The 71,367-nt window shown below is 42.1% G+C and overlaps 4 protein-coding genes, 1 long non-coding RNA gene and 1 pseudogene across 7 annotated transcripts; all 6 read right to left on the bottom strand.

The window, feature by feature from the left end:
- Nucleotides 1–5,798: 5,798 nt before the first annotated feature.
- LOC132593140 (uncharacterized) lies at nucleotides 5,799–10,408 on the bottom strand. Its single transcript, XR_009558500.1, has 4 exons — nucleotides 10,366–10,408; nucleotides 8,199–8,285; nucleotides 7,615–7,693; nucleotides 5,799–5,881 (listed from the first exon to the last, which is right to left on the bottom strand). It is a non-coding gene; the product is annotated as an uncharacterized LOC132593140 (long non-coding RNA).
- Nucleotides 10,409–12,802: 2,394 nt separating this feature from the next.
- LOC118095559 (vomeronasal type-2 receptor 26-like) lies at nucleotides 12,803–14,667 on the bottom strand. Its single transcript, XM_035136808.1, has 2 exons — nucleotides 14,589–14,667; nucleotides 12,803–13,716 (listed from the first exon to the last, which is right to left on the bottom strand). The coding sequence occupies exons 1-2, from the start codon at nucleotides 14,665–14,667 to the stop codon at nucleotides 12,803–12,805; spliced, it is 993 nt and encodes a 330-aa protein (XP_034992699.1).
- A 13,535-nt stretch (nucleotides 14,668–28,202) lies between these two features.
- On the bottom strand, nucleotides 28,203–35,902 carry LOC118095880 (C-type lectin-like). 3 transcript variants are annotated; one of them, XM_035137185.2, is made up of 7 exons: nucleotides 35,774–35,901; nucleotides 34,561–34,647; nucleotides 32,270–32,350; nucleotides 31,427–31,518; nucleotides 29,238–29,378; nucleotides 28,699–28,813; nucleotides 28,203–28,399 (listed from the first exon to the last, which is right to left on the bottom strand). In XM_035137185.2, the coding sequence occupies exons 3-7, from the start codon at nucleotides 32,334–32,336 to the stop codon at nucleotides 28,332–28,334; spliced, it is 483 nt and encodes a 160-aa protein (XP_034993076.1). In that variant the 5' UTR covers nucleotides 32,337–32,350; nucleotides 34,561–34,647; nucleotides 35,774–35,901; the 3' UTR covers nucleotides 28,203–28,331. The 3 variants fall into 3 exon arrangements, with proteins under 3 accessions (XP_034993076.1, XP_060137773.1, XP_034993077.1); XM_060281790.1 differs by lacking the exon at nucleotides 32,270–32,350 and having other exon boundaries at nucleotides 35,774–35,902; XM_035137186.2 differs by lacking the exon at nucleotides 34,561–34,647 and having other exon boundaries at nucleotides 35,774–35,869.
- Nucleotides 35,903–39,212: 3,310 nt separating this feature from the next.
- Nucleotides 39,213–40,933, bottom strand: LOC118095558 (vomeronasal type-2 receptor 26-like; annotated as a pseudogene).
- A 10,708-nt stretch (nucleotides 40,934–51,641) lies between these two features.
- LOC118095557 (vomeronasal type-2 receptor 26-like) lies at nucleotides 51,642–53,805 on the bottom strand. Its single transcript, XM_035136807.2, has 2 exons — nucleotides 53,727–53,805; nucleotides 51,642–52,552 (listed from the first exon to the last, which is right to left on the bottom strand). Exons 1-2 carry the CDS (start codon nucleotides 53,803–53,805, stop codon nucleotides 51,642–51,644), a joined length of 990 nt encoding a protein of 329 aa, XP_034992698.2.
- An 11,992-nt stretch (nucleotides 53,806–65,797) lies between these two features.
- LOC118095556 (vomeronasal type-2 receptor 26-like) lies at nucleotides 65,798–67,528 on the bottom strand. Its single transcript, XM_035136806.2, has 2 exons — nucleotides 67,450–67,528; nucleotides 65,798–66,711 (listed from the first exon to the last, which is right to left on the bottom strand). The coding sequence occupies exons 1-2, from the start codon at nucleotides 67,526–67,528 to the stop codon at nucleotides 65,798–65,800; spliced, it is 993 nt and encodes a 330-aa protein (XP_034992697.1).
- Nucleotides 67,529–71,367: the final 3,839 nt, after the last annotated feature.

The following is a 71,367-nucleotide window of genomic DNA, read 5'->3' as shown; positions in this document are numbered from 1 at the left end:
ATCCCTTCTGTGGTCATTCCTGCAGTGGTACATGTGGTTATCAGCGGGGATGCAACCAATGTCAGAGATGGGCTTATTCAGCCCAGCCCTGCTACTTCTCCTCATGTAGTTCAGCACAGGATCTCGTGGGTCTTATTCAGGATGTGGGTACGGTTAAACAGGTGTGCCAGTTTTAGTTTCTGTCTGTTTCTCACCCCCCATCTTAAATTCAGCTCTCCACATCTGCACATAATTGGTTGTTGTTGTTTTTTTTAAAAAAATATTCATGCAGATTCACCAGCATTTTAGTGTGAATTTATCCAAATATAAACTTTTTCCCCAAAGAAATTTTCCCCAGTGCAATGCATGCTCATGCCACTTTTACACTAATATATGTATTTATATGGACAATTTTACCCTAGTATAGGAATTTTTATATACGTTACTTGAGAACAGCACGGCAAAATTCAGAGAAGTGTGCATTTAAAAGGTTGGCTGTGTCTCAGCTCATGAATTGATTTTAGAAACAGGTAGGTAACCGTGTTGGTCTGACGCAGTCAAAACAACAACAAAAAATCCTTCCAGTAGCACCTTAGAGACCAACTAAGTTTGTCATAGGTATGAGCTGAAGAAGTGTGCATGCACACGGAAGCTCATACCTATGACAAACTTAGTTGGTCTCTAAGGTGCAACTGGAAGGATTTTTTTATTTTGTTTTGATTTTAGAAAGTGTGAGTAGGCCTGGCTTTCATTTTGAACTGAATTGAACTTCTCCCCCATCCTTAGTCTTGGTTAAGCAACAAGCAAGCGGGGTGGGGTAGGGAATGCTAGGTGGTGGCTGGAGTGATGGAGTGACATCAGGCAGAGGCATTAGACTATAGGCTTATAGAGGTGTTAGAAAAATCTAACCCAGGGAAGCTGTTCAGGGAGATCTTTGGCACTGATGTGAGTGTCTGTCTCTCTGTGTGTAAATAGAGTGTGCTGTGACATTTAGGCGTAATAAAACCTGTGACCTGACTATCGTAGTGATTGTGACCATTTATGCAAAAGAGAAGAGAGGTAGGAAAATGGACCTGGGGGCGTTAGATGTACCAAGTCCATGCAAGCAAAGTGAAACAGCATGGAGGATGTTCATCTAGTGCTCAGTATTGTCCCTTATTCATGTCTGATATGTTCAGTTAAATCAAGTCTGTGAAAGGATTGGGTAACTTGCTGTTTTTGAATTGCCATCTTTTGATATTGCTTAATGCTTCTGATCCTTGAATTTGCATTTGCATGTTAGCGAATACTCCTTGTCAGTTCCTGATTTGGAAACACTGACTTTGGGGTGGGGCGGGAATGTGTGCCTGAGAATATTGAACAGCTTTTTCTTAACTAGAAGCTCTAGGCAGCATTTTCCTGGGGCAGGAATCTGGTCTAAAATTTAGTATAGCATTCCAGAACATGGTGCTGGTCAGGTTAAATGGGATTCCCTTGCAATTTCCCCTGTCCTCATTTTGTGGCTTCTAAAATTCTGGATTTCATATCAACTGCGCTGAGCAGCTCTAAGGAAAGGTGTTTATTTTGGGGATGAAATTTGTGGTGACATCTGGATTTGAGTGCCTTGTATGTTGTGAACAGCAGTGCTAGACACAGTGAGAGTTAGACACAGTACCCCCCTGATCCTGGGACTCTAACACAAGGAGTCCCTCCTCATCATGAGATTTGTGCTCTGAGAATTGGTGCTGTGAGGATTGATGGGGTGAGCAGAACAGAATCATACCAAGAAATATATGCATAAGAGATTATTAGGATTACATTGTACTGAAGCCTGTTTTGGAAATAATGGATGAGAGTTGATCATTGAGGGATTGGAGAGGAGGTAATGATTCCAGAGAGCTGTTCATCAATCCCAGAAGGCACAGTTGGGAATTACAGTTTCTCACTTAGAGTTTTTGCTTGCAGATATAGCTGTTGAGTTTGTTGCAGTTTCTATCATTCCATTTCAAAAAACTGTAAACGGTTTCTTTAAAAGAGAACAAATTACAGCATTAGGTCCAGAAGTTAGGAGGCACATGAAAAATAAATAGCCCAGAATAATTTTGCTTTCTGATCCTACATTTTCTACATGCCTTGTATCACAGCTTAACCATTTCTTTTAAAAATGCTGTGGTGAGGAGAATACATGACTCAGACTTTAGCCTGGCAACCACTGTTTTCAGAATACAACATTAATGTGATGGTTATTATTATTATTATTATTATTATTATTATTATTATTACATACCACCCTTCATCCAAATATCCCGGGGCAGTTGTCACATACAATTTACTATGCAGATAGGCTGTAACTGAACCCTTCTGCATTGTGGTCTGTTGGGAAGTGACCCTAAATGCTGAACACATAATTCGCCGCTGTTCCACTCTACGGAGTAATTCACTTTGCTACAAAGAAACGTATACCTGACCGACAGTTGTATCCAGCTAACTCATACTCAGAGTAGACTCCTTAAAAATCAATGGACTTTCATAAAATACTAACCTGGGTCTGTTGATTTTAATGGAACTATTTTGAGTATGACTTACAATCCTGAGAGAAGTAGGACATTGGTGGAGAAGTGTGTGGCAATGTGGAACCCAACATCTACAGTCATACAGTACACCTTGGTTTGAGTATTTTCAGTTTAAGTACAGTACTCCGCGGACCCATCTGGAACGGATTAATCCACTTTCCATTACTTTCAATGGGAAAGTTCGCTTCAGGTTAAGTACGCTTCAGTTTAAGTATTCCACGGACCGTCTGGAATGGATTAATCCACTTTCCATTACTTTCAATGGGAAAGTTCGCTTCAGGTTAAGTACGCTTCAGTTTAAGTACTCCGCGGACTGTCTGGAGTGGATTAATCCACTTTCCATTACTTTCAATGGGAAAGTTCGCTTCAGGTTAAGTACGCTTCAGGTTAAGTACAGACTTCCGGAACCAATTGTGTTTGTAAACCGAGGTACCACTGTAATTGTTATTTTGTCAGACCTTGCAAATGGTTTCCTTACCCGGAAAATATAGGAGCTCCACACAATGCTCATAAGGGGCCCAGTTGTCTGGTGTGGTTGGGTACCAGGATTTGTAACTGCTCTTGAACCTGTAGACTGATCCGTCAGGCCACCTCCAATGCCCATTCTGCAAGATTGAGACATTATAGATCATGTAAGTAAGGAAATGAGGATCCTGGTGTCATTACTATCTTTATATGCTGGTCTGTGGGAAGGTAGTGACAGCTATGAATGAGACAATAGAGGAGGATCTGCATGGAAAATAATATTGATGTAGCATGTGGGGTTCATTCTGGGTTATTATTACATAAGGATGGAATGGTGATGCTAAGGAGCCACTACTCTATGGCAATGACTTGGAATAGAGCAAGTGAAGGCAACTCACGTAATGAAGCCCAATCCATACGTTACTTTGTTCTTGCTGGGATGAGGAGATGTGCTTGGCAACCAGGGCTGTCTCATCCACATTAAGGATAGAGGCAAGGTGGGTCCTGTGGCCATAGCTAAGGCATGCAGCCTAAGAATGGAGAAAGAATGAAAGATGTTTTGCCACCGCCACCATCAGAACCTGTTTCTTTATATACCACTTTCCCCCAAAAGTAATTCCCAAAGTGTCTCACAACAGATCAAATAACAACAATTCAAAAACCACATCTCACTAAAAGGAATGATGCAGAGTAGGAGCTTTCCAAATGTGAACAAGTTTGTGGAATATCAACCTTTTTATTTATTTCTCTGATATTTGACTTTCAAGAGGCAAGTCTTACTGGTAGACTGTAAGGAATTAGTGTTACATACCAAGTTGCCAGGCTTAAACTTTTGTGCACTAATGGCACCTCCAGACGTGGGTGGCGCTGTGGGTTAAACCACAGAGCCCTAGGGCTTGCCGCTCAGAAGAAATCCCTGCGATGGGGTGAGCTCCCGTTGCTCGGTCCCTGCTCCTGCCAACCTAGCAGTTCAAAAGCACGAAGTGCAAGTAGATAAATAGGTACTGCTCCGGCGGAGGGCCGCAGTTTGGGGATGCCTGATGTAAACCAACCCCTTCTCTAAAGCTATGAAAATTTGCAGGAGTGCAGCATTTACCTTGGGTTGATAAATCACTTTGGAAGTCACAGGAAGCTAACTGGCCCCTTGTAATATCTGAGTCTATTCACAAATATGCATGTTGAGCATAGGTGGAGGGTCGAAACAAACACTTCAATATGCCCAAGTTTGCATATTCCAAAGGGATGGGTGGCACTGTGGGCCTAGGCACTGAGCCTAGGGCTTGCCGATCAGAAGGTCGGCGGTTCGAATCCCCGCGACGGGGTGAGCTCCCGTTGCTCGGTCCCAGCTCCTGCCCACCTAGCAGTTCGAAAGCCCGTCAAAGTGCAAGTAGATAAATAGGTACCACTCCAGTGGGAGGGTAAACGGTGTTTCTATGCACTGCTCTGGTTCTCCAGAAGCGGCTTAGTCATGCTGGCCACATGACCTGGAAGCTGTACGCCGGCTCCCTCGGCCAGTAAAGCGAGATGAGCGCTGCAACCCCAGAGTCGTCCGCAACTGGACCTAATGGTCAGGGGTCCTTTTACCTTTACCAAGTTGCCAGGCTTAAACTTTTGTGCACTAATGGCACCTCCAGATAAACAGCATTTCACATGTGGAATTCAAGCACATACCAGGAAGTGTAGGTTTGCACAATTAATCCACCTAAATAAATAAATGAACAAATGTAGGAGCATGTTCCTGCCCCCTCATCTAGGATGAATGCAGGATGAGTGGTCAGTTTAAAGGTCATGTGGGGAAACCCTAAGCCGGTCTTCCTACAAACCCATTTCTTTTTTGTAGAACTTTTAGGTGGAAGCATTTTTATATGGAATGTTGAAAATGCTGCAAAAAGTTTCAGAAAGGGAGTATTACATTTAAATAGAGGCAAGGAAATTTGAACTTGGGAGATTTGCTTTGCAATGCCTAATTTATTTTAACTTGAGCTCTGGAACCCAAATGTTCAGCAGTGCATCCGACCTGCTGCATTCCCTTCACAGCACTGCAGACCACACAGCACACACTGTTATGTCACCCTTGCACTGAAAAGTTGCAGGGGTGCAGTACATACATCATGTTTGGTAAATTCCCTTTGGAATTAGGTCACTGGGTGCTTTTTGACATTTTAAAAATACTATAGTCTCTCTGCAAATATATAGGCTGAGCATAGGCAGAGGATCAAACTCTCCCATAGACTGCAAAAATCTGCAGTTCATACATGAGTTCTCTAGGGCAGTGTTTCCCAACCTTGGGCCTCCAGCTGTTTTCGGACTACAATTCCCATCATCCCTGACCACTGGTCTTGCTAGCTAGGGATGATGGGAGTTGTAGTCCAAAAATAGCTGGCGGCCCAAGGTTGGGAAACGCTGCTCTAGGGAGACAGCCAGAGCCATGAAATGTTTTGCAAGCCCAATCTCATATCTATTTCAGAACTGCAGTCTATTCTACTTTTCACACAAAGATTACTTCCCTCTTCTCCTGGTGGGAGGGGAGAATTTGGATGGGCTATTTGGCATAACTATCACATTCTTAGCTCCCACAGAGAAGCTTCACTGGAACATAACGTGATCAACTCTCTTCTGTTAAATAAAAAAATTCCTTCCGTAGCACCTTAAAGACCAACTAAGTTTTTATTTTGGTATGAGCTTTCATGTGCATGCACACTTCTTCAGATAAAATAATGACCCTTGGAATACCTCCCAATTCTATGATTCCATGATTCTATTACATCTTGGTTGAGGAGACATATTTCTTACCTCAGCATCCTTCCATGACAACTTAGTATCAAAATATCCATAGCAGTTGCCCTCGTTTTGCAGCCAACCATCAGGACAGGACAGGGCCTTGGCTATGACGGGAAAGGAACAAAGCAGTAAGAAGGTTGTTCTTCATGTGAAATCTCATTTTAGCTATACTGCTAAAAGGGGTGACTGCTCTGAGCAATCACAGATAATTTTGAAACCAATGAATATAGGCCTAACCTAAATTATTGCTCTATTAGCCTTAGCTGGATAACCATCACTTGAAAATATAACAAGTACTATTGATTTAATGCTGCTCAACCCAGATAAATATTTCTACAAGCCATGAGCAGCAGCTCCTCTCATGCTCTTTTGGTCCCATGGCCTACCTCAAAGATAAGCTATGTAGACTGAAAGGGGCAAGGCAATGTAAAACTGCAGAAAGAGAGACATGCAGACCAAGGATAAAAGTGTGACTGGCAGAGTGTGAAAGAAGGAATGTCCCCAAGGAGGGAATAAAGCAGGCACCCCCAAACTTCGGTCCTCCAGATGTTTTGGACTACAATTCTCATCATCCCTGACAACTGGTCCTGTTAGCTAGGGATCATGGGAGTTTTAGGCCAAAACATCTGGAGGGCCGCAGTTTGGGGATGCCTGGAATAGAGAACTGTCTGGAGACATCGAGGAGAAACCACAGCTGAGGACAAGAAGAGCAGCACAGGTTAAAAGTGTGAAACAGAGAGATAAGGAAGTGGAGGAGGTTATATGCAGAGGAAGGTTATATGCAGAGAGAAGGGGGAAAGTGAAGACAGGAGAGAAATAGATTGAGAAAATGAGAAGCTCTTTTACTAGGAATTCTAGGTGCGGAAATACCAAAGGAGCAGAAAAGACTATTCATGTATGCGACGACAGCTGCACAAATACAGTACTATTGGTCCAGAGATGGAAGGAAGATAAAGTTCCGACCAGAGAAGAATGGTTGATGAAGATGATGGACTATGCTGAAATGGCGAAAATGACCGTGAAGACTAGGAATCAAGAAGATAATAAATTTAATAAAGAATGGGGGAAATTTATAAGTTACCTTGAAGAACACTGCAAACAATTAAAAACATCGGCAGGATCATAACAACACTTGTAACATAACAAGTACTACGGTATGAATTGAATTTTAAGAATAAATGGAGAACATTATATGATGCAGGTGGGAAAAGATTAACAATGGAACCCATGGAATGGTGGAGGGAAGTCTAAGGATTTAGGGAATCCTATATTTTTATGATTTTGATTTATATTTGTGTGTAAATGTTAAATCTTATTATTTTTAAAGAGAAAACAAGAGAAGCAGGAAGGTGGTAAGGGCAAGAATAAGCAGTATCAAAGGGGGATTCTTATTCCAGCAGAGCCCAGATGTGATGGATGGCCAAGTTATCATTCAGTTATTGAATGAAGAATCAAAATATCCAAAGAGTGCAATAGGAATGTCATTTGCTGAACAATGCTCTTTCCTCAGGGATATGTTTTGAAAGACAATATTATCTGGGAAGCTTTCTTAGAGCAACATTATCTCAAACTTGACATTGCTAAAAAAGCTTGAATTCCTGAATTGTGATAGTAACCAGGGTTACAAGCCCAAGAAGGGTTGATATAAAGACTAAGAAAGTAAGGGAATATTAATCATAATTCTCTTGTGTCTGCATTCTTGGTTGCTTGCCTTAATATTATGACTGAGACTAAAAAAGGGGGAATAAATGAATTAATTATATTTATATGGACACCTGAAGGACTAGGGTAAATAGTTTGCATTGGGTAATTCTCAAAAATTGGTTAAAATGCTCACCTCCTGGAAAAGAACTGGAGACCAGGACTCCAAGAAGACAACAGGTGAAGGAGGTGACAAATCCCATCTTGTGGTAGACCTTTTGTGGAAGAGGAATGCACAGTGAATTCAACAAGTACCTCCACTGATTGCCATTCATCCCAAGTGGTGGTCGAAGGAAGGAGGAAATAAACATTGTCTACTCTTAAAATCTCAATTCTACTTTATTTGAACTTCTAAGAACTATGAAGATTAGAGAAAGAGGAAAGAAATAAAAGCTTGATATTTATCATTGTTGACAATTTCATTGAGTTATAGAATGTTGAGATTAGAAGGGACCTTGGAGATCATATGCTCATTTGAGGAATCTCCAACAGTTTACATTTTTATGAACACCTCCCCAAAGTACATCATTTTTGTATGCATTACACAGCTGGAGAAATTCAATGAGAAATTCAACTATGTTGCAAAATTCAAAGAGATACAAATTTCAAAGGATGTCTGTGTTTTGGCGCTCATATTGTTTCAGATAGTGCAAATTCAATAAGTATGCCTTTAAATGGAAACTGAACTGAATTTCTCCCCCATCCCCACCTCCAACTTACCCAGGTTCAGTCCTGTTGAGCTGATGGATAACTCTTTCTACAGGCAAGTCTTTCTCCCAAGTTGGCTGTCTTAATTCTTATATGGAACTTTGGCAGGGGAAATGAGGAAGGAATTTCAAGCTTTTAGACATATATAGAGTACAGATGAAGAAAGAAAGAGTGTACTTCAAATACTCATAAAAACACATTACATGAATGTCCCTAGGTATTTATGTGAAGGGTGATGGAAAAGTAAATATTCTAAATACAATAAAAAGACTTAACTAGAATCAAAGAACAGGTCTACCATCTGGAGATAAAGCCAAATCCAGGAGGGGCACTTCCTTCACGACTTTCTATTTTGAAACTGAAAGGTCTCAGTGAAGGGGCACACCCTCACTTCATGTAGTGCAAAGTTGACCTGTAACAAGATTGGCCTGCATCCTTCATAAATGGAGAGAGTGCCTTGGAATATTTCCCAGAATCCTCTGCCACATGCCGGATGCTCCATAGCAGGTGAGTCAATGTGGCAAGAATTCCATAAAACCCAAAGTGTGGAAATCACTTGCGTTATTCATTTTTTTTTAAATTGGGGCTTGGCGAGGTCTAGATTTTAGAAGAAAATGGGAAATGACTTAGGGGAGCTTAACCCACCCACCCTCTTTGCCTCCCCATACTATTTAACTTCCCCCCTCCTTGGCTCAACTGGAATATAAGTAACTGTGGTGATGGAGGGTGGGGAGCTTAAACTGGGGAGTGTCCTACTACTACTACACCCATGCCCTTGCTTTCTTCTCCTCAACTTCTCAATCGATAAACCCACACAGTATATGTATACTCACTTACCTGTGAGAACTGAATGGGACTTTGCTGGAAGAAGGGTGTGGACAGATATGTGGGTTTAGAGTATATTGCTAGTGAGAGCCCCCAATCTATATATATATATATAAATGGTGAAGGTGCATGTGTGTTATTCCCCACTTTTCTCCCACAAGCACTTACCCGATCGTCCTGAAATTTGGCCACAACCTCAGAGTCACATGTGAGCAGGTAATCATGCACTTACACTGACCAGCTGACACACCTAACACAGGTAAAAACCTGGATTTGTGGTCAAAAAAATTGCGCCCTCCAGTGGACATTCAACGAACAACAGACAAACATATGCCCACAATCCCTCGCACCCCGGAGACCACGCCTCCAACAGAGAGCAAACAGCTCCGAGACCAGGCCGCTCCCCAGGGACCCGCGCCCGCCCAGGAGATCATGTACCAGCAACCCCCTCCCCCCACCAAGCCCCTCCACAGCGACCCCTCCCCCCAACCAAGCCAACTCCACACACACACACACACACACACACACACACACACACACACACCACGGATCCCGCCTCCCATCCCGCCACCTCCCGCGACCCCCTCCCCCGAGCAAGCCCACTCCACACACCTCCACCCCACGGATCGTACCTCCCGGGACCCACCCTTGCCCCAGAGATCACACCGATCCCCCCCACCCCACAGATCCCGCCACCACCAATAACACCACCACCATTGACCAGGCCGCCTCCACAACAGGCCTAGCCCTCTCCAAACTCCCTCCCGCGACCCCCCGAGCAACCGCACTCCAAACCCCCACACCCCACAGATTACACCCTCCACACGCCTCTCCACAATCAAAGACCCATGACCCTCATGGACACTAACCCCCTCGGAATCCCGCCCCACCACAACCCCCCACTACAACCCTCCACCCACAAGACCCTCCCCAACCAATACCAAGACCCCCAAGGCCCCTCCCCTCTCCTCAACCCTCCTCTCCCCCACCAATGCCAGGACCACCCAAGGAACCTCACCTCTCCTCAACCCACCCCTCCCACTCCCCAAATACCAACACCACCCAAGGAACCTCACCTTTCCTCAACCCTCCCCTCCCACCCCCCAAATACTAGGATCACCCAGGGAACCACACCTCCCTTGGGTGGGAGTTACCAGGAAGAGGGAGTTGGGGGATTCACAGGGATAAGCCAACGGGGGGGGGGGACAACACAAACGGAATAGATCATGGATCGGGACAGGGTGGGGTCAATCACAAGGATTAGCCACAGCAACGCATGGCAGGGTCAGCTAGTACAAAATATAAATCAGTAGCCATAGCCTCAGAAGTGAGTTTGTGATTGCCTCCAACTTACCCAAGTTTTGTCCTGTGAGGTGATGGATGTTGCTTTATGCAGGGCAAGTTTGTCTCTGAAGCTGCTGCCTCAATTCTTATATAGTGAGGTTGTGGGTTGGGGCAGGGATGGGGGAAGGATGAAATTTCAACCCCTTGCCATATGCCAAGTAGATATCGATAGGATAAATATGTTTCAATTTCCCTGGAATTCCCTCCAGTGGTTATGACCACTATACAGTTATTATTCTGGCAATGAGTTGGAAAGCAAATACACTAAATAAAACCAGCACACATAATTAACATCAGATGCATCTACCCTCTGGAGCTCAGTCCATATCTAGGTGGAGTACTTTGTTCTATATGTTTGATATTCAAAGGAAAAGGGAAGAGAGGGCACGTTTTTCTCAAGGGCACAGACTCACATTGCATTGTTGATATCTAACAAGAATGGCCAGCTTCCTTCAAAATGGAGTGCTTACACTGCAACATTTCCCAGAATCCTCTGCTACATGAAGTGATTCTGTGACATGCAAATCCACATGGCAAAGAAACCACAACTGTGAAAATAGTTTCTGTAAATTCAAGCTAGGTATATATATATATATATATATATATATATATATATATATATATATATATATATATATATGTGTGTGTGTGTGTGTGTGTGTGTGTGTGTGTGTTTATATATATATATATATATATATATATATATATATATATATATATATAATCTACATTTAAAAATGGAACTAGGTGAGGTCCATTTTCCCCCATGAAAGTAAAAGATGCTGAAAGGGGAACTGAAATCTCAATCTGTTTGCTGTCCATGCTCTTTTGCTTTAGCCCCCCCCCCCCGGTTCAATTCCAGGATTTCCAGGCTTGTTTCTAGATATGCTGTGTTATTGTTTTGATTGTGATTATGATTGTTATGGTTGGGAGAAAAGAGAGACCCCCCACTAGCATCCAGTTGACTCAACCACTAGAGGATTTTGTAGATATTCCCTGATATTGGCTACTAAAACTTTGCACTGTAATTTTCTGCTAAAAGCAATTTCCTCACATGCAACCCCTGGGTCCTTATGGAAGGATGACACTCACTGGGTTAGAGATAGTTGTTGTTTTGCTAAATAAAGAGTATCTAGCGTGTGTGTAAGTAGGATTGCTGGTCTGAATATCTCTTTTTTAGGAACACAGAAAATATTCTCACAGCATCCAGAAGTCTGAGTTTAAACATGTATGTCCACTCCCAGATGATTTATATTACGCTTGGTGCTTTGCCTGTTTGTATGGTCCATTGGGGATTTTTTTTCTTAACACACACACACACACACACACACACACACACACACACACACACACGTCACACATCTTTTTTTGTATAAGGTTTTATTCAGACTTTCCACAATACAATAAAGATAAACTATTCTAAACAGAAAATAATAAAAAGAACAAAAGAAAACAAAAGAAGAAAAAGAGCTAGATGAATACAAAGTTCTCTCACACATATATCTGAAGAAGTGTGCATGCACACGAAAGCTCATACCAAAATAAAAACTTAGTTGGTCTTTAAGGTGCTACTGAAGGAATTTTTTTATTTTACTTCGACCCAGACCAACACGGCTACCTACCTGTAACCACATATATCCTAAGTTTGAACAATGAAATTTGTTTAAAAGATACATCTATTATTTAGGAACTGTATGGTTATGGTCTTCATGGGATCAAGGTCATGCCCCACCAACTTCTAATTTATTTTACTCAGCAGAATGGTAAACTAGCAAGAATTAACAAGAGCTCAAATGATTTAGATGTCCTATTTTTCAATCACTCAGCAGCTACTTCATTTTCAATCCTGCTGCAAATTGCTTCCACATAACATTCCACTTGGACAACACCCTGGTGAAACAGACTCCTGTAAATAACAGTATTTCACATTCTGCTCTCCTTAGTTAGTGTTCTGGGGGTATAGAAAGCTAGGCCAAAAAACAAAAATTGTCAACAAAACAACATACATAAAAATCTCTCAGTCTAGCCTACCTCACAGAGTTGTGAAGGCAATACACAGAGAAGAGAGCCATGTGTGCCACCATGAAGACTTTGGATGGTACAGAATTGGGATTTCCCAACTTGGGTCCTTATGGAAGGATGACATTCACTGGGTTAGAGATAGTTGTTATTGTTTTTTAAATAAAGAGTATCTAGTGTGTGTGTAAGTAGGGTTGCTGGTCTGAATATCTTTTTTACAGGAACACAGAAAATATTCTCACAGCATCCAACTTGGTTCTCCAGCTGTTTTTGGACGACAATTCCAAACATCCATAGCTAGCAGTGCTAGTTGTGAAACAGCTGGAGACCCAAGTTTGGGAAATGCTGGCATAATGAGAAAAACATAAAAGCGAAGGAAATAGCATCTCCTTGCCACAACATAAGGTCCCTGGCTAACGGCATCTCTTTCACCTTCTCTGGTCATCCTTCTTCCTTACTAATCTCTCTTTACTATTCATCTCAGGCCTAAGTAAAATGATGTAGATTTTGGGGAGGAAGATGCAACCCAGTAAGCCAGCAGTAGAGGCCAAGATGGAGAAGATCTCCACAGCCACCATGTATTTCCCTTTGGTGCTCAGATAAGTGGGGACAAAGGACAGCCAAACACTGCAGAAGACCAGCATGCTGAAGGTAATCAACTTGGCTTCATTGAAAGTATCAGGCAACTTCCTGGCAAAGAAAGCCACAGAGAAGCTCACAATGGCCAAAAGACCCATGTAGCCAAGAATAAGGTGGAACATGACGTCTGAGCCTTCATTGCACTGCACTATGATTTGCCCATCCTGGGAGTGTAGGTCAAACTCTGGGAATGGGGGAGAGGATGCCAGCCACCCAACACAGATGCCAGCTTGAATGAGAGAGCAGGAGGTGATAAGGGATCCTGCCAGCCTCTTCCCAAGCCATTTCCTCAGGTTGCTTCCAGGCTTGGTCACCATGAATGCCAAAACCACAGTGAGGGTTTTCGCTAACACACAAGCAACAGCAATGGAGAAGATGAGGCCAAAGACGGTTTGCCTCAAGACACAGGTCACCTTTGTAGGCCTGCCAATGAATAAGAAGGAGCAGAGAAAGCAGAGAAGCAGCGAAGAGAGCAAGGTGCAGGTGATTCCCCAGTTGTTGGCTTTGACAATGGGAGTGTTCCAGTGCAGACCAAAGGTCCCCATCACAACAACTGTGATCAGAGAAAGCAGGAGAGTTAAGGAAGCCAGAATTGCCCCCAAGGGCTCCTCATAGGATAGGTAGCTTATTTTTTTCGGAATACATTGGTCCTGAAAGGCATTTGGGTAGTGATCATCTGGGCATTTCTCACATTGACCTGCATCTGAAAATGAGAAGCATGCTTTTAGCATTTATGGAAGTGATTATTTTTAATATTATTAGTAGTGTCTATTATGCAATACATTGAACACATTATTGAGCGGATGAGCCAAAGCCTAATTTTTCAACTAAGTGGTGGTTCCTATCTGAGCATCTCAGCTGTACTAATCAATCCATTCATATTGATTTTAGTCTTTCCCCCTTAACCAATATCTATCTCTGCATCCAGCCTCATGTCTTTTCATTTCAAGGCTTGCAGCCCTAATCAATCCATTCATATTTTTTGTCACGATTGCATTATACTGATTGATTTCAGTCTTTTCCCCTTAACCAATGTCTATCTCTGCATCCAGCCCCATGTCTTTGCTTGCAGCCTAAGTGCATCCAGCCCCATTTCAAGGCTTGCAGCCTAAGTGTTTCTTTTTTACACTTCCCGCAATGGAGCTTGGGAGTGGATCAAACAGCCAGGTAGCCTGTCATCGAGACAATCTATATTTGACAAGAAATAATGTTCCTAAGGATTGAAACTGTGTGGATACAATAGAGAAAAGTATTCACTACTTGTTAATAACTTAAGAAGAAAATTTATTGGCTGCGGGTTAAATGGTGGGAAAAGGAAATTTTCGGAGTGGAATCCTAACCGTTTCTACCCAGATGGATGTCATCCTGATTTCAGTGGTGCTTAATCCCACACAATATATTCTTGAGCGTCTGACCAAAGGGGAGGGAGCGGAAAGGAGAATATGTATGAGTAACATAAATACATGTCCTTCGGATCCATGACAGAAGATAAGCAGACATAATAAGACTAAGACATGAATGTCTGTGTTGGAGAGGAAGATGGGAATTCCAGTTGACTTGGGTTCCTTCACTTACCCTTCTGGACTGAAATCCTCCCTTTCGGGCACTGAACACAGTCATAGCAACAGATTTGTTTTCCCTGCTGGGCAAACATACTCTGTCCAGGGTGGCAGCTCTCAACACAGGTGGAAATGGGCAGCATCTAAGGGTAATGACAAGCAAGGGATTTTGAATGGAATAAATATTATTGTCATCTATTTCTGCTTTGTGGCAGAAAGGTCACAGAACTGAAATTAAAGGATGACTGTCAAGCACTTGCTCCCTGGGCAAACATCAGGCTACCTGATAAAGATGCTTTGTGCTGTCACCTAACCATTTGACCAGCCAGCCACATATCTGAATGGCAAAGAGAAGCTCCTGCCAACCTTCTCCTTCTTGATAGCTTGATTCCTCATAATCCAAGGCTGAATCCCTTCTGGAGACACTCTCTTTTAAAGTTTAAATAAGAATTAATTTTTACTTAGTGTACTTGAACTTGCATATTAAAATATACAATGCAGGCAGGTGTTACCTACATTGCTAAATCATCTTACATAGATTTTTATCTAAGATAAATACTGTTAAAGACTGACAGCAGCACAACAGAACATTTCTGCTGCTCTAAATGTTTAGACGGCTTATAACTGCCATAACTACACAAACTGACATACCTATGCCCTTCTAAAATGTTTTTTCTGGGGGGTGGGCTATTGGGTTGCTGTTTTTATCTTGATAATGTATTTTGTGGTTTTATATGTTGGTTTTATTTTGTGAACCTCCCCGAGATCTCCAGGCATAGGGTTGCATATAAATTAAATCAATCAATCAATCAATCAATCAATCAATCGCCTCAGGCATATGACAGCACATATAGCCTTCCATAGACTTCTGACATCAGCACTTTCCTGAGCATTTTACATGCTTTCATCCCACACATTATGGCCAAGCCTGCATGGAGTTTGGCCCCACCATCAGCCTGATGGAGACCAGAATATCGCCAGCCACAGGATATCGCCAGCCACTCCATCCATCAACATTAGTGACAACACACTTCAGATGGCCATCTTTCTACCAGGGCTCCACGTGGTGGCACAGACTCTCAATTAAAAAAATTGCTGCCAACAAAGCATTTTGGAACACCACAGTCCCTTTTCAAGAGCCTTAAACACCTGCCAATTCCTTACTCTGAAAGACCTTGTTCTTTAACTCTCTGCTCCAAATTAGTTTCAAACTAGCTCTGCATCAACAAATTTGAACAAAGTAACAAAAATTGTATTTCATCAGTGAGTACGAGCGCTTGCCTCCTCACACTTCTCCTTTGTAGCCATCTCTGTTTTCCTGGATCTCCTGATCTTCTAATAAAAGATGATGATTAAAATAAGAAATAGTCCCACCCACCTGCTTGAACTTGGGATTCCATGCAATGGCACTTCCATCCACTGTGAACTCTTTTCCTGGGGGTGCCTGAGGGTCCACCCTCCCCACTCGGACTCTCTGGAAAGACTCATTGGGAAATGTGACCAAGTTGAGGAGATCATAGCCACCTGCCTGCTGCCCCTTCTCATCAAAAGAGATTTCTTCCCCAGCACTGTTGTTGAAGTGGATGTTCTTCAGGAAGGAGTGGAGCTAGGTTGCAAGGGGGAAAAGAATCAGACCTTGTAGGCTAATACGCTCTCTCTTTTCCATTTGGCAGTTGGACCTTTGGCTTTTTACTACTATTTATCAGTATGTTATAGGACACTGAAAGCTGCCTTACAGTGAGTGAAATCATTGCTCTATATAGCTCAGTCATTTCTATATTGGTTGTTATTGACTCTCTAGGGTTTCAGATTCTTTCCCAGCATGATCTTGAGATGCTGGGGGTTGAACACAGGACCTTCTGAATGAATGGAGATGCTCTGCCATTGAGCTGTAAGCCTTTCCAGTTCCAATATAGTGGAACCTTGGGTTACAAAGGCGTTGGGTTACAAACACGATGGTTTACAAACTCTGGTAACACAGATGTAGCGCCTCGGGATGTGAACTTTGCCCCAGGATGAGATCAGAAATTGCGCACTGGCATTGCGGCAGCAGTGGGGGACCCCAATGAGTGAAAGCACTCCTAAGGTCAATAACGTTTCTGGGTTAAGAACGGACCTCCGGGACAAATTAAGTTCGTAGCCTGAGGTACCACTGTACTTGGAGACATGGCTTGGTATGCTTTTCGGCTTTACATAGATTCTGGGTAGTTCCCCATTAACAAATGCAAATGTCAAACCATTGGTCTCTGTAGCCCAAAACTACAAGTAGGAGAATCCTGAGATGGATTAATTTCAAGAGTTTGAATGTGCAGCTTGCAAAGCATAAGAGATAAATTCCCTCCCAATGATAGAGCTCACCAAGGAAAATCCCCAAGGCCTCTCCTCCATGCCAGGTCTCTGCTGTGCAACATATGAACCAGTAATAATAACACCTGTGCTTCTAACATTCAGGAGAGTAGTTAACAGTACCTGCCAGGGCTGAACTTTTGGCTGCGTCCGTCTCTCACCCAGTACTTTCTGTTTGGCTCTTGATGAATACATGCTATGGAGTGCATGTGCTACTGCATGGACAGCATTGTAGATGGTGTAGCTCTGGCTGGACATTTCCATTTCAAACACAGGTCCAGTGAGTTTTTCCAGCTTCTCCTCCCCAGTGCAGTGTTCCTGAGTTGTCACAATTAGATTGTGATCTGGGAATGAACAGAGGAATGCACTGGCCCAGAACTGCTGGATGAAATAAAGATTTGGCTGCCATGGATTCATGGTCTGTAGAAAGTCCTGAAACCCTGGAACTGGATTTGAATGGAGTGTAAATGTCAAGGTGCCATTGAAGGATATCAAAGGGAATTTTTCTCCTACCAGCACGGCAGTGAAATCCCATTGAGCTGTTGTAATCCAAACCCTCTCCAGAGGGTACTTAGACGAAACCTCACAGGAGACTAAAACCAGTCTCAAAGCCTCTAGAGACTGACTGTCTCCGTAGACAAGAATCACATTCATTTGCCTCTGTGTGAGAGCAAACATGATTGGTCTCAATTTATGTTGAAGGAGCTCATTAGGTAACCATAGTGTCACAAGTGGGATCACCAGTGTCCAGGAAATGCAAAGATTATTCTGGAAAAGCCTTGGTCTGAGAGTACGAAGGAAGGTTTCTCCACTGTCATCATCTGAAACAAGGAGGCCAATCCAGTTCCACCCAAACTTCCGGAGTAGCCACACAATGCCATCATATTGAGCTGCTTCATTGGGGACCATTTGGAAAAAGGAAGGGAAGAGCCTTTGGTCACTCAGCACTGGATCCAAGGAGCCATAGCTGAGCTAAAGTGAAAGGCATTATATTTTTAAGAATCTGGAGACCATCTATTTGTTCATAGAAAGAATACTTCTGTATTGTGGTGGTTAGCCACTTGTTCTTACCTTTCTAAGTATACCCCCCTGGCATTATCCCAATGCTAATTCAGAAGGCAGTGCAGGCAATACATAGCTAGGAGGCTTTAACATAGTCTTGACACAAGCGTAGAAAACATAATGTAATGGGATTGAAAGCTAACCTGGATGCTCTTTTGGGGTTTTCCTGTGGATGTCTGCCCTTGTGGTTGTATCTCTGTATCTACACACATACCTGTGGAATCTTGTAGGTGTTTAATATATTGGCCATCTGCATGGAGTCTTGGGAGGTGAGCCCTCCAACGACGGCAATTAATTTTTCTTCCCCATTACAGTGGTAATTGGGGGGATTTTGTTGTCCCATTGAAAGAAGAGCAAGAGTGTTGAAACAAGATCGCAAAGGATTAAAAGCATTCTCATAAAATGTTGGTGTCAGTGTGATGTTGGATAAGAATTTGGTATTCTTGTTGATCTCTTGCATGGCAAAGATGAAGGCAAGAACATGCTGGTAGTTTTTTGGGATCACACTGCAATGAGACAAAGAATGACTGCAAACATGATGGAAAAGAAACAACTGTGTTGAAGTTTTCATTTTTATTCCTGCATGTATTTAACTTGGATGTTTCAGCAGGACAAAAACATTTTATTCAAATTAATGATACTACAGCAATTTCCTCAGATATTTTGATTTCCGTAGATGTGCAGTATGTAAATGTAGGATTCAAGGAGATCCATTGTTGTGCTGTGGGTGAATTGGTGGGTTTGGATGTTGGAAACCCAGAAACAAAAAGCTGTTAACCTGCCATGTTCAGTCAAGGTCTAATTCATTCCCCATTTAACTAGGTTCAAAATCACAAAGACAGTGGGATAAAATACTGTGTAAATTAGATTGCATGTTCCCAACCCTCCCTTTGCTTCGTTCTTATACGCAATGTCCATGTCTACCTCTTGTTCTGCTTCTTTGTCCACCACCTCCCTTCCATTTCTGAACCATGAAGTATTCATGGGAATGTGTTCTCAATTCAACCTGGGAAACAACTATTTAGTATACCAGTGTGCTTTAACACACAATGTCTTTTTGTCAGGGTTGAATATAAGCCTAATAGATATACTTGCCTTTTTTAAAAAAAGTTTGAGGAATAAACCTTCCTCTTCCTTTTGTATTCAACGATTATTCATATAATCGTGAATCACACAAGCTTCCCTTGGAAATTGCTTCCTCCCATGTAAACGCGTTAAGGAAAGCTCTCCTTGAGCCCGAATATTTGAAAGGAAGCATCCCATTGGGCTCTGTGGAACTGCCTTTCACACAAATCCAATTCAAGCTGCAATATGGCTGCAGCCACTTACCTGGCAGTAAACACCACTAAGCCCAGTGGTGACTACTTAGAGTAGGCATGCATAGATTTGCCCTGTGAGGCTAAAGCTGATGGATGTTTGGGGTGTGGAGCAAAGCCCATGGAACCGAACAAGGCTTACTTGCAAGGAAATTTGGGCATAGGGATGGGTTGCAACATCTATGGGTTTGAAGTAGCTTGGAAACTTCAGCTGGGTTGTGGATGGGGCTCATATGGGCGACAAGCAGGGGGAATCTAGGAGCCACACTTAAGCACTTTGGAATCCGCGTGGATTTCAACAGGATTCTGTCCCTCTTCCCAAGCTTTCAAGCCTACTGCTGGGCTTTGCTCTTTGAAGGAAAAGGAGGCAACTGCAGTTCATCAGACTCATAATGAAAAGGTGAATTTTTCGGTATCATCTCAAAAGAATATTAAGTTGTAGGTAGTTCCACTTCAGTGTGGCTGTTATCCCAAATATCATCTATCCATATACAGAAACACCACAATGAACTGGGGAGAGAGGGAGTAGAATAGCATTTGAAGCAAGTTCAAATTTGTATTGAACGACTATGAATATGTACTCCTTAATTATTTTCACAAGAATGAATATCCTACCTGAAAGACAACTATGAAAAATATTGTTAACATTGTGGTGTAGAGGGATTTGATTGGGTCGCATATGGTGCCTTAGACTGAAGATGAGTTTCTTTCTGCTAACTCAAGTGGTGGGACAAGAATCTGAATGAACCCTGTGAAGGCTGACAGGAGAACTGAAGATAGAAGCTGATGCAGTCATTTATTTCATCAAGTCATGAATAATCAGTGGACCCAACAGAAAATTCCCTGTAAATAGGTAACTACTTACTGAGCAGAATATGAAGAGGATTGTGGGTGCTCCATAAATTTCTCCAATCTGAAGTTTGCCAGAGTAATGGATATAAATTCACCAATGATCATGTCTCCTGGAGGACCATATGAATTGATTTGAATGGTTTTTCTCAATCTGCAAGAGCTCAAACTCTTGCTAGAAGAACAATGCAGCAACAACAGCAGGAAAAGCAGGTGACACACTAAACATTCTTGGGCTGAACTGGAAGCCGTCATGTTTACCTATAGTCACCAACAGCCTTTCAGTCTTGACTGCAGTTATAAGGAAACTTGGCTACAGGGAGGCATGTACCTGCCTCAAATCTACCTCCCTAACTGGATTCAACTCCCTAAGTTGATAGGACAGGCACCTATATATATAGGTGTACAACACTTTATAGTACTACCGTATATAGAGTACAACACAGAACCATCACATTTGGAAAGGGCTGTTTCTGTCACTGTTATTGTGCCTGGCATCTGATTTGCCAAGGAACATTTAATAGTAGTAATGCTGATCAATAATTATAAAAATTACAGGGTGAGGTATTTGTTTTGCTAAGGTCCTCAAGTCTCAGAACAAGCAAAGTTGTTACCCTTTAAAATGTGGCTCTTTGGGGGATGGGCGGGGGCGTTATTGCAGTATTGTTTTTATTTTGATTTTATACCTGTATATTGTGATCTTTTTGTGATCCGCCCTGTTTGGGGAAGCATTCCAAGCTGCTAGACATTAATTCTGAACCATATGCGCTCTGTATTGTGAATACCATATGGATGGGGGTTAAATGGAAGGAGAAAATCTAGACATTTGGGGGATGGGGAAATTGAAAAAAGGAGAAAGGCAGTGGTGACAGCTCCCCATCCTAATATTTGACTCCTATACCTTTCATGCTTGGTTTTGCTGCAGTCATGAGAATCAACAATCCTCCTATCCATCTCCCAGCAGACAGTATGTCCCACCAACAATGATTCACTTTGAATAACTGTATGCCATCATGTAGTATAATTCCAGAAGAATTCCTGGCAGGAAATGGCTGTAGCCTACCTGCTCTCATAAAATGTGTTGTAGACACCAATTGGATCTAGCCAGGACCTCAACTATTATTGCCAACGAATAGTCCAGATACTCTGCCCCCCTATGGTGTATCTAGCTAAACTGGGTAGTCCCTAAGCACCAGAGGGCCTTTACCTTGGCTCAATGTCATGCCCACCCTTCAGGTGTCCTTGAAGGCCGATACAGGAAGATTGCTTACCTGGAGAGACAATGCCCCCTGTGACTCTGGACAAATAGAAACAACAGAGCATGTGCTTCTCCAGTGTCTTTATTATAGAGACATTCACACTAGCCTCTTCTTACCATTACTGCATAGGTACCCAAGGCACACAGGACAATTATATACCTCCCTGCTGCTCTCAGATACCAATCCTGCTACAACATACGTTGCTAGATTCTGCATAGCATTGCTCGAAATTCGTTGGATGATGACCTGTGTCACAAACTAGATATAATGACCATTAGAGTGCTCTGTAGACTGACACCTATAGTCTTATATATACTAACCTTTTACGCTCTTTCACTCTTGTCTAATGTTCCTAACCCTTCTTTTAGACTCTCTTAGTTTCTTTTGGATTCTGATAGACTTTTATATATATACTTTCTGTTTTAACTCCTTTTAAAACAAAACAAAACAAAATGTTTTTAGATTTTAAATGATTGTCCCCTTCCCTCCTTACGCTGGTCTACAACCGTAATAAAGATTTGATTTGATTTGGTTGTAGCCTACCACCCATGTGGGTGGAAACATGAAAGAAAATCTCGGACAGTGCATTACTGCAACCCACATTCCCTCCCTTGGATGCAATAGGAAAAAGAAAAGGAAATGAATTTAAACACAGCTAATTGTTATGCAACTTTCTCCTCAGTTTAATAGTAACAGACATTGCTGCTTTCACAGAATCAAAGCATGTTTGTTTGCCACTTAAGGGTTTTTTGTTTGTTTGTTTTTTAATTACAGTAAAGCAGAGCTAGACAGAATGGCAGCAAAGGGGGACTTTCCGTGGAGTTGCAAAGGATGGCACAAATGTTTAAAAGCTGAATGTTTGGATCTGGGCGTTGAAAATCTTACACTGTGACAATGATGTTTTCCTCGAAGTGCACAGGCTCTTTATTCTGATTACAGGCAATGACGATGTATCTGGACGATTTGTTATCGAAATATTTGCAAGGTGGGCGAGTTGAGCCACCTTTGTGCTTGCAGGTGGTGACAGTGAAGGGGCGGAGGGCGAGCCTCAGCCCATTCCTGTAATCCTTCCCTCCAGAATCATTGCACACATCTTTGATGTTATTCGTGGTGTCGTGGATGAAGGTGTTCACGTCCTTGCATGGTCTGTCCAGCCCGCTTCTTTTCATCATGACGTCACAAAACTTCCAATGCTGCTCTTGGGATTAACTTAGTGCTTTTTTAGGAATGTCTGATAGCTAGGTGCACAGTAGGCTCCCAGTGCCAGAACAGACACCAGAAAGGTGAGGAGCCCAAGGCCAGATCCCTTGAAACGCATCATCGTGGGCGACCGCCGCCTGAAAGAGATACCTGGGGGGGGGGGGAGTAAAGTGGATGTGTGAATGCTTTCCTTCCATTTGCCACCAGAGGTGCTTTGTGAAACAGCTCGGAGTTCAAATGAATGCTGTATATCCTTGCAAATTCTTATCTGCAAATGTTGTGGTGGATGCTATCTAGCCAGGATCACATATCCATGTGAATACAAACCAGTCATATTGCAGCTTATGCAGCTTATAACAGAAGTTTAATACACAATTTAATTTTTATTATTAAAAAAACACACTAAGTAGTAGAATAATAGAAGCATAACCACCCCACCCCACCCCACTCACCACTCTCCCCCTCCCCCTTCTTCTTCCGAATTGTTTCAACCAATTCATAAACCAAGAATTTATACATTCACCACTAATAAAGAAACATATGTTGTAGATATTTTTCAACATTTATTATGCTATTTTTGTGAAGTATAAATTACATGAGAAAACTTGGTATACTTCTTTGTATAACATCATTCTTGTTTATAAAACATCATTCTTGTTTATAAAAGAAGAAGCTTAGTACATTGTTGAGGGTCAGAGAGAGGAGGCCAGAAGATAGGATATTTGTACAAGCTCAGTTAAGTTTCTGGCTGAAGTGAGATCTGAGCATGGGACTCACTGGTATGAATCTGAGTCCGCGACTAGCAGTGGACAGACTGTTTGGGCAGCATAGAGCCTGCAGGTGCTCAAGCCACTGTGTCTCCCCCAGGAGAGATGTGTGGCTCGGGTGCAATGCAGGCCCCGCGGTGAGTGCTGCCCAGCATTTGGTCATCCCCCTCAGTGGTGACACCTGGGGTGCACTGCCTCTACAGCACCCCCTTGCTCTGCCCCGGAGTAGCCCACTAGCATTAGCCATTAAAAAAAAGAGATATGGAGGTGGCAGAGGCAGGACAGAGGTGGCCTTGCATGTCCTGAATAAAAATCACTGGAATTATCAGGGTGTGTGCCCCCCCAGTGATCTTAACCCATCTTACACAGCTGGAGATATTCAATGGGAAATTCAACTATGTTGAAAAATTCAAAGAGATACAAATTTCAAAGGATGTCTGTGTCTTGGCTCTCATATTGTTTCAGATAGTGCAAATTCAATAAGTTTGCCTTTAAATGGAAACTGAACTGAATTTCTCTCCATCCCCACCCCCAATTCCTACTTACCCAGGTTCAGTCCTGTTGAGCTGATGGGTAACTCTTTCTATAGGCAAGTCTGCCTCCCAAGTTGGCTGCCTTAATTCTTATATGGAGCTTTGGCAGGGGGAATGAGGAAGGAATTTCAACCTTTTAGACATACATATAGAGTACAGATGAAGAAAGTAAGAGCGTACTTCAAATACTCATAAAATCACATGTTTGATTGCATGAATGTCCCTAGGTATTTATTTGAAAGGTGATGGAAAAGCAAATATTCTAAATACAATAAAAAGACTTAACTAGAATCAAAGAACAGCTCTACCATCTGGAGATAAAACCAAATCCAGGAGGGGCACTTTCTTCACCACTTTCCATTTTGAAACTGAAAGGTCCCAGTGAAGGGGCACACCCATAGCTGCCAAGTTTTCCCTTTTCTTGCGAGGAAGCCTATTCAGCATAAGGGAAAATCCCTTAAAATAAGGGATAACTTGGCAGCTATGGGCACACCCTCACTTCATGTAGTGCAAAGTTGACCTGTAACAAGACTGGCCTGCATCCTTCATAAATGGAGAGAGTGCCTTGGAATATTTCCCAGAATCCTCTGCCACATGCCAGACGCTCCATAGCAGATGAGTCAATGTGGCAAGAATTCCATAATACCCAAAGTGTGGAAATCACTTGCGTTATTCATTTTTTAAAATTGGGGCCTGGTGAGGTCTAGATTTTAGAAGGAGATGGGAAATGGCTGAGGGGAGCTAAACTCATCCCCCCCTTTGCCTCCTCATACTATTTAACTCCCCCCTCTTTGGCTCATTTCTGAGATTGGGATATATAAGTACCTGTGATGATGGAGGGTGGGGAGCTTGGACTGGGGACTGTTCTACTTCATCTACTACTACTACTACAGTACTACTACTACTACACACCCTTGTTTTCTTCTTCTTTAGATGCTGTTTTTCCTACCTGGCTTATTTCAGGGCAGCTCCAGCAGCGTGGAAGGCAAGGTTCCATCCAAATGGAAGCTGGAGCCACAAACTGGCTTTGTAGAAGGTTTTCTTTGGTTGTGCACCTGGTAGCTCTCAGTGGCTGCTATGTTGTCTCCATAATACACTAGGACAGGGACATCCAATTCTCTACAGACTGTGATCTACTCCCAGTATATATTTTTTAAAAAACCATTGTTGTTGAGCTTTTTTAAAGGGGGGAGTAAGCAGAGTTGTTGAGCTTTTTTGGGGGGGGGGAACACCAGAGTTGTTCAGCTTTTTTTTAAGGGGGGTAACAGTTGTTCAGCTTTTATGGAGAATGATTGCATAAAATCAATCACGCAACAGTCCGCTGACCTTCCTCCTTCCCCCACTCTGATGCCAACACTGGAAATACAACCTTTCAAAGCTGAGCTGGCGGCGAAAATGGGACATAGCACTGGGGGTGGGATGCATCGCGATCGCTCAGAAATAAATGGGGGATCACTTTTTTTACTCCTACGATCGACCAGGGGCACCCCGACAATCTACCTGTTGATTGCGGTCGACCGGTTGGACATTGCTGCACTAGGAGTTTCATGAACACACACTGTCTTCTGTAGAACACCACAAAAACATTGACGTTTTCATGATTTTTTTTGGGGGGGGGGGACAGTAATCCCTACCCCCACCCCAAGTGTCCCTTATCCTCTGGGGCATTGTAAAAAAAGAAGAAGGCTGGTGGCCACTGGGGCCAACAGAATTTTTAAAGCTGGATATCCTTAAGGATATTAAATGTGGGTACAGGGTTGACAACCTGTTTTACTGAGATGTCAACTGTATTCTAAAATCTGGGTTTACACAACAATGCATACCCCACAGATGACTTAAACACCATTTGATGTCTTAATGACCCATCAAGGATAAAAAGAATATTGCCGGTGTTTCAAATTGCCTCAAAAGCAGTATTTTTAAACGGATCCCATATTTATGCAGTACCAGAGGTCCCCGAAAGAGAGTTTACCCTTTGGGCCATGACTTGGGGGAGTTGCAGGGGCAGGACTGTCTCAGCCACTGCCAGTTAGGAGTGGAATTGTTGGTCAGGTCATGGGAGAAATCAGGTCTGATTCAAGGTGCACCTGGGGGAAGGAAGATTGGTTTTACAGGTCCCCCTGGGTGGGAGGTAGGGGGAAAGGGGAAGGAGAGTATTAGAGAGCTGATATATTTTGATGGTTTCAAGGAAGCCTGCTGGGAAGAAAGCAAACTAGTACATTTAAGAAGGATTGAAACCAGTGCATTTGATCACAATGTGTTCTTTTATGGATATTTGCGCAACCTAGCAGTTTGAAAGCACATCAAAATGCAAGTAGATAAATAGGAACCGCTATAGCGGGAAGGTAAACGGCGTTTCCATGTGCTGCTCTGGTTTGCCAGAAGCAGCTTTGTCATGCTGGCCACATGACCTGGAAGCTATACGCCGGCTCTCTCGGCCAATAATGCGAGATGATTGCGCAACCTCAGAGTCGGTCACAACTGGACCTAATGGTCAGGGGTCCCTTTATCTTTACCTTTAAGGGGATAATATACCAGGAATATATATTATTTTAGAGGCTTTAGCAAGCCTGTGCAACCGTTTCTGCTGTGTTTAAATGGGAATGAGAAACTCTGCTAAGTTTGAAGCTTGTTAACACAAGTTAGGATAGGAAATATTAGACAATGTCTCCTCATCCACATTCCTAAACATTCCCACATGCTATATATTTTGGAAAGTTGTTCCTCTATCCATCTGTCCACCATTCAGACAGCTCTTGAAATGTCATCCCCAAAACTGGCACAATGGCTTCTGAGATGGAGGAACCATTTCTCATCCATGTTTTGAAACTGCCAGATACCATTTTGAATCAAGATAGCAGACCAAGCCATTACAAACTGCCCCAGTCTGGACCCCTGGAGATGTTGCTGTCACCCAATTTTGTGTGATGGTTCCTGAGATAGTAGAGTGGATGCTGGTCTACTTTGGAAACATCATATGCAATTTTGAATCAATATCCTTGTCCTAACAGTCCTAACAGGACTGTGGTGTTCCAAACTGCAGATTTGAACTCTTTTGAATATATTACCTCCATGATGAACAGGTTAAATCTGTTATGATACACTGGGTGAGGGACTTGGGGCATAATATCCAACTCTCATCCTTGGAGAGGTTGTGGAAAACTGATCTGAAATTTTCAGCATGCTGTACGTTGAAATAAAATTATATGGAAATGATATACCGTTGGTATTTAAATCCTAGTAAGTTAGCAAAAATGTATGAGACAGGTTCAAATATCTGTTGGAAATGTAAAGAAAAAGAAGGCACCTTTTATCATATGTGGTGAATGTTTAAGATAACAAAAGCATTCTGGGAAATGAAATATAATAAATTGAAATAAATGTTTAAAATAACTTTTATATAAAAAACCCAGAGGCTTTTTATTAGGAATTGTAGATGCTGAAATTCCAGGGAGCAGAAAAGACTTTTTATGTATGTGATGACAGCTGCATGGATGCTGTTAGCCCAGAGATGGAAAGAAGATAAAGTCCCTACCAGAGAAGAATGGCAAATTAAACTGTTGGAATATGCCGAAATGGCAAAACTGACCGCGAAGCTCAGAAACCAGCAAGATCAAAACTTTAATAAGGAATTGGGGGGGGGGGTATTTTACTTAGAAGACCACTGTAAGCAGCTGAAAACACTAGCAGGAACGCAATAACACTTGTAATGTAACAAGAACTATGGATATAATGGAGTTATAAAAAATGTGGTTTATGGGGAAAAGATACAATAGAAAAGGGGTAACAACAGAACCCATGGAAGGGAAGGTGGGAAGTCCAGAGATTCAGAGGATGTGGGTATGATTATAATGTTAAATTTGTAAAACCAAATAAAAATCATTTTGAAAAAAGAAAAAATATATTATCTCCCATTTTGATTTGATGGTTCCTGGAAAATGCAGAGGATTTGGTCTATATTTGGATATAATTGGATGTCATTTTGAATCAAAGTGGTGGACTGAATCTTGAAAAAACTGCACTGATGTTGATGCCTTGCACGATGGGAGCAGCAGTGCGGGGATGGTGCTCCTTAGGTACCATGTTCCTGCTTCCCTGGGACTTCCATGAAAGGAGTGCAACTCACCCACCCCTGTCATGTTGAGATTTGTGATACTGGAAGTGGAGTTGTAAGTATGGCTGGATGGAGGAGGATAGCAGTGCATTAGGAAGTATATGCCTACGAGAGAATTTATTAAGATTACACGGAGCTGAAGCCACAAGAAAATGTCAAAGATGGAGACGGAAGAAGACAACGCTATAGACATGAATGTTTATTTTAGAGTCATTGGAGATAGCTGGTCTTTCACTTTGAAGGATGTCGGAGGAGAAAATGATACCAGAGTCATCTGACTTCAGCTGGCACTGTTGGGAACTGTAGGACTGCTTTACAGCTCTTGCTTGCAAATGAAGGTATTCATTTGATCACATATTCTATCATTCCACTTCCGTAAACCTGAAATTTGAGATCATATGACTCATACATCAGTTTGGCAACCACAATTTTGGGATAAAGTATATAAATGAAGATATGCGAACAACCTGTGCAGATTGGATGTAGTCAAAGCCTTCTAACTCATGCTCAACAAATGGACCTCTGCTGATTTGGTGTACAGAGTAATTATTTTGTGAACCTTGGTACAGATGGTTAGATACAATCTTGAGAAATATTGGAAATGGATGGAGAAGCAGATGGCAATGTAAAATCTAAGATGCAAATGTCTTTTTCTCAAACCCTGGAAATGGTTTCCTTACCAGAGCCATGCAGCAACTCCACACAATACTCCACACCGCCCACGTTGTTTGGTTCCCCTTCGTTCCAGCTTCGGTAATTGAAAGTTGATTCATCAGCCCACCTCCAGCGCCCATTCTGCAGGAATGATAGGGAAGAGATCATGCAGTCATTTGAAATGAGGAGCTCTGCTAAAAGATCATGTGGAGCATTGGTCAGAGTGAAGCGATTGCATTTTGGGATGGAGATATTAGAGGACCCCCCCCTCTAAACATAATGGAGAAGTCACATATTGGATTCATCCTGGGAGATGATTGAGTTAAGGACAGAATGGCGGTGTTCAGAAGCCACTATTCAATGAATAAAATATTGGGAAGGGAGCAGGTAAGCCACGCCCCATATAATCTATCACGCACACCATTTGAAGGACAGTGGCCAATAACGGGGGGAGGGGGCTGGCCCCCTCAAATATTTTATGGGGGGAGGAGGGACCTCAGCCCCTAGGAGTTGGCTCCTATGTCACCGACAATGGCCTGAAATAGAATAAGAGAAGACAACTCACCTCACGGGGATCTTGGAGCCCAATCCAGACATTACTTGGATTTTTCTGGTATGTGGCGATGTGCTTGGCTACCAAGGCTGCCTCTTTCTCAGTGAGGATAGAGGCAAGGTGGGTCCCACGGCCATAGCTCTGGCACTCAATCTAAAAATGGAAGAAATGAAGGCTACCTCGTCACAATTTAATGCCCCACTAGGATGGATGGAGGGATGAATTCAATTCAGTTCCCATTTAAAAGCCATTAAAAGCCAATCCCTCACATTCAAACTGTCCAACGGGGGGGGGGGGGAGAAAAGGAAGGAAGGAGACTGAAACACAGGCATATCTTGAAATTCACACTTAAAGAGCATGCATTAGGGGAAAGTATGCATTAAAAGGAATCCATGGTTGAAGACAACATGTACAATGAATCATATGAGGGAAAGGTACAAAACTGCATAGAAAACTGTGTTTACTAGGATAAATGTGAACTAAAATGCTGAATAATTTTAAACAAACAAACAAACAAACAAACAAAATACAGATTGCTGCAGAAATGTGAGGAATTGAATTTAAAATTGGAAGAATGTGATATTGCAAGAAAACAACAACCACGTATTCGTACCTACCAGTACCAAAGTGAAATTCTCAAAATGTGAGGCTCCCTGTGGAAGACCAAAGCTTTTTCTCCCTTTTTACTGTTACCAACTTGTCACATGCAATGTTTCTAGTCTGACAGCACCTCCAGACTCTGAGTATTTTGCATTAGGAATTGAAGGACATACCAACATACAGTTTGAGAAAATAAAAGTGACCTGCGATTCCAGGGCAATAAATCATCTACAGAAACAATATTTTTTGAGGTTAGGAAAGTGATGGGGAAATGCTTGGAAAAGTGTGGGATGGTTGGACAATTAATAGGAAGCTATATAAACACTCATGTAAATTAAGATGAATGTTCATTGTTGTATAATCTCTCTACATTCTAATAGCAATTTAAGGTTTTTGCAACCAAATAAGGAAAATGGATGAATACAAAGATCATATGAGGGAGCTGTAAACTGGTCTTCTAACAAACTGAAAATCAGCATTATTTTAATTGTTAATATTGTGAAAGCTTCAGAAAGACAGAATATGTGTTTAAGGAAATTTGAGCTTGAAAGATTTCCTTTGGAAGATCAAATTGATATTAGCTCTGCAATCCAGGAGATTAACTTTCCACCCATCTTGCTGCATTCTTTTTTTGACACCCCAGACCACACAACCCACTAGTAAACCATAGGATGTAAACCAGGCATCCCCAAACTTCGGCCCTCCAGATGTTTTGGACTACAATTCCCATCTTCCCCGACCACTGGTCCTGTTAGCTAGGGATCGTGGGAGTTGTAGGCCAAAACATCTGGAGGGCCGCAGTTTGGGGATGCCTGATGTAAACCAACCCCTTCTCTAAAGCTATGAAAATTTGCAGGAGTGCAGCATTTACCTTGGGTTGATAAATCGCTTTGGAAGTCACAGGAAGCTAACTGGCCTCTTGTAATATCTGAGTCTATTCACAAATATGCATGTTGAGCATAGGTGGAGGGTCGAAACAAACACTTCAATAAGCCCAGGTTTGCATATTCCAAAGGGATGGGTGGCACTGTGGGCCTAGGCACTGAGCCTAGGGCTTGCTGATCAGAAGGTCGGCGGTTCGAATCCCCGCGACGGGGTGAGCTCCCGTTGCTCGGTCCCAGCTCCTGCCCTCCTAGCAGTTCGAAAGCACGTCAAAGTGCAAGTAGATAAATAGGTACCACTCCGGCGGGAGGGTAAACGGGGTTTCCATGCACTGCTCTGGTTCACCAGAAGCAGCTTTGTCATGCTGGCCACATGACCTGGAAGCTGTACGCTGGCTCCCTCGGCCAGTAATGCGAGATGAGCGCCGCAACCCCAGAGTCGTCCGCAACTGGACCTAATGGTCAGGGGCCCCCTTCACTTTCACCTTGCATATTCCAAATGATCTATACAGAGGCTGACCCCCCTTTTTTAGCCCACATGCCTTTCCCTAAAACTGCACATTATTGTTCTTTTCATGCACAAATGACTTGCTTCTTCTCCTGGGTGGGTAAACTACTTGACCTTATGATAACAAATCCAATCTCTTTTGTTCGTTCTAAGATGCTTTTCATGTACTTTCATATAACATTATACTTTTGTAGGAGAGGGTCGTGCGTTACCTCAGCATCGTCCCATGACATCTTAAAATCAAAATAAGCATAGCAGTTGCCCTGGTTTTGCATCCAATCCCTGGGACATGAGCTGGTCTTGGCTGTATGGAGAAAGAAGGAAGAAAAGAAAGAGAAACAAAAGAACTAAGAGGTTTGCTCTTTAATAATAATAATAACTTTTATTTATACCCTGCCCTTCCCAGTCGAGACCGGGCTCAGGGTGGCTAACAACAAGAATATCAAAGCAAGCATAAAAGAAACAATTCAATTAAAATACAGATTAAATACAACGTTAAAATTCAATTTTAAAATTAGGAAACTACATGTGGAAGCTCATTTAAATATCTGTAGGATAAAGCCTTAAGGGAGAGTAACACCGGGGTCAGACTGAGTCAGTCCAAAGCCAAGCAGAACAGCTCTGTCTTGCAGGCCCTACGAAAAGATGGCAACTCCCACTGGGCCCTAGTCTCCTGAGAGAGAGCGTTCCACCAGGTTGGGGCTAGTACTGAGAAGGCCCTGGTCCTGGTCGAGGCCAGTCTAACCACCTTGTGACTTGGGATCTCCAGTATGTTATTATTTGTGGACCTTAATGTCCTCTGCAGGGCATACCGGGAGAGGCGGTCCTGTAGGTACGAGGGTCCTAAGCCCTCGTACCTATAGCTAAGTCCTTAGCTATATCATTGGTGATTCTATGAGGAAAATGCAGAATATATATTTTTTTTTTAAAAAAAAACCTGCTGTTTTGTCCCAATAGAATTAGCTGGGCTACTCTCCATTCAAAATCTAAGGAGTACCTTTTAGTGACTGCTTAGCCCTATGTAAGACTTCTGGGTGATTTGCTTTAATGCTCACCTCCTGGAAAAGAACTGGAGACCAGAATTCCAAGAAGGTAAAGGCTGAACTTGGTGACGAATCTCATCTTCTATTGTTTACCTTTGAAAAAGAGTAATGTACCATGAATTCAAGAGGTGCATTCATTCAATGTTATTGATCCAGAGTGGTGATATGGAAGGGAGGGGAAAGTAAGTATTTTTCTGTATTTCAAATAACAATTATCTTTTATTTGAAGAACAGAGGAAGAAGAAAGAATTTAAAGGTTCAAATTGTCAGTGCTGATGAATCATACACACCAATGGGACTTCCACACTAGGAATTTAAATGTGGAATTGCCATTCTTTGCCTGGTAAAACTGGAGTGAACACTGAGCTGTTAAAATGTAGAAAGCTTTATACAGAATGGTTGGAGACCATTGAGCAGGTGACTGTAAAACCCTCCAGTTGGAAGCACGTTAAGTATTGATGAAAAGCAATAGCGCTTGCTTTCTGGTATCTGTTTTCTATATGGAAAATGATTTACTCCCAAGCAAATGTGATGATTCAAAATCAGGGTTGTTCCCCCCCCCTTCCAATGATCTTAACCTAGATTGTGATCTACTTTCTGCATTGTCCAGGCAGCTGCATATAAGCAAACAGTTTTGCATATTCCTTATGTCAGAGAGATGACATGTGGCCCTTTCAGAGGGTGTTGGACTGGAACTATCACCATTCTCTATTCATTCATTCATTCGTTTGTTTTTTCAATACAAACAACAACCACAAAAGACACATACAACAAAAACCATAATAACACAATTTGACAATTCAGATTTGAATACTCTGATATACCTATGCCTACCACTTTTTAACAATATTTCCCCACCTCTCTCTCCTTCCCCTACTTCCCACCACTATCCGCCTTATCGCTTAAATATTCGTTCCAGATTTCTTCATATTTATCCATTCTTATTTTGCGTCGACATGCAATTTGTTCATATGTAGCTAATCTGTCCATATTTATCAACCCATGTGTTCAATGGAATCTTTTTGCGGCTCTTCCAATTTATCAAAACAAGTTTTCTTTTTGCTTCTAATATAGCACGATACATCCTCTCTCTTTTTGTGGACCCCTTGAAATCTCCCACATTTCCGGAATATAATTTAGACATGTGATATGTGGCCCTTTCAGAGGGTGTTGGACTGGAACTCTCATCGTTCTCAACCATTAGGCATACTTTCTGGGGCTGATGGGAGTTGGAGTCCAGCAATATTTTGAGGTCTACAGATTTCAAACCCCCTCCTAATGCAAACTCCAGGATGTCAGCAAGAGTTGTAATTTGAACACGCGTACACACACACACACACACCTCACTTTCTCAAACTATCTTCATCTATTTGACAGTAATCTAAGCAATCTGGGTGTAGTGGGGATCTCCCTTGGATTTTAGTGCATTGGTTTCTTTCTTTCTTTTTTTAAAAAAATGCTTCTCCCTCTCAAATTCTCCCAGTCATTCTAATCTTCTGAGCATCTATCCTCTTGGTCCCTTTCCAAACCAGCCTCAGAAACAATGTCTAGTTTAATGTAAAATGCAGGGGGCTTTAGTCCCATTGCTTCCTTAACTGTAGTAACTGTGTAAATTAAGATTTTATAGGAAACCCCATTTATACTTCATCCCTTCTTGCAGCCATAAGTTATGAGAGGGAAGAGCATGCCTCCTCTGTAAGAAAATCCTGTAAGAATAGTAATTGTACAGTATTGCTCTCAATCACACTGTCAACTCATCCTTTTTTGCATATCTAGGAAAGCAAATAACAATGTTTGAGAAAGTTTGAGGTCCTGTGTGTTTATTTCCTGTGGCTTCAACCTGTGATTGGTAGCCTCCTAAATTTGATGGATGGGAGATTGGAAAATTCTGCACCTGTATTGGTTGAGGCACTATTTGGTGATGGTGCCTCTCCTCTGGCAGAGGAGGGTTTGGCTGGAAAATGGCATGGCTAGTTTGGCTGGTATGGGGTAGCCCACTAGCAATATCCATCCAAACAAGGAGATATGGAGGAGGCAGAGGCGGCCTTGCATGTGCTGAATAAAAACCACTGGAATTATCAGGGTGTTTCCCTCCCATCTCCAATGATCTTTACCCATCTAGACAGCTGGAGAAATTCAATGGGAAATCCAACTGTGTTGAAAAATTCAAAGAGGAACAAATTTCAAAGGGTGGCTATGTTTCAGCTCTCATATTGTTTCAGATAGTGCAAATTCAATAAGTTTGTCTTTATATGGAAACTGAACTGGATTTCTCTCCATCCCCACCCCCAATTCCAACTTACCCAGGTTCAGTCCTGTTGAGCTGATGGATAACTCTTTCTACAGGAAAGTCTGTCTCCCAAGTTGGCTGCCTTAATTCTTATATGGAGCTATGGCAGGGGGAATGAGGAATGAATTTCAAGCTTTTAGATATATATATAGAGTACAGATGAAGAAAGAAAGAGTGTACTTCAAATACTTCAAATATGTACTCATAAAATCACATGTTTGATTGCATGAATGTCCCTGAGCTTAGTCAGGTCAGAGGCAGGGGAAAGGAGGAAGGAATGTTTAAAATTGGGGCTTGGCAAGGTCTAGATTTTAGAAAAAAATGGGAAAGGACTTAGGGGAGCTAAACTCCCCCCTCCTCTTTGCCTCCTCATGCTATTAACTCCCTCCTCCTTGGCTCAACTGGAATATAAGTAACTTTGGTGATGGAGGGTGGGAGTACTTAAACCGGGGAGTATTCTACTTCTTCTACTTCCACCACACCCATGCCCTTGCTTTCTTCTCCTCAACTTCTCAACCCACAAACCCACACAGTATATGTATACTCACTTACCTGTGAGAACTGAATGGGATTTTGCTGGAAGAAGGATGGGGACAGATATGTGGGAATAGGAAAATAAAAAAAATTCCTTCAGTAGCACCTTAAAGACCAACTAAGTTTTTATTTTGGTATGAGCTTTCGTGTGCATGCACACTTCGTCAGATACTGAAGGAATTTTTTTATTTTGCTTCGACTCAGACCAACACGGCTACCTACCTGTATGTTGGTATAGGGTATAATGTTAGTAAGGTAAAGGTAAAGGGACCCCTGACCATTAGTTCCAGTCGTGACCGACTCTGGGGTTGCGCATTCATCTCGCATTATTGGCCGAGGGAGCCGCCACATAGCTTCCACGTCATGTGGCCAGCATGACAAAGGCGCTTCTGGCAAACCAGAGCAGCACATGGAAATGCCGTTTACCTTCCCGTTGTAGCGGTTCCTAATCATCTACTTGCCTTTTAACGTGCTTTCAAACTGCTAGGTTGGCAGGAGCTGGGACCAAGCAACGGGAGCTCACCCTGTCACAGGGATTCGATTCGCCGAACTTCTGATCAGCAACCCCTAGGCTCAGTGGTTTAACCCACAGCGCCTCCTGGGTCCCATAATGTTAGTGAGAGCACCCCAAAACAAAATATAAATCAGTAGCGATAGCATCAGAAGTAAGTTTGTGATTGCCTCCAACTTACCCAAGTTTTGTCCTGTGAGGTGATGGATATCGCTTTACGCAGGGACAAGTTTGTCTCTGAAGCTGCTGCCTCAATTCTTATAAAGATCTTCATGAAGTTGGGGGTTGGGGCTGGGACAGCGGAAGGATGAAAGTTTAATCACTTGCCATATGTCGAGTAGATATGGATAGGAGAAATATGTTACAATTTCCCTGAAATTCCCACAATTAGTCAATTCACTATACAGTTAGGTTTCTGGTAATGGGTTGGGAAGCAAATATCCTAAATAAAATAAGCACACATAATTAATATCAGATAATGCATCTACCATCTGGAGCTTAGTCCATATCTAGGCGGAGTACTTTGTTCAATATGTTTGATTTTAAAATGAAAGGGAACAGAGTGCAGGTTTTGCTCAAGGGCACAGACTCACTTCGCATTGTTGATAGCCAACAAGAACAGCCAGCTTCCTTCAAAATGGAGTGTTTACATTGGAACATTTCCCAGAATCCGCTGCTACATGAAGGGATTCCATGACAGGCAAATCCACATGGCAAAGATTTCATGAAGCCCCAACTGTGAAAACAGCTTCTATAAATTCAAACTAGTTTCTTTTTTTTTAATCTACATTTAAAAATGGAGCTTGGTGAAGTCCCCTTTTCCATGAAAATGAAAGATGATGAAGGGGGGACTGAGATCTCAATCTCTTTGCTGTCCATGCTCTTTTGCTTTAGGTTTTCCCCCTCCCTGCTTCAATTCCAGGATTTCCAGGATTGTTTTTAGATATGCTGTAAGTCCCTCAGAGTGGCTGGGTTGTTGTTGTTGTTGTTGTTGCTGCTGCTGCTGCTGCTGTTGCTGGGAGAAAGGTTATACGGGGGGGGGGGGTTGGGTTTCAGCTCCCATCACCCGCCACTAGCATCCAGTTGACTCAATTATTTATTATTTATTGAAATTCTATACCGCCCAATAACCGGAGGTCTCAGGGTGGTTCACATTAAAATTTCACAGTATATATATATATAAAATAAAAGCCATTGCCCAATAATACCCCCCCCAAAAAGAGCCACATTTCTAAAGGGTATGGGATGTTGATAAGGTCAACCGAAGGCCTGGTTAAAAGCGAATGTGTTTTTGCCTGTCACCTAAAGGTTGCTAATGAAGGCGTCAGGTGAACTTCCCTGGAGAGAGCATTCCACGGACGGCGAGCTACTGCAGAGAAGGCCCGTTCTTGTGTTTCCACCCTCCAGTCCTCTCGAGGCGGTGACACACGAAGGAGGGCCTCAGAAGATGATGTCAGGTTCATATGGAAAGAGGCGGTTCTACCGCTAGAATATTATGGAAAGAGGTGGAACCTACTAGTAGAGTGTTGTGTAGATAGCCCCTGGTATCTGCTACTAAACCTCTGTGGCCAATATATTTTTCTGGTGACAGCAATTTCCTCACACACAGCCCCTCACAGCACTTGGGTGCTTATGGAAGGAAGATATCCACCAGGGTAGAGATAGGGGTTTTGTTTTTTATTTGAAGAGTATCTAGCGTGTGTGTAAGGAGGGATGCTGGTCTGAATATCTCTTTTACACAGAAAATATTCTCACAGCATCCAGACGTCTGAATTTAAACATGTATGTCCACTGCCAGAAGATTTATATTACGCTTGGTGCTTTGCATGTTCGTATGGTCCATTGGGGATTTCTTTTCTTAACACACACACACACACACACACACACACACACACACACACAAAAATGTCACGCGACTTTTTGTATAAGGTTTTATTCAGACTTTACACAATACAATAAAAAGAAACTATTCTAAACAGAAAATGAGAAAAAGAAAAGAACAAAACAAAAGAAGAAAAAGAGCTAGATGAATGCAAAGTTCTCTCACACATATATCCTAACTTTGAGCAATGAAATTTGTTTAAAAGATACATCTATTGTTTAGGAACTGTGTGGTTAAGGTCTTCCTGGGATCAAGGTCATGTCCCACCAACTTCTAATTTATTTTACTAAGCAGAATGGTAAACTAATAATAATAATAATAATAATAATAATAATAGTTGTTGTTGTTGTTGTTGTTTAGTCGTTTAGTCGTTTAGTCGTGTCTGACTCTTTGTGACCCCATGGACCAGAGCACGTCAGGCACTCCTGTCTTGCACTGCCTCCTGCAGTTTAGTCAAACTCATGTTGGTAGCTTCGAGAACACTGTCCAACCATCTCGTCCTCTGTCGTCCCCTTCTCCTAGTGCCCTCCATCTTTCCCAACATCAGGGTCTTTTCCAGGGAGTCTTCTCTTCTCATGAGGCGACCAAAGTATTGGAGCCTCAGCTTCAGGATCTGTCCTTCCAGTGAGCACTCAGGGCTGATTTCCTTCAGGATGGATAGGTTTGATGGGAGTCTCAAGAGTCTCCTCCAGCACCATAATTCAAAAGCATCAATTCTTCGGCGATCAGACTTCTTTATGGTCCAGCTCTTTATTATGGTCCAGCTCTTTATTATTATTATTATTATTATTATTATTATTATTATTATTATTATTATTATACCTTTATTGTCACTACACCACCTATGGGCAGTGAAATTAAATGAACCGCACTGCCCCCACACATGTCAATTGGACCACTATTTTCTTCCATTCAGCAGCCCAACAGCCCACGGATAAAAGCTGTTCTTTAACCTGTTGGTGCGGCTGACTATACTTCTGTATCTCCTGCCTGAAGTTAGGAGATTAAAGAGGTGCTGGCCATGGTGTGAGTTGTCCATGAAAATTTTCCTCGCTCTCCTGAGGCAGTGGTCTCCCGCGAGGTCATCTAGCGAATACATGGGCTGTATTCACCAGCCTCTGTAGGGACTTCCTGTCCGTGGCTGTCAAACCAATGTATTACACTGTAATACAGTATGAAAGGACACTTTCTATTGTGGCTCGGTAGAAGGAGATTATCAATTTTTGTTTGACATTGTTCATTTGCAAGACCACGAGGAAATGGAGTCTCTGTTGGACCTTCCTAACCACCTGGGTTGTATTGATATTCCAAGTGAGGTCTTCACTAAGGGAAACTAGCAAGAATTAACAAGAGCTCAAATGATTTAGATGCCATATTTTTCAATCACTCAGCAGCTATTTCATTTTCAATCCTGCTGCAAATTGCTTCCACATAACATTCCACTTGGACAACACCCTCGTGAAGCAGACCCCTATGTATAACAGTATTATGGCCTCTGCCTAATGTGTAGCGATTAGTGTGTTCTCCTAGGTGCTGGGAAATTGGGTTCAAATCCCCATTCAGCCATGAGTCAGATGCCACATCTCAATCTAAGCTTCTTCACAGAGTTGTTGAGAATAGCAATACCGTAGCAAGAGAGAAAGGAATATTTTTTAAAAAAGAAATAACATCTTGACACAACTTAATCCTTAATAAAAATAACTTAAGGTCCCTGGCTAACGGCATCTCTTTCACCTTCTCAACTATGGTCATCCTTCTTCCTTACTAGCCTCTCTTTACTGTTCATCTCAGGCCTAAATATAATGATGTAGATTTTGGGGAGGAAGATGCAACCCAATAAGCCAGCAGTAGAGGCCAAGATGGAGAAGATCTCCACAGCTACCATGTATTTCCCTTTGGTGCTCAGATAAGTGGGGACAAAGGACAGCCAAACACTGCAGAAGACCAGCATGCTGAAGGTAATCAACTTGGCTTCATTGAAAGTATCAGGCAACTTCCTGGCAAAGAAAGCCACAGAGAAGCTCACAATGGCCAAGAGACCCATGTAGCTGAGAATAAGGTGGAACATGATGTCGGAGCCTTCATTGCACTGCACTATGATTTGCCCATCCTGGGAGTGCAGGTCAAACTCTGGGAAAGGGGGAGAGGATGCCAGCCACCCAACACAGATGCCAGCTTGAATGAGAGAGCAGAAGGTGATAAGGGATCCTGCCAGCCTCTTCCCAAGCCATTTCCTCAGGCTGTTTCCAGGCTTGGTCACCATGAATGCCAAAAGCACAGTGATTGTTTTGGCTAACACACAAGCAACAGCAATGGAGAAGACGATGCCAAGGACCGTTTGCCTCAAGACACAGGTCACCTTTGTAGGCCTGCCAATGAATAAGAAGGAGCAGAGAAAGCAGAGAAGCAGAGAAGAGAGCAAGGTGCAGGTGATTCCCCAGTTGTTGGCTTTGACAATGGGAGTGTTCCAGTGCAGACCGAAGGTCCCCATCACAACAATTGTGACCAGAGAAAGCAGGAGAGTTAAGGAAGCCAGAATCACCCCCAAGGGCTCCTCATAGGATAGGTAGCTTATTTTTTCAGAACACATTGGTCCTGAAAGGCATTTGGGTAGTGATCATCAGGGCATTTCTCACACTGATCTGCATCTGAAAGTGAGAAGCATGCTTTTAGCATTTCTGGAAGTGATAATTATTAATATTATTGGTAGTGTCTATTATGTAGTACATTGAACATATTACTGAGCTGATGAACCAAAGCCTAATTTTTCAACTAAGTGATGGTTGCTCTCTGAGCATCTCAGCTGTACTAATCAATCCATTCATATTTTTTGTCATGATTGCATTATACTGATTGATGTCAGTCTTTTCCCCTTAACCAATGTCTATCTCTGCATCCAACCCATGTCTTTGCATTTCAAGGCTTGCAGCCCAAGTGTTTCTTTTTTACACTTCACGCAATGGAGCTTGGGAGTGGATCAAACAGCCAGGTAGCCTGTCATCAAGACAATCTACATTTGACAAGAAATAATGTACCTAAGGATTGAAACTGTATGGATACAATAGAGAAAAGTATTCGCTAGTTGTTAATAACTGAAGAAGAAAATTTGTTGGCTGGAGGTTCAATAGTGAGAAAGGAAATTTTCGAGTGCAATCCTAACCATTTCTACCCAGATGGATGTCATCCTGATTTCAGTGGTGCTTAATCCCACACAATATATTCTTGAGCGTCTGACCAAAGGGGAGGGAGCGGAAAGGAGAATATGTATGAGTAACATAAATACATGTCCTTCGGATCCATGACAGAAGATAAGCAGACATAATAAGACTATGTTGGAGAGGAAGATGGGAATTCCAGTTGACTTGGGTTCCTTCACTTACCCTTCTGGACTGAAATCCTCCCTTTAGGGCACTGAACACAGTCATAGCAACAGATTTGTTTTCCCTGCTGGGCAAACATACTCTGTCCAGGGTGGCAGCTCTCAACACAGGTTGAAATGGGCAGCATCTAATGGTAATGACAAGCAAGGGATTTTGGATGGAATAAGCTTGCTTCTCTACATAAATCTTATTGTCATCTGTGTCCGCTTTGTGGCAGAAAGGTCACAGGACTGAAATTAAAGGATGACTGTCAAGCATTTGCTCCCTGGCCAAACATCAGGCCCCTTGATAAAGATGCTTTGTGCTGTCACCTAACCATTTGGCCAGCCAGGCACATGTCTGAATGGCAAAGAGAAGCTCCTGCCCACCTTGTGCTTCTTGATAGATTGATTCCTCATAACCCAATGCTGAATCCCTTCTGCAGACACTGTCTTTTAAAGTATAAATAATAATTTATTTTTACTTAGTGTAGTTGAACTCGCAGATTAAAATATAAAATGCAAGCAGGTGTTACTTACATTGCTAATACACCTTGTTGTTGTTGTTGTTTAGCCGTTTAGTCGTGTCCGACTCTTCGTGACCCCATGGACCATAGCACGCCTGGCACTCCTGTCTTCCACTGCCTCCTGCAGTTTGCTCAGACTCATGTTCGTAGCTTCGAGAACATGGTCCAACCATCTCATCCTCTGTTGTCCCCTTCTCCTTATGCCCTACATCTTTCCCAACATCAGGGTCTTTTCCAGGGAGTCTTCTCTTCTCATGAGGTGGCCAAAGTATTGGAGCCTCAGCTTCACGATCTGTCCTTCCAGTGAGCACTCAGGGCTGATTTCCTTAAGAATCGATAGGTTGGATCTTCTTGCAGTCCATGGGACTCTCAAGAGTCTCCTCCAGCACCAGAATTCAAAAGCATCAATTCTTCGGCGATCAGCCTTCTTTACGGTCCGGCTCTCACTTCCATACATCACTACTGGGAAAACCATAGCTTTAACTATACAGACCTTTGTCGGCAAGGTGATGTCTCTGCTTTTTAAGATGCTGTCTAGGTTTGTCATTGCTTTTCTTCCAAGAAGCAGGCGTCTTTTAATTTTGTGACTGCTGTCACCATCTGCAGTGATCAAGGAGCCCAAGAAAGTAAAATCTCTCACTGCTTCCATTTCTTCCCCTTCTATTTGCCAGGAGTTGATGGGACCAGTGACCATGATCTTGGTTTTTTTGATGTTGAGCTTCAGACCATATTTTGCGCTCTCCTCTTTCACCCTCATTAAAAGGTTCTTTAATTCCTCCTCACTTTCTGCCATCAAGGTTGTGTCATCTGCATATATGAGGTTGTTGATATTTCTTCCGGCAATCTTAATTCCGGTTTGGGATTCATCTAGTCCAGCCTTTCGCATGATGAATTATGCATATAAGTTAAATAAGCAGGGAGACAGTATACAACCTTGTTGTACTCCTTTCCCAATTTTGAACCAATCAGTTGTTCCATATCCAGTTCTAACTGTAGCTTCTTGTCCCACATAGAGATTTCTCAGGAGACAGATGAGGTGATCAGGCACTCCCATTTCTTTAAGAACTTGCCATAGTTTGCTGTGATCGACACAGTCAAAGGCTTTTGCATAGTCAATGAAGCAGAAGTAGACGTTTTTCTGGAACTCTCTAGCTTTCTCCATAATCCAGTGCATGTTTGCTCTTTGGTCTCTGGTTCCTCTGCCCCTTCGAAATCCAGCTTGCACTTCTGGGAGTTCTCGGTCCACATACTGCCTAAGCCTGCCTTGTACAATTTTGAGCATAACCTTGCTAGCGTGTGAAATGAGCGCAATTGTGCGGTAGTTGGAGCATTCTTTGGCACTGCCCTTCTTTGGGATTGGGATGTAGACTGATCTTCTCCAATCCTCTGGCCATTGCTGAGTTTTCCAAACTTGCTGGCATATTGGGTGTAGCACCTTAACAGCATCATCTTTTAAAATCTTAAATAGTTCAGCTGGAATATCATCACTTCCACTGGCCTTGTTATTAGCAGTGCTTTCTAAGGCCCATTTGACTTCACTCTCCAAGATGTCTGGCTCAAGGTCAGCAACCACACTACCTGGGGTGTACGAAACCTCCATATCTTTCTGGTATAATTCCTCTGTGTATTCTTGCCACCTCTTCTTGATGTCTTCTACTTCTGTTAGGTCCTTACCACTTTTGTCCTTGATTATGGTAATCTTTGTACGAAATGTTCCTTTCATATCTCCAATTTTCTTGAACAGATCTCTGGTTTTCCCCATTCTATTGTTTTCCTCTGTTTCTTTGCATTGCTCGTTTAAGAAGGCCCTCTTGTCTCTCCTTGCTATTTTTTGGAAATCTGCATTCAGTTTCCTGTATCTTTCCCTATCTCCCTTGCATTTTGCTTGCCTCCTCTCCCCCGCTATTTGTAAGGCCTCGTTGGACAGCCATTTTGCTTTCTTGCATTTCCTTTTCCTTGGGGTGGTTTTCATTGCTGCCTCCTGTATAATGTTATGAGCCTCCATCCATAGTTCTTCAGGCACTCTGTCCACCAAATCTAAATCCTTAAACCTGTTCCTCACTTCCACTGTGTATTCATAAGGGATTTGATTTAGATTGTATCTTACTGGCCCAGTGGTTTTTACTACTTTCTTCAGTTCAAGCTGGAATGTTGCTATAAGAAGCTAATGATCTGAGTTACAGTCAGCTCCAGGTCTTGTTTTTGCTGACTTTATAGAGCTTCTCCATCTTTGGCTACAGAGAATATAATCAATCTGATTTCGATGCTGCCCATTTGGTGATATCCATGTGTAGAGACGTCTCTTGTGTTGTTGGAAAAGAGTATTTGTGATGACCAGCTTATAGATTTTTTTATCTAAGATAAATACTGTCACAGACTGAAAGCAGCACAACAGAACACTTCTGCTGCTCTAACTCTTTAGACTGCTCATAACTGCCATAACTGCACAAACTGACATAACTACACACTTTTAAAATGTTTTTTTCTGGGGGGGGTTGCTATTGGGTTCTTTTTTAATCTTGATTATGTATTTTGTAGTTCTATAATTCGGTTTTATTCTGTGAACCTCCCTGAGATCTCCGGGTATAGGGTTGCATATGAATTCAATCAATCAATCAATCAATCAATCACCTCAGCCATATGACAGCACATATAGCCTCCCATAGCCTTCTGAGCATCAGCACTTTCCTGAGCATTTTGGATGCTTTCAACCAACACATTATGGCCAAGCCTGCATGGAATTTGGCCCTACCATCAGCCTGATGGAGACCAACATCCTGGCACAGGATATCGCCAGCCACTCCATCCATCAGCATTAGTGACCACACACTTCAGATGGCCATCTTTCTACCAGGGCTCCGCATGGTGGCACAGACTCTCTCTCTCAAAAAAAAGATTGCTGCCAACAAAGCATTTTGGAACACCACAGTCCCTTTTCAAGAGCCTTAAGCATCTTTCAATTCCTTACGCAGAAAGACCTTGTTCTTTAACCCTGAGCTCCAAATTAGCTTCAAACTAGCTCGGCATCAACAAATTGGAACAAAGTAACAAAAATAGTATTTCATCAGTGAGTACCAGCGCTTGCCTCCTCACCCTTCTCCTTTGACGCCACTTCTGCTTTCCTGGATCCCTTAATTTTCTCATAAAAGATTATGATGAAAACAAGAAATAGTCCCACCCACCTGCTTGAACTTGGGATTCCATGCAATGGCACTTCCATCCACTGTGAACTCTTTTCCTGGGGGTGCCTGAGGGTCCACCCTCCCCACTCGGACTCTCTGGAAGGACTCATTGGGAAATGTGACCAAGTTGAGGAGATCATAGCCACCTGCCTGCTGCCCCTTCTCATCAAAAGAGATTTCTTCCCCAGCACTGTTGTTGAAGTGGAGGTTCTTCAGGAAGGAGTGAAGCTAGATTGCAGGAAAAAACAACAACACAATCGTTGGAGGCTAATATGCTCTCTCTTTTCCATTTGCCAGTTGGACCTTTGGCTTTTTACTACCATTCATCAGTATGTTATAGGACACTGAAAGTTGGCTTCCAGTGAGTGAAATCATTGCTCTATATAGCTCAGTCATTTCTACACTGGTTGTTATTGACTCTCTAAGGTTTCAGAGTCTTTCCCAGCAGGATCTTGAGATGCTGGGGGTTGAACACAGGACCTTCTGAGTGAAAGGAGATGCTCTGCCATTGAGCTGTAAGCCTTTCCAGTTCCAATACAGTGGGACCTTGGGTTACAAATGCAACTGGTTACAAACGCGATGGTTTACAAACTCTGGTAACCCAGAAGTAGTGCCTCATGTTGTGAACTTTGCCCCAGGATGAGATGGAAATTGCGCACCGGCGTTGTGGCGGCAGTGGGGGGCCCCAATGAGTGAAAGCACGCCTCAGGTCAAGAACGTTTCTGGGTGAAGAACGGACCTCCAGGACAAATTAGGTTCGTAACCTGAGGTACCACTGTACTTGGAGACATGGCTTGGTATGCTTTTCTGCTTGACATAGATTCTGGGTACTTCCCCATTAACAAATGCAACTGTCTTGTCCTGAGTCAAACCATTGGTCTCTGTAGCCCAAAACTGTCTACTCTGAATTGCCACAGTAATACAGGGCATACATCCGAGGTTTCAACCCAGTTCTGATAACTGAGGACACCCCTGCCTCTTGCGCAGCTCAAGTAGGAGAATCCTGGGATGGATTAATTTCAAAAGTTTGAATGTGCAGCTTGCAAAGCATAAGAGATAAATTCCCACCCAATGGTAGAGCTCACCAGGGAAAATCCCCAAGGCCTCTCTTCCATGCCAAGTATCAGCTGTGGAACATATGAACCAGTGCTTCTAACATTGAGGAAAGTAGCTAACAGTACCTGCCAGGGCTGAACTTTTGGCTGCTTCCGTCTCTCACCCAGTACTTTCTGTTTGGCTCTTGATGAATACATTCTATGGAGAGCATGTGCTACTGCATGGACGGCATTGTAGATGGTGTAGCTCTGGCTGGACATTTCCATTTCAAACACAGGTCCAGTGAGTTTCTCCAGCTTCTCCTCCCCAGTGCAGTTTCTCTGAGTTGTGGCAATTATATTGTTATCTGGGAATGTACAGATGAATGCACTGGCCCAGAACTGCTGGATGAAATAAAGATTTGGCTGCCATGGATTCATGGTCTGTAGAAAGTCCTGAAACCCTGGAACTGGATTTGAATGGAGTGTAAATGTCAAGGTGCCATTGAAGGATATAGATGGGAAATTGTTTCCTACCAGCACTGCAGTAAAATCCCATTGAGCTGTTGTAATCCACACCCTCTCCAGCGGGTACTTATACAAAACCTCACAGGAAACTAAAACCAGTCTCAAAGCCTCTAGAGACTGACTGTTTCCATAGACAAGAGTGACATTCATTTGCCTCTGTGTGAGAGCAAACACGATTGGTCTCAATTTTAGTTGAAAGAGCTCATTAGGTAACCATTGTGTCACTAGTGGGATCACCAGTGTCCAAGAAATGCAAAGATTATTCTGGAAAAGCCTTGGTCTGAGAGTACGAAGGAAGGTTTCTCCACTGTCATCATCTGAAACAAGGAGGCCAATCCAGTTCCACCCAAACTTCCGGAGTAGCCACACAATGCCATCATATTGAGCTTCTTCATTGGGGACCATTTGGACGAAGGAAGGGAAGAGCCTCTTGTCACTCAGCACTGGATCCAAGGAGCCATAGCTGAGCTAAAGTGAAAGGCATTATATTTTTAAGTACCTGGAGACCATCTATTTGTTCATAGAAAGAATACTTCTGTATTGTGGTGGTTAGCCACCTGGTCTTACCTTTCTAAGTATACCCCCCTGGTATTATCCCAATGCTAATTCAGAAGGCAGTGTAGGCAACACATAGCTAGGAGGCTTTAACATAGTCTTGACACAAGCGTAGAAAACATAATATAATGGGATTGAAAGCTAACCTGGATGCTCTTTTGGGGTTTTCATGTGTATGTCTGCCCTTGTGGTTGTATCACTGTATCTACACACATACCTGTGGAATCTTGTAGGTGTTTAATATATTGGCCATCTGCATGGAGTCTTGGGAGGTGAGCCCTCCAACGACGGCAATTAATTTATCTTCCCCATTACAGTGGTAATTGGGGGAATTTTGTTGTCCCATGAAAAGAAGAGCAAGAGTGTTCAAACAAGTTCGGGAAGGATTAAAAGCATTCTCATAAAATGTTGATGCCAGTGTGATGTTGGATGAGAGTTTGGCATTCTTGTTGATCTCTTGCATGGCAAAGATGAAGGCAAGAACATGCTGGTAGTTTTTCGGGATAAGACTGCAATGAGACAAAGAATGACTGCAAACATGACAGAAAAGAAACAATTGTTATGAAGTTTCCATTTTGATTCATGCATCTATTTAACCTGGATGTTTCAGCTGGACAAGAACATTTTATTCAAATTTATGATAGTACAGCAATTTCCTCAGATATTTTGATTACCGTAGATGTGCAGTATGTAAATGGTAGATTCAAGGATATCCATTGTTGTGCTGTGGGTGAATTGGTGGGGTTGGATATTGAAACCCAGAAACAAAAAGCTGTTAACCTGCCAAGTTCAGTCGGGCTCTAATTTTTTTCCCATTTAACTAGGTTCAAAATCACGAACACAGTGGGATAAAATACTGAGTAAATCAGATTGTATGTTCCCAACCCTCCCTTTGCTTCGTTCTTATACGCAATGTCCATGTCTACCTCTTGTTCTGCTTCTTTGTCCACCAACTCCCTTCCATTTCTGAACCATGAAGTATTCATGGAAATGTGTTCTCAATTCTACCTGGGAAACAACTATTTACTATGTTGTTGTTTAGTCGTGTCCGACTCTTCGTGACCCCATGGACCATAGCACGCCAGGCACTCCTGTCTTCCACTGCCTCCCGTAGTTTGGTCAAACTCATGTTCGTAGCTTCGAGAACACTGTCCAACCATCTTGTCCTCTGTCGTCCCCTTCTCCTAGTGCCCTCAATCTTTCCCAACATCAGGGTCTTTTCCAAGGATTCTTCTCTTCTCATGAGGTGGCCAAAGTATTGGAGCCTCAGCTTCACAATCTGTCCTTCCAGGGAGCACTCAGGGCTGATTTCCTTAAGAATGGATAGGTTTGATCTTCTAGCAGTCCATGGGACTCTCAAGAGTCTCCTCCAGCACCATAATTCAAAAGCATCAATTCTTCGGCGATCAGCCTTCTTTATGGTCCAGCTCTCACTTCCATACATCACTACTGGGAAAACCATAGCTTTAACTATACGGACCTTTGTCGGCAAGGTGATGTCTCTGCTTTTTAAGATGCTATACTATTTACTATACCAGTGTGCTATAACACACATTCTCTTTTTAGCAGCCCTTGAATCTAAGCTTAATAGATATACTTGCCTTTTTTTAAAAAAAAAAAAACCCCAAATATCATATACAGAAACACCACAATGAACTGGGGACATGTTGAGTAGAATAGCATTTCAAGCAAGTCCAAATTTGTATTGAAGGACTATGAATATGTACTTCTCAATCCTTTTCACAAGAATTATTATCCTACCTGAAAGACAACTCTGCAAAATATTGTTAAAATTGTGGTGTAGAGGAATTTGATTAGGTCGCATATGGTGCCTTAGACTGATCATGAGTTTATTTCTGCTAATTCTAGTGGTGGGACAAAAATGTGAATGAACCCTGTGAAGGCTGACAGGAGAACCGAAGACAGAAGCTGATGCAGTCGTTTATTTCATCAAGCCATGAATAATCAGTGGACCCAACAGAAAATCCCCTGTAAATAAGTAACTACTTACTGAGCAGAAAATGAAGAGGATTGTGGGTGCTCTATAAATTTCTCCATTCTGAAGTTTCCCAGCGTAACGGATATAAATTCACCAATGATCGTGTCCCCTGGAGGACCATATGAGTTGGTTTGAACTGTTTTTCTCAATCTGCAAGAGCTCAAACTCTTGCTAGAAGAACAATGCAGCAGCAACAGCAGGAAAAGCAGATGGTGAGCAAACCATTTTTGGGCTGAAGTGGAAGCCATGATGTTTACCTATAGTCACCAACAGCATTTCAGTCTTGGCTGTAGTTATAAGGAAACTTGGCTACAGGGAGGCATGTACCTGCCTCAAATCTACGTCCCCAACTGGATTCATGTAAGTTGATAGGACAGGTGCCTATATAGACTACAACACAGAACCATCAAATTTGGAAAGGGCTGTTTCTGTCGCTGTCATTGTGCCTGGCATCTGAATTGCCATGGGACATTTAAAAGTCATGAAGCTGATCAATAATTATAAAAATTACAGGGTGAGGTATTTGTTTTGCTAAGGTTCTCAAGTCTGAGAACAAACAAAGTTCTTATGCCAATGAGATTTCTGCTCCAGTCCAAGATCTTCTCCCTTGTGAAGCAGTGCCTTGGACAGCTGGCATAACTTTCTGAATGTAGACAATTTGACACATGTGCAGGGTAAAGAAAGAGGCTTGTTTTCTTTTCTTTTTCCAAATAATTTTTTTTTGTTTTCTCAAACATGAAATTACTAATATACAGAAAAGAAAAATAATCATCAATAAAGCAATTCATCTTTTACATTTCTGTTATTATTTACTATATACATTCCAATGTTCTGCCGAACACAACTTCCTCCTTTTCCCTCCTTGGTTTTCTGGGTCATCATCATATATATTGCGCTTTATCCCATCCAGATCTCTGTTAATTTTTTGATTACATTACCATATTTGAATATATCTATTTTGTTTCTGTTGTAGGTTTTATGTCAACCCTGTTAGTGTCTTTATGGTCTTACAGTTTTCCTTCAGATATACCACAAACTTACTCCAATCTTTTTGGAACTTCTGTTCTTTCTGTTCCCTTATCCTTCCTGTCATTCTAGCTAACTCTGAATACTCCATCATCTTAACCCTCCACTCCTCAGGTGTTGGAATTTCTGTTGACTTCCATCTTTGAGCTAACACCATTCTGGCTGCTGTGGTGGCGTACATGAATAGTCTTTGATCCTCTTTTTAAATTTCATTTCCCATTAATCCTAATAAGAAGCTTTCTGGTTTTTTGGGAAATGTATATTTTAACATCTTTTTTTAATGAAAGAGGCTTGTTTTCTGTTAACTGTCCTGAGACCTCTGGGGATAGGGTGGTATATAAGCTCAATAAATAAAAATAATAAAATAATGTACATATCTCTCAACCACTAGCCCTTCTATCCAATTACTGTCTACTCTGAATAGCAATTATGCTCAATGGCATATCAACGGGGTCTTTCTCCCATGCAACGAGCTTTTTATATATATATATACCATAGATGTTAGTAATTAAACTTTGTCCTTATGTATCCGAAGCTGAGAGTGGTTGGGGCAACCCAGTGAGATGGGCATCATATAAATAATAAATTATTATTATTTTGAGCTCTGCTACTGAGCAATATCCCTTCCCTGTAACCTGGATGGTTAAGCACTTCGTCATAACAGCAAACCAGATATCTCTACTCTTCTTCTGCCTCCCTCAGATGCCATCCCACATGCGATTTTTGTCTGTCCCCACAGAAGCCTAAGCATCTTCCCATTAGGTCTCCTGATATTATTGGATGGCAGCTCCCATAATCTCTGGCAGCTGCCAATGCTTGCTGGGGATGGACGGCATTGTATTCCAACAACTTCTGGGCACAAACGCTGAAGAACAATGATCTCTTCCATGGACATTACTGTCCTGGGACCTTCTGCTTGTTTTCATTTCAGCATAGTAAACCTGAGATAAAGGTATGATGTACAATGCCATCAGAGCTATTGGGACAGAACATGGTCTCTGCAGATGGTGGATTTGAATGTCACTAGGGATGGGTGAACTGAAGACACAGAGATCTAAGATACTAGAGTTGATTTTTAAGGGAATTCTTAAATTTAGTCGAAGCAGATTTTTGGAATTAGCAGGTTAGGTAATGGTCCATTAAGGAAACAAAGGGAGAGGCTCTGAACTCTTGGGTAGTTAGAAAGACAAATATAGAGAGGACCGGTGGGAAATTGGATTCTTTCTTCAAAAAGCTGAACTGTGCTCTTTATCTTCCTGCATAAAAATCAACTTTATGGCCACTGTATTTTTCTGCTGAGAGCAATTACTCACACGCAAGCCCCCACAACCCCTGGGTCCTTATGGAAGCAAGACACTCAATGGGTCAAAGATAGTTGTTTTCTTTTTTTAAATAAAGAGTATCTAGCGTGTGTGAAAGTAGGGTTGCTGGTCTGAATATCTCTTTTACAGGAACACAGAAAATATTCTCACAGCATCCAGAAGTCTGAGTTTAAACATGAATGTCCACTGCCAGAAGATTTATATTACGCTTGGTGCTTTGCATGTTCGTATGGTCCATTGGGGATTTCTTTTCTTAATACACACACACACACACACACACACACACACACACACACACACACACAATGTCACACGACTTTTTGTATAAGGTTTTATTCAGACTTTACACAATACAATAAAAAGAAACTATTCTAAACAGAAAATGAGAAAAAGAAAAGAACAAAACAAAACAAAAGAAGAAAAAGAGCTAGATGAATACAAAGTTCTCTCACACATATGTCCTAACTTTGAGCAATGAAATTTGTTTAAAAGATACATCTATTATTTAGGAACTGTGTGGTTATGGTATTCATGGGATCAAGGTCATGTCCCACCAACTTCTAATTTATTTTACAAAGCAGAATGGTAAACTAGCAAGAATTAACAAGAGCTCAAATGATTTAGATGCCATATTTTTCAATTATGGCCTTCCTTCTTCCTTACTAACCTCTCTTTACTGTTCATCTCAGGCCTAAGTAAAATGATGTAGATTTTGGGGAGGAAGATGCAACCCAGTAAGCCAGCAGTAGAGGCCAAGATGGAGAAGATCTCCACAGCCACCATGTATTTCCCTTTGGTGCTCAGATAAGTGGGGACAAAGGACAGCCAAACACTGCAGAAGACCAGCATGCTGAAGGTAATCAACTTGGCTTCATTGAAAGTATCAGGCAACTTCCTGGCAAAGAAAGCCACAGAGAAGCTCACAATGGCCAAAAGACCCATGTAGCCAAGAATAAGGTGGAACATGATGTCTGAGCCTTCATTGCACTGCACTATGATTTGCCCATCCTGGGAGTGCAGGTCAAATTCTGCGAATGGGGGAGAGGTTGCCAACCACCCAAGACAGATGCCAGCTTGAATGAGAGAGCAGAAGGTGATAAGGGATCCTGCCAGCCTCTTCCCAAGCCATTTCCTCATGCTGTTTCCAGGCTTGGTCACCATGAATGCCAAAAGCACAGTGAGGGTTTTCGCTAACACACAAGCAACAGCAATGGAGAAGACGATGCCAAAGACCATTTGCCTCAAGACACAGGTCACCTTTGTAGGCCTGCCAATGAATAAGAAGGAGCAGAGAAAGCAGAGAAGCAGAGAAGAGAGCAAGGTGCAGGTGATTCCCCAGTTGTTGGCTTTGACAATGGGAGTGTTCCAGTGCAGACCAAAGGTCCCCATCACAACAACCGTGACAAGAGAAAGCAGGAGAGTTAAGGAAGCCAGAATTGCCCCCAAGGGCTCCTCATAGGATAGGTAGCTTATTTTTTTTGGAATACATTGGTCCTGAAAGGCATTTGGGTAGTGATCATCTGCACATTTCTCACATTGACCTGCATCTGAAAGTGAGAAGCATGCTTTTAGCATTTCTGGAAGTGATAATTATGAATATTATTGGTAGTGTCTATTATGCAGTACATTGAACATATTACTGAGCTGATGAACCAAAGCCTAATTTTTCAACTAAGTGATGGTTGCTCTCTGAGCATCTCAGCTGTACTAATCAATCTATTCATATTTATTTGTCATGATTGCATTATACTGATTGATTTCAGTCTATTCCCCTTAACCAATGTCTATCTCTGCATCCAGCCCCATGTCTTTGCATTTCAAGGTTCGTAGCCTAAGTGTTTCTTTTCTACACTTCCCGCAATGGAGCTTGGGAGTGGATCAAACAGCCAGGTAGCCTGTCATCGAGACAATCTACATTTGACAAGAAATAATGTTCCTAAGGATTGAAACGGTGTGGATACAATAGAGAAAAGTATTAACTACTTGTTAATAACTGAATAAGAAAGTTTGTTGGCTGCAGGTTAAATGGTGGGAAAAGGAAATTTTCGGAGTGGGTTCCTAACCATTTCTACCCAGATGGATGTCATCCTGATTTCAGTGGTGTTTAATCCCATGTGAACTTTATTTCACACAATATATTCTTGAGCGTCTGTCCAAAGGGGAGGGAGAGGATAGGAGAATATGTATGAGTAACGTAAACACATGTGCTTCGGATCCATGACAGAAGATAAGCAGACAAAATAAGACTAAGACATGAATGTCTGTGTGGGAGAGGAAGATGGGAATTCCAGTTGACTTGGGTTCCTTTGTGAAGAGTAGCAAGGACCCACTAAAGGGTTAAGCTGTTTTGTGTGTCATCTGACCACTGGGAAGGAGGGAGGAGTTTTCTTTGGGAATGTTTTCTTTGTACTCTGTGTGTAAATCACTTTCGTTTTTGCTCGGAAAGAAGAGCAGTCATGCTGTCTTGCTCTCCCGGTCAGTTGTTTATCTTTCTGTAAATAAAGCAATTAGTTTAGAAGACGGATGCTAATCTGTGTGATTTATGTGTGCTGCTTTCTGCAAGTTCACACAGGCTTCTAGCTACGCAAGGAGATACTCTGCAGTTTCTTTGCCGAGAGTGCGCAGATAAGGAAGCGCAACTGGACTGTTGTGATGTTTGGCAATGCCCTAATGAGCCAATCTATCACTCATTAGGAAGAAAACTTCACATCCTTCACTTACCCTTCTGGACTGAAATCCTCCCTTTCGGGCACTGAACACAGTCATAGCAACAGATTTGCTTTCCCTGCTGAGCAAACATACTCTGTCCAGGGTGGCAGCTCTCAACACAGGTGGAAATGGGCAGCATCTAATGGCAATGACAAGCAAGGGATTTTGAATGGAATAAGCTTGCTTCTCTACATAAATCTTATTGTCATCAATGTCTGCTATGTGGCAGAAAGGTCACAGGACTGAAATTAGAGGATGACTGTCAAGCATTTGCTCCCTGGCCAAACATCAGGCCCCCTGATAAAGATGCTTTGTGCTGTCACCTAACCACTTGGGCAGCCAAGGACATGTCTGAATGGCAAAGAGAAGCTCCTGCCAACCTTGTCCTTATTGATAGATTGATTCCTCATAACCCAATGCTGAATCCCTCCTGCAGACGCTGTCTTTTAAAGTTTAAATAAGAATTTATTTTTACTTAGTGTACTTGAACTTGCAGATAAAAATATACAATGCAGACAGGTGTTACTTACATTGCTTATACACCTTACATAGATTTTTTTTTAATCTAAGATAAATACTGTCACAAACTGAAAGCAGCACAACAGAACACTTCTGCTGTTCTAACTCTTTAGACTGCTTATACCTCCATAACTGCACAAACTGACATGTTTCTTTTTTCTGGGGCGGTTGCTATTGGGTTCTTGTTTTTATCTTGATTATGTATTTTGTAGTTCTATAATTCGGTTTTATTCTGTGACCCTCCCTGAGATCTCCGGGTATAGGGTTGCATATGAATTCAATCAATCAATCAATCAATCACCTCAGGCATATGACAGCACATATAGCCTTCCATAGACTTCTGAGCAACAGCACTTTTCCGAGCATTTTGGATGCATTCATCCCACACATTATGGCCAAGCCTGCAAGGAGTTTGGCCCCACCATCAGCCTGATGGAGACCAACATCCTGGCACAGGATACCGCCAGCCACTCCATCCATCAACATTACTGACCACACACTTCAGATGGCCATCTTTCTACCAGGGCTCCGCGTGGTGGCACAGACTCTCAATAAAAAAATTGCTGCCAACAAAGCATTTTGGAACACCACAGTCCCTTTTCAAGAGCCTTAAACACCTGCCAATTCCTTACTCTGAAAGACCTTGTTCTTTAACCCTCTGCTCCAAATTAGTTTCAAACTAGCTCTGCATCATCAAATTTGAACAAAGTAACAAAAATTGTATTTCATCAGTGAGTACGAGCGCTTGCCTCCTCACACTTCTCCTTTGTAGCCATCTCTGTTTTCCTGGATCCCTTGATTTTCTCATAAAAGATGATGATTAAAACAAGAAATAGTCCCACCCACCTGCTTGAACTTGGGATTCCATGCAATGGCACTTCCATCCACTGTGAACTCTTTTCCTGGGGGTGCCCGAAGGTCCACCCTCCCCACTCGGACTCTCTGGAAAGACTCATTGGGAAATGTGACCAAGTTGAGGAGATCACAGCCACCTGTCTGCTGCCCCTTCTCATCAAAAGAGATTTCTTCCCCAGCACTGTTGTTGAAGTGGATGTTCTTCAGGAAGGAGTGAAGCTAGATTGCAAGGGGGGGGAGAGAGACACAGACCTTGTAGGCTAATATGCTCTCTCTTTTGCCAGTTGGACCTTTGGCTTCTTATTACCATTCATCAGTATGTTATAGGACACTGAAAGCTGCCTTCCAATGAGTGAAATCATTGCTCTATATAGCTCAGTCATTTCTACACCTGTTGTTATTGACTCTCTAAGGTTTCAGAGTCTTTCCCAGCATGATCTTGAGATGCTGGTGGTTGAACACGGGACCTTCTGAATGAAAGGAGATGCTCTGCCATTGAGCTGTAAGCCTTTCCAGTTCCAATACAGTGGTACCTTGGGTTACAAATGCAACTGGTTACAAACGCGACGATTTACAAACTCTGGTAACCCAGAAGTAGTGCCTCATGTTGTGAACTTTGCCCCAAGATGAGATCAGAAATTGTGCACCAGCGTTGTGGCGGCAGTGGGGGACCCCAATGAGTGAAAGCACGCCTCAGGTCAAGAACGTTTCTGGGTGAAGAACGGACCTCTGGGACAAATTAGGTTCGTAACCTGAGGTACCACTGTACTTGGAGACATGGCTTGGTATGCTTTTTGGCTTTACATAGATTCTGGGTACTTCCCCATTAACAAATGCAACTGTCAAACCATTGGTCTCTGTAGCCCCATACTGTCTACTCTGAATTGCCACAGTGCTACAGGGCATACATCCGAGGTTTCAACCCAGTTCTGATAACAGAGGACACCCCTGCCTCTTGCGCAGCTCAAGTAGGAGAATCCTGGGATGGATTCATTTCAAGAGTTTGAATGTGCAGCTTGCAAAGCATAAGAGATAAATTCCGAACCAATGATAGAGCTCACCAGGGAAAATCCCGAAGGCCTCTCCTCCATGCCAAGTCTCAGCTGTGGAACATAGGAACCAGTAATAATAACACCTGTGCTTCTAACATTGAGGAAAGTAGCTAACAGTACCTGCCAGGGCTGAACTTTTGGCTGCTTCCGTCTCTCACCCAGTACTTTCTGTTTGGCTCTTGATGAATACATGCTATGGAGAGCATGTGCTACTACATGGACGGCATTGTAAATGGTGTAGCTCTGGCTGGACATTTCCATTTCAAACACAGGTCCAGTGAGTTTCTCCAGCTTCTCCCTCCCAGTACAGTGTTTCTTATTTGTGTCAATTAGATTGTTATCTGGGAATGAACAGAGGAATGCACTGGCCCAGAACTCCTGGATGAAATAAAGATTTGGCTGCCATGGATTCATAGTCTGTAGAAAGTCATGAAACCCTGGAACTGTATTTGAATGGAGTGTAAATGTCAAGGTGCCATTGAAGGATATCGATGGGAAATTGTTTCCTACCAGCACTGCAGTGAAATCCCATTGAGCTGTTGTAATCCACACCCTTTCCAGAGGGTACTTAGAAAAAACCTCACAGGAGACTAAAACCATTCTCAAAGCCTCTAGAGACTGACTGTCTCCGTAGACAAGAATCACATTCATTTGCCTCTGTGTGAGAGCAAACATGATTGGTCTCAATTTTTGTTGAAGGAGCTCATTAGGTAACCATTGTGTCACTAGTGGGATCACCAGGGTCCAAGAAATGCAAAGATTATTCTGGAAAAGCCTTGGTCTGAGAGTACGAAGGAAGGTTTCTCCACTGTCATCATCTGAAACAAGGAGGCCAATCCAGTTCCACCCAAACTTCCGGAGTAGCCACACAATGCCATCATACTGAGCTTCTTCTTTGGGGACCATTTGGATGAAGGACGGGAATCGTCTTTGGTCACTCAGCACTGGATCCAAAGAGCCATAGCTGAGCTAAAGTGAAAGACATATTTTTGAGAATCTGAAGACCATCTATTTGTTCATAGACAGAATACTTCATTATTGTTGTGTTTAACCACCTAGTATTACTTTTCAAAGTCTATCACCCCTGGCATTATTATATCTCATGTCAGGAGAAGTTTCTAAGAAGGAGGCTGGATGCTCCCATGATTATATGCTTTGAGGCATGGTCAGGTTTGGTAGAATCAGAACTTTGGTTATTTATATTATTGGTTTATCCCCTCCCACCCCCAGCAGAAATCCCAAAACTATTTTTTTAAAAAAAATAATTTTATTGGATTTTACATAGAGAAAAAAAGAAAAAGAGAAAAGAAAAATTTGAGCAAAAAAAAAAGATACAAAAATGCAAAACAATATCATCACATCTTATTTCTTCAAAATTCTTTACTTCCCCTTCTTGCCATCCTATTATAATTGACTCATAACATTTCCAAATCTTAGCTTAACATCATAAAATTACATCTTAACTCCCATTTCATATCCTATTTATAAACAATTTTTATTCATTTTATATATATAGAAGAGTGAAGAAAAAATAGAAAGAAAAAACCCACAAAAATAATAAAAAGACATAATCATATTTTTTCAATTTCTAATCTAAACATTTCGAACTTCCTCATTCCGCCTTCTTGAGTTACTTGTTGTTCACCAATTATTGCAGTTTCTAAATCTAAAATTACATTCTTTCTTCCAATTTACAGTGATACCTCGGTTTATGAACACAATTGGTTCCGGAAGTCTGTTCATAAACTGAAGCGTTGATAAACTGAAGCGAACTTTCCCATTGAAAGTAATGGACAGTGGATTAATCTGTTCCAGACGGTCCGCAGAGTACATAAACTGAAGCGTTCATAAACTGAAGCGAACTTTCCCATTTAAAGTAATGGAAAGTGGATTAATCCGTTCCAGACGGGTCCACGGAGTACTCAACCTGAAGCGTACTTAACCCGAAGCATGGGTGTAATTGGTTCCAGAAGTCTGTTCATAAACTGAAGCGTTCATAAACTGAAGCGAACTTTCCCATTGAAAGTAATGGAAAGTGAATTAATCCGTTCCAGATGGGTCCACGGTGTTCGTAAACCGAAAATTTGTAAACCGAGGTGTTCATAAACCGAGGTTCCACTTTATAACTTCTTTTTAACTATTTACCCTTCGTACTTCTATTTACCCTTATTAACCAATATTCTCTACCCTTTTACCCCAAAATATTCAAAATTAATTTCCAAAATCTTTTCCCCCTTTTTTATTCCCACCCTCAAGACTAAATCTACCCCCTTTCCTTGGAATCGATGTCTCCAGAGATTTCAGCCAGCTCCTTGATACTTTCCGAGTTCAAACCATGTTTTATCTTTTTAAAAAAATATATATTTTTATTGATTTTATAACAAATACAGAATAAATACAAAATATAAGAAGACAAAAAACAAAAATAAAAAATAAAAAAATGTTTCTTTAACAATATCCAATGTAATTCTTAATCTGTCGACTTCCTCCTTCCCCCCCTTTCCACGCTTCTATTTATATCTAATACAGCACTCTCTATTTCTTAAACCAATTCTTCTTCTAGCATACTTATTATAGAATTTTTTCTTGATCCATTTTAACCACACATTCCCAGTATTTCAAAATGTCATTTGGATCTAGAGATCTTGATAATCATTTTACATTTAAACTTATTCCCTTCTTACTATATCTAAATGCTTCTTCAGCCTCTTTGTACTTCCACTTCCCTTATTATCTATTCTTAATCTTATAATTCTTTTCCAAGTAAATCTTGCATTTCTTCCAATCTTCTTCCACCATCTCATTTCCCTGCTCTCGGATTCTCCCAGTCAGTTCAGACAGTTCCATGTATTCTATCAGCTTCATCTGCCAGTCATCCACGGTCGGTAGGTCTTTAGATTTCCAGTTCTTTGCTAGTACAATCCTTGCTGCTGCTGTGGCATACAGAAAAAAAGTAGCATCTTTCTTTGGCAATTCTTTCCTTGTAATTCCGAGGAAAAAAGCTTCTGGTTTCTTAGCAAACGTGTTTTTAAACACTTTCTTCAGCTCATTATAAATCTTATCCCAGAAGTCTACCACATGTGGTAAAAGGTCCCTTCCGATTTCTTGCATTTCCAACATTTATTGTCCTTTTTATGATATATCTTCGCCAGTTTCACTGGTGTAAGATACCATCTATACACCATCTTATACAAATTCTCTTTTAACACATTACAAGCAGTAAATTTCAATCTCATTCTCTTTCTGCCCCCCTCCTGCTTCCTTCTCCCCCTCTCTCACTGGGGTGACAACCTTTTTGTTTTTCCCCTTTTTGAGGGGCTTTCGAATCAAGACCCTTCCCTATTCCACCCCTCCCACCAGTGGAACAGTGATTTCTTCTTCATCCCTTCCCTGTTCCACCTCTCCCACCAGTGGAACAGTGATTTCTTCTTCGTCCTCTTCTGTCTCCAAAATCAGTTCTGTTGGTTCAGCAGTCTGCTCTCCCATGATTGTTGCGTTTCCTTCAGAATTACGGTTCACCTCTGCCATTTCCAGAGTTTTCCCTAAAGTCATATCACAGCATGCGTCTTCTTCCAGTCCTTCTTCTTCTCCCTTTTCTTCCTCTCTAGATTCACGTGGATGGTCTGTTTCAAAATTCAGTTCTATTAGTTCATCAGTCCTCTCATCCATGCTTATTAGGACACCTTTAGGATTACGAATCTCCTCTGTCATTTCCAAAATTGTTGTCAAAATCAAGTCCCAAGGTGTACCATTCTTCTCACAGTCCAGAACCTTCTCTTCCTTCCTATTGGTGCTCTCCGCCTCCATAATTGCGGCGGAGCAGGGAGTGGTGTTATTGTTGTCCATGTTTTATATTTTCCAAGTATGAAAGAAATAAAGTTCCGTCTGAACTGGATCCAACCTCTAATTTTTAACTTTCTCTCTTATTACTCAGTCTCGGATTCAACGTTGAGTAGCCTTTAAGTCCATTTGTTTAAAGCTTCCTCTTTTACTTATCTGCAGCTCTCAGTCTCACACTTGTATAAACAATCACATTCTTTCCCATTATGATGTCGCAAAGACGGCTAGCCAATCCTTCCTTTGACCCAACTCCAAGTTCACGGGGGTGGGGGTGGGGGGTGGTCACCTTGTCAGATAACAGTCTTTTGCAAAGATTTATGTACATTTTATCTTTTTCCCTTACTCTGCATCAGGAAAAAGTTCTTAAAAGAAAGATTTCTGGGCTTTCCCCAGCTTACTGCATCGTCCATTACTCAAGTGGGGAGGGGGCTGACTTCCTTTTAAAGCCTCCTCCCAGCACCAATTATCCAGTCCAATTCAAAAGTTTTTAACTTACTTGGTCCAAATCTCTTCTTTTTAAAGAAAGAATCCGCTGCTTGCAGGCTGTAGGCTTGGAGCTTTGCTTTTTGGAGGTAACATTGGTGCTCAAAATGGCTCCCGCGACTGCAACTCCGCTGGCTCTCGGGGCTCTTGCGAGCTTATAGGGCAGCGGAGGAGTCACTCCTGGAGCTCCGCCGAGCTTATTTGCCCCCGGGACGCTCTACCCGGGGTTGTACGGGGGTCTGCGTCACCCCCGCGGAATTCCCCCCCTCCGCAAGCCAGAAACCTCGGACCTCGAGGTTTCTGCGCCTCTCAGCCAGCGCGGCAGACCGGAAGTCCCCACGAATCCCAAAACTAATTAAGAAGGCAGTTTAGGCAACACATAGCTAGGAGGCTTTAACATAGTCTTGACACAAGCGTAGAAAACATAATGTAATGGGATTGATAGCTAACCTGGATGCTCTTTTGGGGTTTTCCTGTGGATGTCTGCCCTTGTGGTTGTATCTATGTATCTACACACATACCTGTGGAATCTTGTAGGTGTTTAATATATTGGCCATCTGAAGGGAGTTTTGGGAGGTGAGCCCTCCAACGACGGCAATTAATTTATCTTCCCCATTACAGTGGTAATTGGGGGAATTTTGTTGTCCCATGAAAAGAAGAGCAAGAGTGTTGAAACAAGTTCGGGAAGGATTAAAAGCATTCTCATAAAATGTTGATGCCAGTGTGATGTTGGATAAGAGTTTGGCATTCTTGTTGATCTCTTGCAAGGCAAACATGAAGGCAAGAACATGCTGGTAGTTTTTCGGGATCACACTGCAATGAGAGAAAGAATGACTGCAAACATGATAGAAAAGAAACAACCGTGTTGAAGTTTTCATTTTGATTCATGCATCTATTTAACTTGGATGTTTCAGCTGGACAAGAACATTTTATTCAAATCTATGATACTACAGCAATTTCCGCAGTTATTTTGATTACCGTAGATGTGCAGTATGTAAATGTAGGATTCAAAGAGATTCATTGTTGTGTTGTGGGTGAATTGGTGGGGTTGGATAATGAAACCCAGAAACAAAAAGCTGTTAACCTGCCATGTTCAGTCAAGGTCTAATTCTTTCCCCATTTAACTGGGTTCAAAATCACGAACACAGTGGGATAAAGTACTGAGTAAATCAGATTGCATGTTCCCAACCCATCCTTTGCCTCTTTCTTCTACGCAATGTCCATGCCTACCTCTTGTTCTGCTTCTTTGTCCACCCTTCCATTTCTGAACCATGAAGTATTCATGGGAATGTGTTCTCAATTCAACATTGGAAACAACTATTTAGTATACCAGTGTGCTATAACACACAATGTCTTTTTAGAAGCCCTTGAATCTACGCCTAATAGATATACTTGCCTTTTTTAAAAGAAACATTGAGAAATAAACCTTACTCTTCTTTTTGTATTCAATAGGATTCACTTCCCATATAATCGTGAATCACACAAGCGTCCTTTGGAAATTCCTTCCTACCATGTAAACTTGTGTTAAGCAAAGCTCTCCTTGAGCCCAAATATTTGAGAGGAAGCATCCCATTGGGCTCTGTGAAACTGTCTTTCACACAAATCCATTTTCAGCTGCAATATGGCTGCAGCCACTTACTTGGGAGTAGACACCATTAAGCTCAGTAGTGATTACTTTGAGTAGGCATGCATAGATTTGCCCTGTAAGGACTAAAAGCTGATGGATGTTTGGGGTGTGGAGCAAAGCCCATGGAACTAAACAAGGCTTACTTGCAAGGGAATTTGGGCATAGAGATGGGTTGCAACATCTATGGGTTTGAAGTAGCTTGGAAACTTTAGCTGGAATGTGGATGGGGCTCATATGGGCAAAAAGCAGGGGGAATCTAGGAGCCACACTTAAGCACTTTGGAATCCGCATGGATTTCATCAGGATTCTGTCCCTCTTCCCAAGCTTTCAAGCCTACTGCTGGGCTTTGCTCTTTGAAGGAAAAGGAGGCAACTGCAGTTCGTCAGACTCAAAATGAAAAGGTGAATTTTTCAGTATCCAAAAGAATATCAAGTTGTAGTTAGTTCCACTTCAGTGTAGCAGTTACCCCAAATATCATATACAGAAGAACCACAATGAACTGGGGACATGTTGAGTAGAATAGCATTTCAAGCAAGTCCAAATTTGTATTGAAGGACTATGAATATGTACTTCTTAATTCTTTTCACAAGAATGATTATCCTTCCTGAAAGACAACTCTGGAAAATATTGTTAACATTGTGGTGTAGAGGGATTTGATTGGGTCGCATATGGTGCCTTAGACTGAAGATGAGTTTCTTTCTGCTAACTCAAGTGGTGGGACAAAAATCTGAATGAACCCTGTGAAGGCTGACAGGAGAACCGAAGACAGAAGCTGATGCAGTCGTTTATTTCATCAAGTCATGAATAATCAGTGGACCCAACAGAAAATTTCCTGTAAATAAGTAACTACTTACTGAGCAGAATATGAAGCTGATTGTGGGTGCTCCATAAATTTCTCCATTCTGAAGTTTGCCAGCGTAATGGATATAAATTCACCAATGATCATGTCTGCTGGAGGACCATATGAATTGGTTTGAATTGTTTCTCTCCAAGAGCTCGAACTCTTGCTAGAAGAACAATGCAGCAGCAACAGCAGGAAAAGCAGGTGGAACGCTAACCATTCTTGGGCTGAACTGGAAGCCATGATGTTTACCTATAGTCACCAACAGCCTTTCAGTCTTGGCTGTAGTTATAAGGAAACTTGGCTACAGGGAGGCATGTACCTGCCTCAAATCTACCTCCCTAACTGGATTCATGTAAGTTGATAAGACAGGCGCCTATATAGACTAAAACACAGGATCATCACATTTGGAAAGGGCTGTTTCTGTTTCTGTAATTGTGCCTAGCATCTGATTTGCCATGGGACATTTAAAAGTAGTGATGTTGATCAATAATTATAAAAATTACAGGGTGAGGTATTTGTTTTGCTAAGGTCCTCAAGTTTAAGAAAAAGCAACATTGTTATGCCAATGAGATTTCTGCTCCACTCCAAGATCTTCTCCCTTGGGAAGCAGTGCCTTGGACAGTTGGCATAACTTTCTGACTGGAGACAATTTGACACATGTGCTGGGTATAGAAAGAGGATTGTTTTCTGTTAAACGTCCTGAGACCTCTGGGGATAGGGCGGTATATAAGCTCAATAAATAAAACTAATAAATAATGTACATATACCTAGACCACTAGCCCTTCTATCCAATTACTGTCTACTTTGAAAAGCAATTATGCTCCATGGCATATCAATGGGGTCTTTCTCCCATTCAACTTGAGTTTTATTAACTTCAGATGTTAGTAATTAAACTTAGTCCTTATGTATCCGAAGCTGAGAGTGGTTTGGGCAACCCAGTCAGATGGGCATCATATAAATAATAAATTATTATTATTATTATTATTATTATTATTATTATTATTATTAGCTCTGCGACTGAGCAATATCCATTCACTGTAACCTGGATGGATAAGGACTTTGTTATAACAGCAGATCAGATATCTCTACTCTTCATCTGCCTCCCTCAGATGCCATCCCACATGTGATTTTTGTCTGTCCCCACAGAAGCCTAAGCATCTTCCCATTAGTTCTCCTGATATTATTGGATGGCAACTCCCATAATCTCTGGCGGCTGCCAATGCTTGCTGGAATGAAGGGCATTGTATTCCAATAACTTCTGGGGACAAATGGTGAAGAACAATGATCTCTTCCATGGACACTACTGTCCTGGGACCTTCTGCTTGTTTTTATTTCAGCATACCAAAGCTGAGATAAAGGTATGATCTACAATGCCATCAGAGCTATTGGGACAGAACATGGTCACTGCAGATGGTAGACTTGAATGTCACTAAAGATGGGTGAACAGAATACACAGAGATCTAATATTCTAGAGTCAATTTTTAAGGAAATACTTAAATTTATTCCAAGCAGATTTTCGGAATTAGCAGGTCAGGTAATGGTCCATTAAGGAAACAAAGGGAGAGGCTCTGAACTCTTGGGTCGTTAGAAAGACAAATATAGAGAGGACCGGTGGGAAATTGGATTCTTTCTTCAAAAAGCTGAACTGTGCTCTTTATCTTCCTGCATACAAATCAACTTTATGGCCACTGTATTTTTCTGCTGAGAGCAATTACTCACACACACAACCCCCCACAACCCCTGGGTCCTTATGGAAGGAAGACACTCAATGGGTTAGAGATAGTTGTTGTTGTTGTTTTAAATAAAGAGTATCTAGCGTGTGTGAAAGTAGGGTTGCTGGTCTGAATATCTCTTTTACAGGAACACAGAAAATATTCTCACAGCATCCAGAAGTCTGAGTTTAAACATGTATGTCCACTGCCAGAAGATTTATATTATGCTTGGTGCTTTGCATGTTTGTATGGTCCATTGGGGATTTCTTTTCTTAATGCACACACACACACACAGACACACACACACACACACATGTGACACATCTTTTTTTTAATAAGGTTTTATTCAGACTTTTCACAATACAATAAAAAGAAACTATTTCAAACAGAAAATAATTAAAATAAAAGAATGAAACATAACAAAAGAAGAAAAAGAGCTAGATGAATACAAAGTTCTCTCACACATATGTCCTAACTTTGAGCAATGAAATTTGTTTAAAAGATACATCTCTTATGTAGGAATTGTGGTTATGGTCTTCATGGGATCAAGGCCATGTCCCACCAACTTCTAATTTATTTTACTAAGCAGAATGGTAAACTAGCAAGAATTAACAAGAGCTCAAATGATTTAGATGCCATATTTTTCAGTCACTCAACAGCTACTTCATTTTCAATCCTGATGCAAATTGCTTCCACATAACATTCCATTTGGACAACACCCTGGTGAAGCAGACTCCTGTAAATAACAGTATTTCACATTCTGCTCTCCTTAGTTTGTGTTCTGGGGTTATAGAAAGGTAGTCCAAAAAACAAAGATAGTCAACAAAACAACATACATAAAAATCTCTCAGTCTAGCCTACCTCACAGAGCTGTGAAGGCAATACAGAGAGAAGAGAGTCATGCGTGCCACCATGAACACTTTGGATGGTAGAGAATAGGGTTTCCCAACTTGGGTCTTCAGCTGTTTTTGGACTACAGTTCCAAACATCCATAGCTAGGAGTGCTAGTTGTCAAGGATAGTGGGAATTGTAGTCCAAAAACAGCGCAAGACCCAAGTTTGGGAAATGCTGGCATAAGGAGAAAAAGATAAAAGTGAAGGAAATAGCATCTCTTTGCCACAACTTAAGGTCCCTGGCTAACGGCATCTCTTTCACCTTCTCTGGTCATCCTTCCTCCTTACTAACCTCTCTTTACTGTTCATCTCAGGCCTAAGTAAAATGATGTAGATTTTGGGGAGGAAGATGCAACCCAGTAAGCCAGCAGTAGAGGCCAAGATGGAGAAGATCTCCACAGCCACCATGTATTTCCCTTTGGTGCTCAGATAAGTGGGGACAAAGGACAGCCAAACACTGCAAAAGACCAGCATGCTGAAGGTAATCAACTTGGCTTCATTGAAAGTATCAGGCAACTTCCTGGCAAAGAAAGCCACAGAGAAGCTCACAATGGCCAAAAGACCCATGTAGCCAAGAATAAGGTGGAACATGATGTCTGAGCCTTCATTGCACTGCACTATGATTTGCCCATCCTGGGAGTGCAGGTCAAACTCTGGGAATGGGGGAGAGGATGCCAGCCACCCAACACAGATGCCAGCCTGAATGAGAGAGCAGAAGGTGATAAGGGATCCTGCCAGCCTCTTCCCAAGCCATTTCCTCATGCTGTTTCCAGGCTTGGTCACCATGAATGCCAAAACCACAGTGAGGGTTTTGGCTAACACGCAAGCAACAGCAATGGAGAAGACGAGGCCAAAGACGGTTTGCCTCAAGACACAGGTCACCTTTGTAGGCCTGCCAATGAATAAGAAGGAGCAGAGAAAGCAGAGAAGCAGAGAAGAGAGCAAGGTGCAGGTGATTCCCCAGTTGTTGGCTTTGACAATGGGAGTGTTCCAGTGCAGACCGAAGGTCCCCATCACAACAACCGTGATCAGCGAAAGAAGGAGAGCCAAGGAAGCCAGAATTGCCCCCAAGGGCTCCTCATAGGATAGGAAGCTTATTTTTTTCGGAATACATTGGTCCTGAAAGGTATTTGGGTAGTGATCATCTGGGCATTTTACACATTGACCTGCATCTGAAAGTGAGAAGTATGCTTTTAGCATTTTTGGAAGTGATAATTATTAATAGTATTGGTAGTGTCTATTACGCAGTACATTGAACATATTAGTGAGCTGATGAACCAAAGCCTATTTTTTCAACTAAGTGATGGTTCCTCTCTGAGCATCTCAGCTGTACTAATCAATCCATTCATATTGATTTAAGTCTTTTCCCCTTCACCAATGTCTATCTGCATCCAGCCCCATGTCTTTGCATTTCAAGGCTTGTAGTCTAAGTGTTTCTTTTTTACACATCCCACAATGGAGCTTGGGAGTGGATGAAACAGCCACCTAGCCTGTCATAGAGAAAATCTATATTTGACAAGAAATAATGTTCCTAAGGATTGAAACACTGTGGATATAATAGAAAAAAAGTATTCACTAATTGTTAATAACTGAAGAAGCAAAATTTTTGGCTGCAGGTTCAATGGTGAGAAAAGGAAATTTACGGAGTGGAATCCTAACAATTTCTCCCCAGATGGATGTCATCCTGATTTCAGTGGTGTTTAATCCCATGTGAACTTTATTTCACACAATATATTCTTCAGTGTCTTTCCAAAGGGAAGGGAGAGGAAAGGATAACATGTATCAGTAACGTAAATACATTTCCTTGGGATCCATGACAGAAGATAAGCAGACATAATAAGATTAAGATATGAATATCTAAGTAGGATAGGAAGATGGGAATTCCAGTTGACTTGGGTTCCTTCACTTACCCTTCTGGACTGAAATCCTCCCTTTCGGGCACTGAACACAGTCATAGCAACAGATTTGCTTTCCCTGCTGAGCAAACATACTCTGTCCAGGGTGGCAGCTCTCAACACAGGTGGAAATGGGCAGCATCTAATGGTAATGACAAGCAAGGGATTTTGAATGGAATAAGCTTGCTTCTCTACATAAATCTTATTGTCATCTATGTCCGCTTTGCGGCGGAAAGATCACAGGACTGAAATTAGAGCATTTGCTCCCTGGGCAAACATCAGGCACCCCATTATAAAGATGCTTTGTGCTGTCACCTAACCATTTGACCAGCCCAGCACATGTCTGAATGGCAAAGAGAAGCTCCTGCCAACCTTCTCCTGCTCGATATATTGTTTCCTCATAACTAATGCTGATTCCCTCCTCAATACGCTCTCTTTCAAAATTTAAATAAGAATTAATTTTTTTTACTTACTGTACATGAACTTGCAGATTAAAATATACAATGCAGGCAGGTGTTACCTACATTGCTAAACCATCTTAAATAGATTTTTTATCTAAGATAAATACTGTTAAAGACTGACAGCACAATAGAACATTTCTGCTGCTCTAACAGTTTAGGCTCCTTATAACTGCCATAACTACACAAACTGACATAACCATGCCCTTTTAAAATGCTGGGGGGGGGAGGCTATTGTGTTGTTGTTTTTATCTTGATTATGTATTTTGTGGTTTTATATGTCGGTTTTATTCCGTGACCCTCCCTGAGATCTCCACGTATAGGGTTGTATATGAATTCAATCAATCAATCAATCAATCAATCAATCAATCGCCTCATGCATGTGGCAGCACATATAGCCTCCCATAGCCTTCTGAGCACCAGCACTTTCCTGAGCATTTTGGATGCTTTCATCCCACACATTATGGCCAAGTCTGCAAGGAGTTTGACCCCACCACCCACCTGATGGAGACCAACATCCTGGGACAGGATATCACTGGCACTCCATCCATCAACATTAGTGACCACACCCTTCAGGTGGTAGGTGGTTTTCTTTCTACCTGGGCTCTGCATGGTGGAGATTGTTCCCAACAACGCATTTTGGAGCACAACAGTCCCTTTTCAAGAGCCTTAAACATCTGCCAATTCCTTACTCTGAAAGACCTTGTTCTTTAACCCTGAGCTCCAAATTAGCTTCAAACTAGATCTGCATCAACAAATTTTAAAAAAGGTAACAAAGATAGTATTTCATCATTGGGTACCAGAGCTTGCCTCCACACACTTCTCCTTTGTAGCCATCTCTGTTTTCCTGGATCCCTTGATTTTCTCATAAAAGATGATGATGAAAACAAGAAATAGTCCCACCCACCTGCTTGAACTTGGGATTCCATGCAATGGCACTTCCATCCACTGCGAACTCTTTTCCTGGGGGTGCCTGAGGGTCCACCCTCCCCACTCGGACTCTCTGGAAAGACTCATTGGAAAATGTGACCAAGTTGAGGAGATCATAGCCACCTGCCTGCTGCCCCTTCTCATCAAAAGAGATTTCTTCCCCAGCACTGTTGTTGAAGTGGAGGTTCTTCAGGAAGGAGTGAAGCTAGATTGCAGGAAAAAACAACAACACAATCGTTGGAGGCTAATACGCTCTCTCTTTTCCATTTGCCAGTTGGACCTTTGGCTTTTTACTACCATTCATCAGTATGTTATAGGACACTGAAAGCTGCCTTCCAATGAGTGAAATCATTGCTCTATATAGCTCAGTCATTTCTACACTGGTTGTTATTGACTCTCTAAAGTTTCAGAGTCTTTCCCAGCATGATCCTGAGATGCTAGGGGTTGAACATGGGACCTTCTGAATGAAAGCAGATGCTCTGCCATTGAGCTGGAAACCTTTTCGGTTCCAATACAGTGGTGCTTTGGGTTATAAACACTTTGGGTTACAAACGTGTCGGGTTACCAACTCTGCTAACGTGGAAGTAGTGCCTCAGGTTGTGAACTTTGCCTCAGGATGAGAACGGAAATCATGCACCAGCGGTGCGGCGACTGTGGGAGGCCCCATTAGAAAAACGGGCCTCATGTTAAGAATGGTTTTCGGTTAAGAATGGACCTCCGGAACAAATTAAGTTTGTAACTCGAAGTTCCACTGTATTAGGAGCCATGGCTTGGTATGCTTTTTCACTTGACATAGATTCTGGGTATTTCAGACTTCCGCCTGGGGCGCTGTAGAAGATGGCTGAAAATACCATCTCTCTGGCTCCCACGGGGTAATTAGAGGCTGTAATGGGAGTATGCAGCCTCCCGAAATCTTCCCAGGGGATACGGGAAGACGCAGTCTCATCTGCAGTTGCTCATCAACCAACTTCGACTTCAGAAGGAAGGAGGGGCTAGGGGCACTGAATGGAAAGCCCCCGCGAGAGTCTGGATCTCCTGGACGCTGATTCTGCACGCGAACCAGGCTCTATGGCTTAAGAGTGAAATTGGATCTAAGTTGTGGACATGCTTCAGATGAGGAAGGAAGCTTTATTCTGCAAAACTCAGCCACTGAGAAAATAGAAGATAGCTGAGGAATGTTTACATTAGAGCGGGAGATGGTATGTGACGGAGCGGGGGGGGGGGGCAGAACTCTATAAGTGTGCTTTACTGTGCTTTATTATCTACTTACCAAAACTCCCCCCAGAAGAGCCGTATATAATATTTACAAAGCAAGCAAGATTGCAAAGTTGGAAATTTATTGAGACAATATGATTTCTTAAATATATAGACTCAGTGAATTGGAAATATAAACAATCAAAGTTTGTATTTTTGGACTTGCCTGGAATGTGGCTAAAGACTCCCTAACTCATGGATATCAAGGAGAAGCAACCTCATTAGCAGTTGGAAACTTGTCAAGAAATTTCTGAGACATGATGCAGTTACAAAGTAGCTTCCGCCATTTTGGAGACAGCGCCGGCTATAATAACAGTCAAAGGGGGAGTGAGCCATAAATATGTTATTAAATGTGTGTTTACGGTTTTGACCTGGCAAAACCTCCCCTGAAAAGGCTGTTTGAAGTAGCGGCTTGGAGAAATCATCACAGAGGCTTAATGATCTGATATACTGGGATTGCTTGAAGAGGGCGGCTGCCGGCTGTGAAAAGTTCTTTTGGATTTCTGGACGGACTTGGCAAGATACCAGCATGTGGAGAGACAGGGCTAATTTACAGAAGGGAATCATAGGCATAAATTCAGAAGCATACTGTATACTGTTTGGTTAAACTTGCTTGCTCAGTGACTTGAAAGAAGATAGAAGGATGATAATAGATTATTGGATAAGATCTGGACTATATTGAATAGAAATGCAGTGACTATAAGAGGACTAGGGCTTCTGAGTCTGAAGCATGGGAAGTCAGATTAAATTTGTATAATTTGGCAGAGGATTTGGAATAATTGTTAAATTGATATTTGCATAATTTGTATAATTGGGAAAGGGATTAGATATTTAAATAGGAAAATCTAATAAAAATGTTTATAAAAAAAAGATTCTGGGTATGTCAAAAACCTTCCCCATTAACATACAGTATGCAACTAACTTCCTTGTGCTGAGTCAAACCATTGGCCTCTGTAGCCCAGAACTGTCAACTCTGAATTGCCACAGAGCGCAGCCCCAAGCAGGAGAATCCTGGGATGGGTTAATTTAAAGAGCTTTTAATGTACAGCATGCATAGTTCTGGTCTTTAACTGAGATAAAGTCCCTCCCAATGATAGAGCTCACCAGGGAAAAGCCCTAAGACCTCTCCTCTATGCCAGGTCTCAGCTGTGCAACATATGAACCAGTAATAATAACACCTGTGCTTCTAACATTGAGGAGAGTATCATAGTTGACAGTACCTGCCAGGGCTGAACGTTTGGCTGCATCCGTCTCTCACCTAGTACTTTCTGTTTGGCTCTTGATGAATACA

This window comes from Zootoca vivipara, chromosome 13 (assembly GCF_963506605.1).
Source record: "Zootoca vivipara chromosome 13, rZooViv1.1, whole genome shotgun sequence".
NCBI classification, from domain to species: domain Eukaryota; kingdom Metazoa; phylum Chordata; class Lepidosauria; order Squamata; family Lacertidae; genus Zootoca; species Zootoca vivipara.
This window is presented reverse-complemented; position numbering and strand designations above follow the sequence as displayed.

Bases quoted from the DNA above. Each gene is read 5' to 3' on its own strand.
- LOC118095557 (XM_035136807.2), bottom strand. From the start codon at position 53,805: ATGTTTGCTCAGCAGGGAAAGCAAATCTGTTGCTATGACTGTGTTCAG. The intron at 52,553-53,726 runs GTAAGTGAAGGA...TCTCACTTTCAG, and splicing joins GAGGATTTCAGTCCAGAAGG to ATGCAGGTCAATGTGAGAAA.
- LOC118095556 (XM_035136806.2), bottom strand. From the start codon at position 67,528: ATGTTTGCTCAGCAGGGAAAGCAAATCTGTTGCTATGACTGTGTTCAG. The intron at 66,712-67,449 runs GTAAGTGAAGGA...TCTCACTTTCAG, and splicing joins GAGGATTTCAGTCCAGAAGG to ATGCAGGTCAATGTGTAAAA.
- LOC118095880 (XM_035137185.2), bottom strand. From the start codon at position 32,336: ATGAGATTCGTCACCAAGTTCAGCCTTTACCTTCTTGGAATTCTGGTC. The intron at 31,519-32,269 runs GTGAGCATTAAA...TTCTCCATACAG, and splicing joins CTCCAGTTCTTTTCCAGGAG to CCAAGACCAGCTCATGTCCC. The intron at 28,400-28,698 runs GTAAGGAAACCA...CTCAAATTTCAG, and splicing joins GGAGTTGCTGCATGGCTCTG to GTTTACGGAAGTGGAATGAT.
- LOC118095559 (XM_035136808.1), bottom strand. From the start codon at position 14,667: ATGTTTGCCCAGCAGGGAAAACAAATCTGTTGCTATGACTGTGTTCAG. The intron at 13,717-14,588 runs GTAAGTGAAGGA...TCTCATTTTCAG, and splicing joins GAGGATTTCAGTCCAGAAGG to ATGCAGGTCAATGTGAGAAA.